This window comes from Stenella coeruleoalba (genome assembly GCF_951394435.1).
Source record: "Stenella coeruleoalba genome assembly, chromosome: 18".
Taxonomy (NCBI): domain Eukaryota; kingdom Metazoa; phylum Chordata; class Mammalia; order Artiodactyla; family Delphinidae; genus Stenella; species Stenella coeruleoalba.
The window spans coordinates 21,101,374-21,173,462 of NC_137164.1; the positions used below are offsets into that span (position 1 = coordinate 21,101,374).

General features: G+C 44.6%; 1 protein-coding gene and 1 pseudogene across 4 annotated transcripts; one reads left to right on the forward strand and one right to left on the reverse strand.

Annotated features, from left to right (window-relative positions):
• Window positions 1-629: 629 nt before the first annotated feature.
• On the reverse strand, window positions 630-28,382 carry SLC25A30 (solute carrier family 25 member 30). 3 transcript variants are annotated; one of them, XM_079902890.1, is made up of 10 exons: window positions 28,217-28,301; window positions 16,075-16,196; window positions 14,404-14,551; window positions 10,447-10,541; window positions 9,441-9,526; window positions 7,561-7,656; window positions 6,746-6,870; window positions 5,305-5,443; window positions 3,867-3,947; window positions 630-2,931 (listed from the first exon to the last, which is right to left on the reverse strand). In XM_079902890.1, exons 2-10 carry the CDS (start codon window positions 16,136-16,138, stop codon window positions 2,890-2,892), a joined length of 876 nt encoding a protein of 291 aa, XP_079759016.1. In that variant the 5' UTR covers window positions 16,139-16,196; window positions 28,217-28,301; the 3' UTR covers window positions 630-2,889. The 3 variants fall into 3 exon arrangements, with proteins under 3 accessions (XP_079759016.1, XP_079759018.1, XP_079759017.1); XM_079902892.1 differs by lacking the exon at window positions 16,075-16,196 and having other exon boundaries at window positions 28,217-28,382; XM_079902891.1 differs by lacking the exon at window positions 3,867-3,947 and having other exon boundaries at window positions 630-2,910.
• A 6,432-nt stretch (window positions 28,383-34,814) lies between these two features.
• LOC307176640 (eukaryotic translation initiation factor 4E-like) lies at window positions 34,815-35,574 on the forward strand (annotated as a pseudogene). Its single transcript has one exon. The product of its transcript is annotated as a eukaryotic translation initiation factor 4E-like (transcript).
• Window positions 35,575-72,089: the final 36,515 nt, after the last annotated feature.

Below are 72,089 nucleotides of genomic sequence, written 5' to 3' on the forward strand. Positions count from 1 at the left end.
ATTCATCTGAAATAACCACGGAGCATTTTTTACTATTATATATCACTCCAGTTTATTAAATACTGAAACCAGTTTATGCCACATATTCCAACAATGTTTATATAAAGAGCTCAAAATATAAAGGCTTATGAAAACTTTTATAGCCTTTATATAATATACACTATTTCTAGTACATGAATAAATACGGAGAAAAGAAGCCATTTTTTATATAACAATCCGCCAACACTTAGCATCAATGATTACACAAACCCACAAGCAAACAAAAAAATCCACTTTCGTCATTTTGGTTTTCAAAGCTAAAAATCCCTTTGCCACATGTAGCGATACCCAAGGGGATGGATGACTTGTAGTCATGGCCCTGGAAACAAGGGGACCAAGTCTCCCAGTTCTTCAAGTTTCTTTCTTGGTTAGAAGCTTCAACAACTGCATTACTCTTTCAAGAAGCAGAAAAAAAATCAAAACAAGTTAAGACTCTGTTCTATAAGGTATTTAATAAACCTGCACTGAAGAAATACTATATTTTCGTCTTAAATACATGCTTACTAGGCTTCCCTGGTGGTGCAGTGGTTAAGAATGCACTACTGAGCCCGCGTGCCACAACTATTGAAGCCCGCGCACCTAGAGCCCGTGCTCCACAACAAGAGAAGCTGCCGCAATGAAAAGCCTGAGCACCACAATGAACAGTAGGCCCCGCTCACCACAACTAGAGAAAGCCCGCGCGCAGCAACGAAGACTCAACACAGCCAAAACTAAATAAATAAAATTAATAAATTTATAAAAAAACAAACAAACACACACTTACCTTTTACAGTGAGGTTTGGCTTTCCTTTCATCCTGGTATGAACATGTACATTTTTGAATAAAGTGATATAATCAATATTGCATGACATTCAATCTTTACATTGCCTTCAAAATGAACTTGCTTCTACTGTTTTAGGAATTATATGTACACTTAACATGTTTTCTACGTTAAAAAAAAAAAAGAGTGGCTCATAAAAAGTCATCCTTTAAACTCAAGGAATTCAAAAGTGAAAAAGGCTTTCTATAGAAAGCCCTTACCATATCAATGGAATGTTTTAGTAAGAAGAAGAATAATCTGCTCTCTGAAGATATGGTTCAGTACGAGGGGCGAGGCCTGAACGGGCTCAGCTCTCCAGAGTCATGTCCAGAACTGGTCAGGGAGAACTGGGCTTCCATCTGAGCCTTGAAGCAATCAACACCTACCTGCCCTTCTGACCTCCTCCTTTCTTGACTTAGCTCTTACTTTTGGAACTAAAATTCTGCTTCACAAAATCTTTTTCAAAGAAGGCAAGGTCAAGGTGACTGGGAGCAAAACTGCCCAATCCCCAAGAAAAACATGCGTGCCTTCCATCCTGCTTCAAGGGAGGAAGCAGCCCAGGGGCTGGACCCACTGGGAACCTGCATATACTGCAGAGGTGTCTGTCCTGGAGGCCACAGGGAGTATGTATTTAATGTTACTCTCAAAGGGTGGAACCGAAGGTACCCAAGTAAATATTCAATATCGTCCCTTTCCTGGGGCTGTCTTCTAGAAGGGTAAAGATCGTGGGGCTCTGAGAATCACTTTTTATTTTGAAAAGAATAAGATGAAGATGAAAAAGAAGAATGATATCCTGTCTTTAGAAGAAGGAAGACATTATATACCTCTTATCAGACTCCAGATAAACAGGCACACACACAAAAAAACACCTTTCGAATTTCAAGCAAGTATTTTCATTCCAAACTGATTAGGAAGTCCAAGACAGGAAGTATTTTGACAAATGTGACCAGAACTAAAGTAAAACCCGGGAAATCTGGGGAAAAAAATCAACTCTTTGATTCACTTGCAACATTTTGCTACAGAAAATGTAATAAAACCTTAACCTCTTTCTTGCACAAGGCTTTTAACAAACGATCTCACTCAGGAGAAGCCCATGATAAAATGACTCTCTTCCATACACACGGACCATTTATTCTGGGATGATGGCTGTATGACAGCATGATGTAAACACACTAATCCTACAAGTCAAGTAGTAGCAGCTACTATCTTCTTCACCTGACCCTCAATATCAATAGATGTTATTATCCCCATTTTACAGATTGGGAAATAGAAACTTTGCTAAAATCACAGAGCAAATTACAAACATGACTTAAGACAGAACCCAAGTAGATTAATAACACCTCCCACCAGCACAGACTTTGCCACCTTCCAAGCCAACCTATCACACCATCATGAGTTTAGATATTAATGCTTTGTAACAATTCCTCACAAAGGTCAAGTGGTCAAAGGCTTAAAAATCACTTATTATAAGTGAAAGGTCCTGCCAAAATTGGAAATTAGAAAGCAGTGCAATATTCCAGGGATCTATATCCTGCACTGTTTATACCTGGGGTATACCAGGCCTCCATGTGTGAATTTCTTCAGCAGACACGAAGCCAAAGCCCCCCCAGAAGTTCAGGAACAATAACACCCTCTTGGAGGCTCTATTCATTCCATGGTTCCGAAGAGCTTCTTTCGAACAGTCTGGGAGTCTCAGCTATGAGCTGAGATGCATCAGGAGTTATTCTCCCCTGAGGGAATCAGTCCACAGTTCCTGATCTTCATGCAAGTTTTCTTTAGCAAGAAACATGCATTTCATGTTATCTTTGATGTCGAAGGGCACTTGAATGGTAAGGACTAGTGTCTGGATGTTACAGTCTATGCCATTAAACATCTGGTGCAGAGCGTCCAATGCCAGGACACAGCAATCCGAGCTAACCCAGTCTTCACCTGTTGCTCACACCTCAGAATCTGTGGCGGGCCAAGCAGTGAGAAGCAGTGGGAAAGACAGGAAGCTTCGCTATTTCAGACGTGAGCATTTTCAGCGGGATGTCTCATGCAGTCTTGACTTGTCACAAATCCAATTTCTTCAACTGCTCGTATGTCACAAAGAACTGCAGGTATTAGTTAAGGCTGACATTTTATGCCATCTTAACCCTAACGCATCAAAACAGACCCACGAATAGCACACCTCCTAACAAATATTTCTGGGCAGACCACATGCCATGGACATGATTAAACACGAGGGGCTCCACCCTCAACCACCCCAAGAGATCTCCCCATTAACCTTCCCAAGATCAGCTTGGAAGAGACAGACCACAACGGAGACACATAAATCCCCTGCATCAGCTCCAAAAGCTTCTAAGATTACATCCACACTGCTAGCTTTTCTGACTTTTAGGAAGACTTCACAGAACAGTAAATTCTGTGAGAAAGAGAAAGAGCAACCTCGGGGAGTTCTCCTCTAGGGCTGCCGGTAGGCAAGCTTGCCTGGGAGGGAGGCGCAGATAAACAAGGATGGTGCAAACTGACATCCCCTGCTTTATAATTCTGTCCTTTCATTTCTAATGAACTGTCTCTTCCTTCCTGCCTCCCACTTTGGCATAGAGGGAAAAGTGCTAGTCAGCCAAGTAATTCTGGGGCTGATTCCTGTCTATCCTTAGGCGCTCTCTGAAATAAGCATTCTAGAACACGGCTGCCAAGCCACATCCTTCCCAAGGGTGGCTAGGGACTGAAAAAATAAACAAGTAAATAAATCCTTGTCTCTCCTCTCTCGGAAATCATAAACACTCTCAGCTCCTAGAGCAGAGTCTAAAGAAAAGTTTTTATTGCTACCATTGCCTTTCAATATCACCACCATTAAGCCACGTTTCACAGTGCCTAGCAGAGACTTTATACCTCCTGAAAAAGAAACTGAATAGTTATTTCTTGAATCAGAGGAACAGAATAAGAACCTACTTCTAAATTCTAATTAATAACATGACAGTTTATATAAACAACATTCTTCAGCTGTATCTTTTTTCAGATCTACTCCAACAGAAAAGGATACAATAATATTCCAAGGACCAAGTCTCAACCAATTTGGCCAAAACCCTTTATATAGAGCAAAAAACCCTTCATTCTTCCATGTCTGTTATAAGGGAGGGGGTAAAAAAGTTAACGTCCAACTTTCCAATTATGTCAAATATGCATTAATAATTAGTAGCCAGACTGAACTGATACATTTTTCTTAAAAACAAAATTCTATTTGGAAGGACTATCTAAGAAATCATTGCCCACTGCCTCTCTTCTTTCTTTAAAGGTTTCTGCATAGGTGAAGACAAAGGCTCTGTACCAAACTATCCCACACCCAAAGCAAACAGCAGTTGGATAAGAAATGAGATTTAATTCCAACTAGAGTCTATTGCCTCCTTGCCATGTGGGCTTACAGCAGGTCAGAGATAAAAAAAGGAGGCAATGGCAGTAAAGACGTAATTCAGAGTACCACTATTTCATGTTGTTGGATAGATAACATTAAGTGTCTTTGCTTCATTAAAGCAATATTTGAAGTCTAGGGATGCGCCAGCATCACGCCGGTAAACAGCAACCACAAACGTGGTCCCTCATCTTTGGCTGCCGGCAACCCAGCAGGGGAGACAGTCACAAACTTTCATCTACGCAGGAACAGTAGGCCCAATTATTTAAACTGAGAATTAAGGTTAAGATTCATGTGTTCCTTTGAGAGATGTCTGAATGAAGGATGTTCATTCCAGTTTGACTCAACAGGAAGGTGATACATTCTGGAAGGAGACACAGTTCTACTACAATCACAGGAAATATGACTATTTTCTCACGCTTCACAGCAGAGCAGAGATATAAGAAAAATGAACTTTCATTTCTAAATATTCATTTAGATTTTGTATTTAAAACATTAGCCCCTGTGTGGCAAAAACTCTGTACCATCTCAAGACTTTAGAGCATCACTCGTCTTAGTTATTTTAGCCCTCAAAATTCAGATACTCCGTTGGTTAAATAAATATAAATACAAATATATATTTGGGGGCCTGTTTCACGGATTGAAGCAATCCACTAGAATGTTGAAGACTAACTTAAATAAATGTGCTTACTTCACCAGTGTCCCTTATTATTATACTAACAAGGTTTTATTATTATGTCTATACTTATTATTATAAATGTATATGATGTTTCTACCTAACATTACTCCAGGCACTGTGCTATTTTGTAGGTATGATCTCAATGATTCTTATAATAATCCTGTGATGTAGGTGCTATTATTTATTGCCCCATTTCACTTGTGAGGAAACCGAGGTGTAGAGTCTGTACCTTGACCAAAGTCACACGATTACAAATGACAGAATCACAGGTTCGTCAGGCTCTAAACCCTTGTGTTTTTAAATCCTGAAAAGAAACTCTTCAGAAGGCAACGTGGAAGCCAATGAGCCACGAAAGGCATTCACAACAGCGTACAGATGGACATCCCCGCTCACCTGTAACAAGCAATCCAGGGAACCTGTGTAGCCAGGGCATCTGCCATCTCGAAGGACTCTCTGATTCATCATACGTGTTCTCACCACATCAACAGGGTTTGAGGCCAGGGCCCCCGCCAGCCCACAGGTAAAGCTTGAGCTATAAAGAAGAGACCGTTTGAAAAATAAGAAGTTTAATACCCCTGAGCTGCAGCCCCTACTATCAAGGGCAGGAAACAGCCTCCTCCCAAACTAGGTTAAAGTAACAGGTAACAAGATGGAATATATGAGAATGAGGCCCTTATCTAAAGAGCTGCACAGACTTCTTAAACACCAGCATTGTTTATACTGGCTTATAAATTCCAGCCTCGGCTAAGAATACTTTTGAGGTTCTGGAATGTCAACGAATCATAGAAACAGGAAGGAATGTCCTCCAAGGACGATCTATTGCATCTATCTATTCACCTACAAATAGGCATCAGAGTAATTTTAGCCATCTCATAACTACATTGCTCTTAGAGATCAGAGAAAAAATTTCCTCACTGTAATGTGATGCCCACCAGGGCCCTGGGTTCTACTAAACTTTCAGTCACAAGACTACCATAGACCAGCCCTGGTAACAACTAACACAGAGTAGGGTTTCACAACTTCAGCACTACTAACATTTTGGAACAGAGAACTCTTTGTTGTGGATGTCTGTCCTGTGCACTGTAAGATGTTTAGCAGCTCGCTGGCCTCCACCCAGCAGATGTCATTAGCACATAGGAATCAGAACAGTCTCCGAAACGGCCAAATGTCATAGAAACAGAGAGTCAAAAAGTGGCTACCAGAGCTTGGGGTTGGGAAGAAGTTGGTAAAAGCGTACAAAAATGTCAGTTATGAGATGAATAAGGTCTGAGGATCTAATGTATAACACGGTGATTATGGTTGACAACACAGTATTATATATAATTTAATTTTGCTACGAGAGTAGAATTTAAATGTTTTCACACAGACATAAAATGATGGATGTGTTAATTAACTCGATGAGGGTAATCATTTCATAATGCATACGTGTATCTAACCATATTGTGCACTTTAAGTATCTTACAATTCTACTTGCCAATTATACCTCAATAAAGCAGAAAAATAAAAAAATATAAAAATAAAAAGCAAGCAAGAGAATGCCAAGCATGATCATAGCTGTATAATAAAGCACATGTAATATACTTTTGCAGACATATTTGCATATGCATAGAAAACACCTAAAGGTACATAATCAAACAGTTAACAATGGCTACCTACGTAAAGGGGTAAGGACATACTTTTTCCTGGTTTACTTCCGTATTATAATTTTTCAAATATGAGAATATAATACTTTTATAATAAACTTTCTTTAAAATGTCTATAAATTTGCAGCAAAGTTCTACCCTAAGCTCATGCATACCTAAAATATTAATTTTTTTAAAATCCATAAACATACAGGAAATGGGTATACACAGTGTCTCCCATCAAGCCCGAGAGAATAAGATGCTTCTTGGTGAGGTCGTAGACCGGCAGCTCCACACCAACAACAATAGCGGCCCTCTGAGCAGTAAGGGACACGCCCTGGGTAAAAATATCAATAATAACAAGTCAGATATGTCTCCCCTACAAACTATGGCCAATTTTTACATTTTCCTGCTGGTAGGTAGAAATGTAGAGTGAAAGAGTAGAAAAATGCAGACGGTAAGAAGTCAGAAGCCCCAAAGTCTAATTCTGATTCTGGCACTAACTGTACGACCTTGACCAGGACGAGTCACCTCTCAGAGCTTCCGGTTTCCTTGTATGTATGGAGAGGATCGGACTGGATGACCTTTAGGGTCTAATCTATGAGATGACAGTCCCTAGAATACTAGGAAATAGCATTCCATACCAGTGCTTGCCTAACAGTCTTCACTTAAGAGCCATGAAACCATACAGATCAAAAAATCCAATGTAACTATAACCTCTTCTCCATAAGAACTTAGGGGGGGAAAAAGCAAACAAATCAAGTATTCAACCCTCACAGAATTTCTTATATATGAATTTTTCGAAAGGTACTTTAAAATCACGACATCCTCCTTATGTAAAATCATGACATTTTCACTTTTACAGATTAAGAAAATTAAGGAAGAAGATCTCTGCAAGGGCAGATGTCATTCTTCTTCCTTTACTCCATTATACCATTTGGATTAAATAAAATAATAAAAATAGGAAAAATAACTTTTTTTAAAAATGGGAAGAACTAAGTCAGTTGGGTCTGTTTTTGAAGCTTACCTTCCAAAGTCCTCTTGTTCCCTCTTGCTGGTAAATGTGAATGAAGTTGCCTATCATTCCTCCTTGAAGGGAGCTATTTTGTGCTTGCATCCGAATCTAGAAATTAAAGACTAACGTGAGAAAGAAACTAGCATGTTTCTCCACAAATGCAGACTTAAAAAAAAAAAAAAATTCAATTTGTTGTTTAGTGATCATTAAAAGAAAAAAAACTGTCATATAACTATTACTACAATGCTAGTTTAAATTTATCAGGATTGGTTCTTAGGCACTTTAGAATCAACAAAAAGCATCTAGTAGAGTCCAGTCTTGCATGCAGTAGCTCGTTAAGTGTCAAAAAGAAATTTTTTTTAAATAGTCTTTTAAAAAGGAAAGAAAATGGCATATCTCCCTCTAGGTTACTAAGTAGGAAAGAGAGAATATCATGGTTAATTCTAAAGATTTAACATAATTTATGAGTATCCAGTGTACCTGGCAGCACTAAGCATTGGTAAGCACATTTCTTAAATTAGTTACTCCAAGCCCTATTATTTCCAACCAGCCAAACCCTAAGGTACACAGACGTGCTGGCCAAAGGATGGCTGTGTGATGTCCCTCACACTCTGTTACACGGGAACTTACAAGTGAACTTCACAACCGCCATGGAACTCACATGACCAATATTCCAACATAAAAATAATGTTTGATGTAGCTCTGCATTTTTAAGAATAAAAAGGGACTTCTCACTAAAAAACTGGTACCTTATTTTGGTTTAGGGAGCACATGCATTACCCTCTAATTCTACAGAGAACTGTTACTGCCAGGCTAACGTGAGAAAACAAAATGCAGGAACCGCCTTTCCACAGCCCTGATACAGCTTTAAGAGGTTAACAGGAGTGCGGATATTCTTCTCTAGCAATTCTACCCCAGCACAGGGTAAACTCAGGGCAAAAGGGCCTGGTCCTTCTATTCACACCGCGTGTAACTGTAGTGCACCCAACACCCTGCTGCATGCAATGTTGATGTTGTCAGAATCTCCTGTTAGACTGAAAGCTGAAGGCGGGGTCCTTGCCTGACTCACTTTTGGATTCTAAGCATATAGCACACCAACTGGTGCAAGGCAGAAGCACAGTGAATGCTGCTTAAATAATGGGGGAAAGAAAAAGAATGAGGGAAGGAAAGGAATATCTTCAGAGGGTGTGACCAATAACTCACACCTGATTTTGATTTTCTTTAATTAGTTAGTCCCTTGCCTTATTACAAAAAGGATTTAAGGAGGCTGTATCCCTGGTATTGTTGATAAGGTCATCTAATGCGTTATGTCTAATTGTAGTTATGTAAATATTTTCATTACTATTTCCTGAAATCAAATTAGTGGAAAACGTAACGCCTTCAGAAACGGTCACCAACAAGCTGCCTAGACTGCTGTAAAGCTTGCAGTCCATCTATTTTATTTTAGTTTTCATTTTTTGGCTGCGTCGTGTGGCTTTCGAGATCTTAGTTCCCGGACCAGGGACTGAACCCGCACCCTCAGCAGTGAAAGTGCCAAGTCCTAACCACTGGACCAACGGGAAATTCCCAACAGCCCATCTATTTTAATGAACCAATAAAAACAAGGGAGATTTTCAATGAAAAATGAAATTCAAATGCATCTAAGCCTAATTTTCTTTTTTCTGGTTAATCACCAAAACCTCCAAAGTCTCCAAAAATGGGTCCTACTTGTGAGCTTATCTGTATCACTGGGAAATCCACCTAGTGCATGTTTCTGAGTCTTCACGGCACTAAAACTGTAAAGATTCACACATACACAGTATATGTTACATTCACAGATTTTCATTATCTGTACGTTGATTACAATAAGAAAATGCGGCGTGTGCCTGTAAGACCTAGATAGCACTGCTTACTTTCAAAACATCAGTTGGATTAGCAATGGTTGAGGATATGACTCCAGAGAGAATTCCACAGACCACATTTATCAGCAGGGTTTCATCTGCAAACAAAGACATATTATTTGATTCTTCGTATGTACAGGACTCTTCATATGAGTAACTCATGTATAGGTGTAATTCACTTACACATCACTTGTTCATTTAAGAGACGAAAGAAATACATGCTTAATGAATCAAGTAATTTTCAAAGGATTAGGGATTTTGCTGGCTGAAGGGATTTTGCTCAGCAAAATTTCTTGACACCTAAAAAGGAATGTGAACTATCACGCAAGAGTAACCATGGGAATCATCATGGAAGTGAACCATAATTCACATTTGTGTGTAAGTACAGACCACTGTAATTAAGACGAGGTCGTACACCAACTGGTAGGAGAATAAAAGATACCCTCCTATGAGATAAGGTGGAGATAAAATTTTAAAGCACATCACACATATTTAATTTGAAATGTACTGAAGCACTTTTCAAACATCTTTGCTCCTGGCTCACTGCGCTCATAGAACAGTGACTAGTGCTTATCTCTTTGTAAAAAAGACAGAAACTTGTAGGGATTAAAGCAAAGTCGAATAATCAACCAGCAAGAGAACATCAGAACTCAGAGCTCTTAATACTAAGAAAATGTAGTCACTGCTTTCCTGAAAAATAGGTGATAATTCCTATGATTGTAGAGAATTTTAAGTGGGCTACAACTACAACAACATACCCTCTAGTCTGGACATTGTGGAAACAAGGACAACTCATTAAGACGTTTGTAAGATAGCTCTGTTGCCCCCCTAAATTCAGCTGATATCCAACTTGCTTATTTATATAAGCAAGTATAATTCATTTAGATTTTACACCCAACCCAAAGTTCTCCTCCACAGTAGTAAAGACACAAATAAGAAAATCGATCCCAAACCACTTGAACAAAAAGACAAACAACCCACCTCCTGTCCGTAAGTGGAAAGAGAATTCCCCACTCACCTTCCGGGCGCTCGACAAATAACCGCTTCAAGCTCTGGTAGGCGCCTATCTTGATGGTGCCATAGGAAGCCTGGCGCAACATCGCAGGAGCAATCCTGCCAAACCAATGGGCAAAGGGACAAAAAAATCTAAAAAACCACTTAAAATCCTCTAGAAGACACACACAGGAGACGTAATCACGTATCTGCCTTCCACAATCAAACTACACTAAGACAGATTTCTTAAGAGTTTAAAATCCAGCAAAAATATAGGTGGAGGACTCCCCTGGTGGTCCAGCGGTAAAGAATCCGCCTTACAATGCAGGGGACGTGGGTTCGATCCCTGGTCAGGGAACTAAGATCCCACAGGCTGTGGGGCAACTAAGCTCACGCACCTCAACTAGAGCACTAGGGCCACAACTACTGAGCTCTCGCACCTCAACTAGAGCCCGTGTGCTGCAAACTACAGAGCTCACGTGCCCTGGAGCCTGCACGCTGCAACTAGAGAGAAGCCCGTGCGCCACAACGAAAGATCCAGCGTGCCTCAACAAAGATCCTGCATGCTGCAACTAAGACCCAACGCAGCCAAAAATAAACAAACTAAATAATAAATAGGGACTTCCCTGGTGGCACAGTGGTTGAGAGTCCGCCTGCCGATGCAGGGGACGCGGGTTCGTGCCCCGGTCCGGGAAGATCCCACATGCCGCAGAGCGGCTGGGCCCGTGAGCCGTGACCGCTAAGCCTACGCGTCCGGAGCCTGGAGAGGCCACAACAGTGAGACGCCTGCGTACCGCAAAAAAAAAAAAAAGAAGCCACCGCGATGAGAAGTCCACGCACTGCAATGAAGAGTAGCCCCAGCTTGCTGCAACTAGAGAAACCCCGCGCACAGCAACAAAGACCCAACACAGCCAAAAATAAATAAAAATTAAATTAAAAAAAATAAGTAATTAATTTAAAAATATTTTAAGAAAAAAGTTAAAAAAAATTTTTTTATAAAGGTGGGTTCTGGGACTTCCCTGGTGGCGCAGTGGATGGGAGTCGGCCTGCCAATGCAGGTGACACGGGTTCGATTCCTGGTCCGGGAGGATCCCACGTGCCACGGAGCGGCTCGGCCCGTGAGCCACGACTGCTGAGCTTGCGCTCTGGAGCCCGCGGGCTGCAGCTGCTGAGCCTGTGTGCCACGGCTGCTGAGGCCCGCGCACCTGGAGCCCATGCTCCGCGGCAGGAGAGGCCACCGCAATGAGAGGCCCACGCACCGCAATGAAGAGTAGCCCCGGCTCGCCACAACTAGAGAAAGCCCACACACAACCAAAAATAAATAAATAAAAATTTTTTTAAAAAAAAAAAAAGGTGGGTTCTTGGGAGTTCCCTGGCAGTCCAGTGGTTAGGACTAGGCACTCTTTCAATGCCAAGGGCCCAGGTTCAATCCCTGGTCGGGGAACTAAGCTCCCACAAGCCACACAGTGGAACAAAAAATAAAATATATGTATATGTGTGTGTGTGTGGTGTGTGTATATGGGTTCAGTTAAATGTGTGCAAGTTATTAGTTACCTAAGTGATAGCTCAGCCCCTCATGTTTATCCTCAATGAAAACACACGGCGTTCTATTTGCCCATTCACATTATAATGGGAGGGCTTTCCTTTCTCAGGACAAAGCACCTGGTGAAATGTGGCCTCTGTAAGCATCCTCCAGGGTTGCTGGAGATCATCTCCCACCTCCCTGGGGGCCCTGTTCCACTTATTCCCTCTCCCTCCTCCAGGACCCTCCCCACCCCAAAACCACCCTGTGGCATTCATACTCGCAGGCTCTCCTGCCACACTTCCCACCTCCTTCTCAGATTGCAATGCGGCTTCCTTCCACCCTCTTCATCAATACCCCTCACCAAAAGGGGCCCAAGGGACATCTCTGTAGCTAAATTAAATGATGCTTTTCAATCAGCATCTTATAAAGCCTCTCTGTCTTTCCAGTATTTGCTATGGTCCACTCTTTGTCCTGCTTGCAGCCGTCTCCTCCCTGAGCTGCCATAACTTCACTCTCTCCAATTCCTCTCCTTTCTCTGCACATCCTACCTCTGTCCTCTGAGGGGCCCAGGAGTTCTGTCCTTCCTCTCTTCTCTCACGGCTCCACACACTCCCCAGATGAGCTCATCTACTCGCATGGCTTCAACTGTCCAAAGAGTGATGACTCCTAAATTCATGTTTCCAACACTGATCCCAAGATGCATTTCCAGCTGCTTCCCAGATTTTTCAATTCACATGTCCTACACCTACCACCAGAGCAAGTGTCTCACCCAACTAATTATCCTCCCTCTCCAAACAATCCGCTCTCCTCTTCTGTGTCCTAGACCAAGGAATGGTACCTCCATCTGCACACTGGCCAGAACCAGAGACACTAGCCCGTCTCCTCCTTCCCCACCACCCCTCATGTATGAGGTCGTACACTATGTCGATCCTCTGCCCTAAACAGCCTGCTTTCTTTCTCTCCATCCCCAAGACAATTCCTCAGGTCAGATCCTTGTCTCTGCTTCCTATGTGCCAGCCTGCTTCCACTGTCACTGTCTCTCTTTCTCCCAATGGCAGGCGGGAATTTTTTACAACGGAAACCTGATCATGTCAGTCCCTCTACTCAAAACCCTTCAGTGGCTTCTGTCTGCCACAGGTATACTAAACTCACACATTTACAGGTACCGGGCAGATGCTATGAGCGTGTGAAGCGGGCTGAGTCTAATTGCACACCTACGCTATGTGAGTGCCAGAGATTTGGTAAACCAGAGAAAGCATCCTTAACACCAGTTACTGTTATCATAAGTGACCCAATGTGGGCCCAGATGTTAGCGTTCTTGAGAAGATCGAATGGTTTTTATGTTCAACTTCTCGCATTTAAAAGACTGGCTCGACTGAAAGACAAAAACCTTTGGGGACCCGTGGGTGGGAGGGCTGTGAGACATCAGTTTGGGATCTGGACCTGGTCCTTCAAGATCAGATCCAGGGCCTCTTAGTCTGGGATTGAGGCCCTGCCTCAACCAGAGTCTAGTACTCGGCAGACGCCACTGTAATCCCGTTTGCACACCTGCAGTCCCCACTCAACCACAGTTCCTTCAGGGCAGGGGGCTGCTGCCGATTCCCATGTGTCCACCCAGATCCAGTCTCGCCCCTCTCCGTGCTGCTCTGTGCCGAGGCTGGTGCCATGGATGACACCACCCAGCTCCCCTGCCAGCTGGTTCCAGCCAATTGAAGATGGGAGAGAGGGAGGGAGGGAGGGAGGGAGGGGGAAGAAGTGGAGGTATTTCTTCCTCTCCCTGGGCACTAACTAGCAAGGCATCTCTCAACAACTCCTGTTGGGTCCTTCAAGGCTCCAACCCTAGTAGGCTCTGCTAACATCATTCCTGTCCTTGTCTCTCTGGTCCTAGGGTTGGTAACAATTTCTCATTTTGCTAGTTTCTAGGTACCTCAAAATCCTTTATTCGTTCCCTTAACCCTTAAGTAGCCCTTTCATTAATCTCCTTCATTTAAACCACCCAAACGAATTGTTTCCTGCAGGGCCTCTGACTGACATAGGCAGGACCCCGCCTTACACACTTTCCTATCCAGTGCCTGCAGTACACTGGTCGTTAAATGTTGGATTAAAGAAAAGCTGTTCACTGCAACTCTTACCTATGGCGAATATCGTATCATTTTCATTATAGCAAAAACCTCAGTAATTCAGAATAACCCAGAGGAAGGGCTATTAAAACAAATGTAATTTTTGTATTATTATCTGTATTTGAATATAATGAAAAGTTTCACCACAACACTCGCTACATTAAAACACATATATAGAAAATAAAGTTGAAATGAAAAATGAAAAAAAAAAATCAACGATTGCTACTTGCTCTTGAATACACCCCAAACTTGTATTTTTTCTCTATGAAGTCTTAGTGTGAAGTCTGTTCATTTGAAAGTTCAACACTGAAATATAAACACACGAAGGTCTACTTACCCTGAATACAGTGCTTTTAGGCCTTCCTCTCTGCCTATCCTCACTAACGCATGCAACGTTCCTCGATACCTGATTTCTTTAAAGTTTGCATCATTCTTCTGGCCTTGAATCTGGAGCCGTGTCTTGGTTAAATCAATTGGAAAAGTACCTTAAAATTTTTAAGAAGGAAACGTTTCACTTAATAGAAAGAAATTTCACTAAACAAAGGATACACAGGGATACATTACTGAGGAAACATTCAGACTATAATGTAAACTAAGAAACAGAAATAAGAAAGGCAGATACTCTGCAATCTTCCTATTTAAAAAAAAATTAGGAACCAAAAGATTTTTTTTAATCTTTTTAAAAATGCATAACTGTGTTTTCTGTACATTTTTACTTATGTCCCATCTTATTCTACCTAGGATTTGAGGAGGCTGCACTGCTATCAAAAGTAGGTACATGGAATGATTTACACAAACAGGAAATCCACTTTCAAATATAAGTTACTGGGAACTCCCTGGCAGTCCTGTGGTTAGGACTCAGCACTTTCACTCCTGGGGCCTGGGTTCAACCCCTTGTTGGGGAACTTAGATCCCGCAGGCCGCGCAGTGCAGCCAAGAAATAATAATAATAATAATAAAATAAAAATAAAACGTAAGTTACTATTTTTCACACATGTGAAGGCTGATACGGGGTGCAACATGAACGGAGATAAATGCGTTTTCTAAAGGAATTTCTCACCTGTGTGTTACAGCCTAAAAGTGACTCTTAATGTAGGTAAAAACGTTTAATGTAGTACCTAAGAGATAGTCCATCCAAACATATAAACCCATACACAGTAACCTTGAGTCACTGTGTCGATGAATCTACACGGGGAGCCTAAGCCAGTGGTCGGTGGTTAATGTGCCTCAACCCCTCAGCCCAGGTCCCCACTGGCTCCTCAAGGGCAGCCTCTGTCCCAGGACAGCAGCGATTCAGCCCAACACCTGGCACTTGGCAGCATCTCAATCAACATGTGTTTTGTTTTGGTTTTGGCCAAGCCACACAGCTTGTGGGATCTTAGTTCCCCAACCAGGGAATGAACCTGGGCCCTGGGGCAGTGAAAGTGCAGAGTCCTAACCCCCCCACCCCCCCCACCCCCGCCGTCAATTAACATGTGCTGAATGAATGATCAGGGGAATAAACAAAGGAACTAATAGGATCTGACTGGAGCTGAGCGGATGAGGAAGTCACCAGCAGGACATGAACAACAGGCATGATTCGAACATGATGACACGATGACAGTCACTCGCCTCCGGCTCAGGAAGGCCCTGGGGCTCCCTAAACCTCTTTTAAAGCCAAACGTGTTAACAGTGATGAAGCGGGGGGGAAAAGGACAAGGAGAACAGGACAGATGGCATCCAACAATGATGCATGAAACTTCCGTTTGAGCAACAGGTCCAACTGTCTCCCCACTGAACTTTCAACCCTAAACTGCTAATAAGCAGCCCAAGTCACTATTTCGTCTTAAAAGTATCGCAAAGGAAGAAAGAAATTGTGAATCCTGAGATTCAGTGTTTCATAATCTCACATTCTGTGCCTGAACTACACTCACACCGTAAGTCTTATGACACCCAACGATCACATCCATAAGTTTCAGCCTCATCACGTACAGCAGGCAGCTGACCGGCCTCGCCCTGGGCTCCTTACCGCACTCCGCTGTGATGGAGGCCAGGCCTCCGTAAACGAAGGGCTTCCAGTTCAGGGCTGACATGCTCACCGCTGTCCCTTCTCCTTTGTTCACAGACGCATAGCCTCCAACAGGGTTTTTCCTGGACACAAAAGTAAGGTGTTTCAATGCTGTAACTTCTCACACAGGCAGTTTCTTCTTTTTTTTTTTTTTTTTTTTTTTGTGGTACGCGGGCCTCTCACTGCCGCGGCCTCTCCCGTTGCGGAGCACAGGCTCGGGACGCGCAGGCTCAGCGGCCATGGCTCACGGGCCCAGCCGCTCCGCGGCATGTGGGATCTTCCCGGACCGGGGCACGAACCCGTGTCCCCTGCATCGGCAGGCGGACTCTCAACCACTGCACCACCAGGGAAGCCCCAGGCAGTTTCTTCTTTAAGCTCGTGTTTCACTTGGAGTGAGCACTACCAGATGCTACCCCTGAACCCTGCCCTCACCCACACATGCACGGTTCCCAAGATGATCCTCACCTTATAAAGGAAAGCACCCCTATTTCCTAAACCCCAACTCACTCCATCAGTTGCCTTAATTCTAACCCAGGCCTTAAATAAGCCGATATATTGATATCTTGATATGCGTTGATTAGTGTAGTACAATGGAGGTGATTTTCTGGGTAGTCCATGTTATCTTAAATCTGTTCTTCACTTAATAAATATTTGCCATTTGCTTGCCACTGTCTTAGTGAGTCCCTCCCAGGAGGTACTGGAGTCTTTCAGATACACAGAAGCAGAAAAATGTTGCAACCCAGCGTCACAAACTAAAATGATAATTACTTAAAATGACCAAAATGAACCTGTAGTTTATAAATGTTAGCTCTCTTCTCTTACTCACGTTATGTTACTAGCTGTGAGGCGGCCCGGGATGAAGGAACGAGGCAGACTATGGAGTCAGAGCCTCATCACCCCCTTCCTAGTAAACTTCCTGTTAACCTCTAGGTTTTTAAATTCTCCCTCATCATCATCATAGTTGAAGCAGCCAATACAACCAATTAGGGGTAGAGTCCACACCTTTACTCATGCCTACTGTGGAGATTAAATACAAAAAAGACACTCACGGGAGGTGGAGTCAAGATAGTGGTGTGAGAAGACGCAGAGTTAGCGTCTCCCCACAACTAGTGCGCCTGCCTGGAGACTCTGACTCTCAAGGAGACGGGAGGGACCCCAAAGTGAACCAGTAGGATGTAGGGGGACTGAGGGGAGAGAAGGCGCGGAGGCCAGACAGGATCGGCGCCCCTGAGGCCAGATCAGGAGAGGCAGGCGGGAGGGACTCTCCTGGAGCAGCGGGAGAGGAGTGGAGGGCGATTGCCCCGCCCACTCAGGCCCCGGGAGCCTGCTGAGCTCCCAGGCCGGTACCCCACCCCCCACCCCCACCCCCCCGCCAAACCCCATCCAGGCCACGTGGGTCCTGGGGGCATAGGAGGGAGGCTGGGGAGATCAGGAGAGGCAGGCTGAAGAGGCCATGCAAGAGAAGCGAGAGGAGTGGAGGGTGCTTGCCCCGGCCACTCAGGCCTGGGGAGCCTGCGGGGCTCCCAGGTGAGGTCCCCTGCCCTCTGAGACCAGGGCTGGGGGGCACGCATAGGCCCCTTCTGTTCCCCACAGCCCCCCTTTTCCAGCCCTCTGCGTCCTGAGCATTGGCCCCGCCGAAACCTCGCCCTTGCTTAGGCCCCGCCTCCACAGCCAAGGACTTCCCCCACACTTGGTTTTTTTCTTTTCCCTCCTCCTCTTTATTTATTATTATGATAAAGATGCACCTTCCGGTTGTTGATTCATCTATATTTTTATTTTTATATTCTTCCTAACATGTCTGTTAGTTTCCTAGTCAAATTTTATTTTTTACTTTGGTTTTTTTTTTTTTTGCCACCCCAGGCGGCTTGCGGGACCCTGGTTCACGAGCCCAGAGTTGGGTTGAAGCTCCTGCGGTGGGAGGTCCAAGTCTGAACCACTGGACTAACAGAGAACCTCATACCCCAGGGAATAGTCATCAGAGTGAGGTCTCAAGGAGCTCCTCATCTCAGCACCAAGACCCAGCTCTACCCAACAGCCTACAAACCCTAGTGTTGGAAGCCTCAGGCCAAACAACCACTAAGACAGGAACACAATCCCACTCATAAAAAATAAAAAAATAAAAAAAAAAGAGACAGCAAAAAAATATATCACAGATGAAGGAGCAAGGTAAAAACCTACAAGACCAAATAAATGAAGAGGAAATAGGCAAACTACCTGAAAAAGAATTCAGAGTAATGAGAGTAAAGATGATCCAGAATCTCAGAAATAGAATGGAGGCACGGATGAGAAAATACAAGAAAGTTTAACAAAGACCTAGAAGAACTAAAGAACAAACAAACAGAGATGAACAACACAATAACTGAAGTGAAAAATACACTAGAAGGAACCAATAACAGAATAACTGAGGCAGAACGAGTAAGTGAGCTGGAAGACAAAATGGTGGAAATAACTGCCAAGGAGCAGAATAAAGAAAATAGGATGAAAAGAACGGAAGACAGTCTCAGAGACCTCTGGGACAACACTAAACGCACCAACGTTGGAATATAGGGGTCCCAGAAGAAGAGAAAAAGAAAGGATCTGAGAAAATATTTGAAGAGATTATAGTTGAAAACTTCCCTAACATGGGAAAGGAAATAGTCACCCAAGTCCAGGAAGCACAGAGAGTCCCATATAGGATAAACCCTAGGAAAAACACACCAAGACACATATTAATCAAACTAACAAAAATTAAATTCAAAGAAAAAATATTAAAAGCAACAAGGGAAAAACAAAAAATAACATACAAAGGAATCCCCATAAGGTTATCAGCTGATTTTTCAGAGGAAACTCTGCAGGTGAGAAGGGAGTGGCAGGATATACTTAAAGCGATGAAAGAGAAAAACCTACAACCAAGATTACTCTACCCATCAAGGATCTCATTCAGATTCAATAAAGAAGTCAAAAGCTTTTCAGACAAACAAAAGTTAAGAGAATTCAGCACCACCAAACCAGCTTTACAACAAATGCTAAAGAAACTTCTCTAAGCGGGGGAAACATAAGAGAAGAAAAAGACACACAAAACCAAACCCAAAACAATTAAGAAAATGGTAATAGGAACAAACATATCGATAATAACCTTGAATGTAAATGGATTAAATGTCCCAAAAGACACAGACTGACTGCATGGATACAAAAACAAGACCCGGAAAATTTAAGAAAACTGAAATTGTATCAAGCATCTTTTCTGACCACAATGCTATGAGACTGGAAATCAATTACAGGAAAAAAAACTGTAAAAACCACAAATACATGGAGGCTAAACAGTGTGCTACTAAATAATCGAGAGATCAGTGAAGAAATCAAGGAAATAAAAAAATACATAGAAACAAATGACAACGAAAACATGACAACCCAAAACCTATGGGACACAGCAAAAGCAGTTCTAAGAGGGAAGTTTATAGCAATTCAATCTCACCTCAAGAAACAAGAAAAATCTCAAATAAACAATCTAACCCTACACTTGAAACAACTAGAGAAAGAAGAACAAAGAAAACCCAAAGTCAGCAGAAGGAAAGAAATCATAAAGGTCAGAGCAGAAATAAATGAAACAGAAACAAAGAAAAAAGAGAAGATCAATAAAACTAAAAGCTGGTTCTTTGAGAAGATAAACAAAATTGATAAACCCTTAGCCAGACTCATCAAGAAAAAAAGGGAGAGGACACAAATCAATAAAAGTAGAAATGAGAAAGGAGAAATCACAACTGACACTGCAGAAATACAAAGGATTATAAGAGACTACTACAAACAACTATATGCCAATAAAATGGACAACCACGAAGAAATGGACAAATTCTTGGAAAGGTACAATTTTCCAGGACTGAACCAGGAAGAATTAGAAAATATAAACAGACCTATCACAAGTAATGAAATTGAAACCATAATTAAAAATCTTCCAACAAACAAAAGTCCAGGACCAGATGGCTTCACAGGCGAATTCTATCAAACATTTAGAGAAGAGCTAACACTGATCCTTCTCAAAGTCCTCCAAAAATTGCAGAGGGAGAAACACTCCCAAATTCATTCTACGAAGCCACCATCACCCTGATACCAAAACCAGAAAAAGATATCACAAAAAAAGAAAATTACAGACCAATATCACTGATGAACATAGATGCAAAAATCCTCAACAAAATACTAGCAAACAGATTCCAACAGCACATTAAAAGGATCATACACCATGATCAAGTGGGATTTATCCCAGGGATGCAAGGATTCTTCAAAATACACACATCAATGTGATACACTACATTAACAAATTAAGGAATAAGAACATATGCTTTCAATAGATGCAGAAAAAGCTTTTGACAAAATTCAACACACATTTATGATAAAAACTCTCAAGAAAATGGGCACAGAGAGAAACTACCTCAACATAATAAAGGCCATATATGACACATCCACAGCAAGCATCATACTCAATGGTGAAAAACTGAAAGCATTTCCACTAAGATGAGGAACAAGACAAGGATGTCCACTCTCACCACTATTATTCAACATAGTTTTGGAAGTCCTAGCCACGGCAATCAGAGAAGAAAAAGAAATAAAAGGAATACAAATTGGAAAGGACGAAGTAAAACTGTCACTGCTTGCTGATGACATGATACTATACATAGAAAATCCTAAAGGTGCTACCAGAAAACTACTAGAACTAATCAATGGATTTGGTAAGGTTGCAGGAAACAAAATTAACGCACAGAAATCTCTGGCATTCCCATACACCAACAGCAAAAAATCAGGAAGAGAAATTAAGGAAACACTCACATTTACCACTGAAACAAAAAGAATAAAATACCTAGGAATAAACCTGCCTAAGGAGGCAAAAGAGTTGTACTCAGAAAACTATAAAACACTGATGAAAGAAATCAAAGATGACATAAACAGATGGAGAAATATACCATGTCCTTGGATTGGAAGAATCAATATTATGAAAATGACTACACTACCCAAAGCAATCTACAGATTCATTGCAATCCCTATCAAACTACCAATGGCATTTTTCACAGAATTAGAACAAAAAATTTTACAATTCATATGGAAACACAAAAGACCCCGAATAGACAAAGCAATCTTGAGAAAGAAAAATGGAGTTGGAGGTATCAGTCTCCCCAACTTCAAACTATACCACAAAGCTACAGTAATCAAGACAGTATGGTACTGGCACAAAAACAGAAATATAGATCAATGGTACAAGATAGAATCCCCACAAACCCACGCACATAGGGGAACCTAATTTACAACAAAGGAGGCAAGAACATACAATGGAGAAAAGACAGACTCTTCAATAAATGGTGCTGGGAAAACTGGACAGCTACATGTAAAAGAATGATATTAGAACACTACTTAACACCATACACAAAAATAAACTCCAAATGGATTAAAGACTTAAATTAAGACCAGACACTATAAAACTCTTAAGAGTAAAACATAGGAAAAACACTCTTTGACATAAGCCACAGCAAGATTTTTTTTTGACCCACCTCCTAGAGTAATGGAAATAAAAACAAAAATAAACAAAAGGGACTTAATTAAACTTAAAAGCTTTTGCACAGCAAAGGAAACCATAAATAAGACAAAAAGACAACCCTCAAAATGGGAGAAAGTATTTGCAAATGAAACAACAAAGGATTAATCTACAAAATATACAAACAGCTCATAGAGCTCAATATCAAAAAAACAATCAAGTTAAAAAATGGGCGGAAGACCTAAATAGACATTTCACCAAGGAAGGCATACAGATGGCCAAGAGGCACATGAAAAGATGCTCAACATCACTAATTATTAAAGAAGTGCAAGTCAGGGCTTCCCTGGTGGCGCAGTGGTTGAGAGTCTGCCTGCCAATGCAGGGGACACGGGTTCGAGCCCTGGTCTGGGAAGGTCCCACATGCCGCGGAGCGACTAGGCCCGTGAGCCGCAACTACTGAGCCTGCGCGTCTGGAGCTTGTGCTCCGCAACAAGAGAGGCCGTGACAGTCAGAGGCCCGTGCACCGCGATGAAGAGTGGCCCCTGCTCGCCGCAACTAGAGAAAGCCCACGCACAGAAAAGACCCAGCACAGCCAAAAATAAATAAATAAATGAAATTTAAAAAAAAAAAAAAAAAAAAAAAAAAAGAAGTGCAAGTCAAAACTACAATTAGTTATCACCTCACACCAGTCGGAATAGCCATTATCAAAAAATCTAGAAACAATAAATGCTGGAAAGGGTGTGGTGAAAAGGGAACCCTCCTGCACTGTTGGTGGGAATGTAAATTGATACAACCACTATGGAAAACAGTGCGGAGGTTCCTTAAAAAACTAAAAATAGAATTACCATATGACACAGCAATCCCACCACCAGCCATATACCCTGAGAAAATCGTAATTCAAAAGGAGTCATGTACCACAATGTTCATTGCAGCACTATTTACAACAGGCAGGACATGGAACAAACCTAAATGTCCATCGACAGATGAATGGATAAAGAAGATGTGGCACATATATACAATGGAGTGTTACTCGGCCATAAAAAGAAACAAAACTGAGTTGTTTGTAGTGAGGTGGATGGACCTAGAGTCTGTCATACAGAGTGAAGTAAGTCAGAAAGAGAAAAACAAATACCATATGCTGACATATAATATGGAATCTAAAAAAAAAAAAAAAATGGTACTGATGACCTAGTTGCAGGGCAGGAATAAAGAGGTAGACATAGAGAATGGACTTGAGGACACGGGGTGGGAGGGCGAAGCTGGGGCGAAGTGAGAGTAGCATCGACATATATACACTACGGAATGTAAAATAGTTGGCTGGTGGGAAGTAGCAGCACAGCACAGGGAGATCGGCTCAGTGCTTTGCGAGGACCTGGAGGGGTGGGATAGAGAGGGTGGGAGGGAGGCTCAAGAGGGAGGGGATATGGGGACATGTGTATGCATATGGCCGAAGGGCTTTGTTGTCCAACAGAAACTAACACAATATTGTGAAGCAATTATACTCCAATAAAGATCTATTAAAAAAAAAAGACACAAATGTTCCTTCCATCCTCCTTTCCTTGTATAGGTCCTCACTCACTGTGACATATATGCACGCACCTGCCACAGCCAGGCCCCCCACATTCATTCCGTGTTCTGCAGTTTTATGCGATTTCCGTCGGCAAATCTGGCCTTGCGCCAATTAACAGGAGACACATGGAAATTAGCACGCTTCTCTGTATATACTATCAACTCTAATTCTTGTCAGTTTAAAATAAAATCCTAATTTACTATAGTCATTGGCAAGCAATATGCCCAATGTTTTTACTTCGCACGTTTGGGAGTGTTCCCAAGTCTGTATTTCCCAGGAGACCTACCACAAGTCACCACTGCCAAGAACGTCACTTCACAAGATGGCCAAGGGGCTTCCTTACACCAACAGAAAACAAAGGAACTCAAAAAGGACCCTAACAGACATACAGATACCTGTTCCTCATCTACAGACATTAACCAAATTCAGAGTGGTTACACATGACTAAGGTAGAAGGCTCCCTGAGCATGGAACTTAAAAAATCATCATGTTTTATGTATTTCAGTACCAAAGAACAAGTCCTGCTCCCCAAAACTCATCTCACTATTAGCCTTGAAAAAGTTTAATATCTGTGCTTAATTCTCAGCCTTACTAAATTCATAACTAAGGGAACGATTAACACTATAAGTTACAGACTATAAAACACATTAATAATAAATCCAGTAATTCATTACTGTCCTCAACCCATTCTTGGGTTTTGCCGAGTCCAAGTTAAAAAGCAAAACAGGGCTTCCCTGGTGGCGCAGTGGTTGAGAGTCCGCCTGCCGATGCAGGGGACACGGGTTCGTGCCCCGGTCCGGGAAGATCCCACATGCCGCGGAGTGGCTAGGCCCGTGAGCCATGGCCGCTGAGCCTGCGCGTCCGGAGCCTGTGCTCCGCAATGGGAGAGGCCACAACAGTGAGAGGCCCACGTACCGCAAAAAAAAAAAAAAAAAGCAAAATAACTACATAACGTTAGCGTCTGGAAGCACTGTAACTTGCCGTTACAAAAGTGTTCAACATAAATGATTTCAGTGGATCCCCCCTCAAGTTTGGGATAGGACAGAAAAAGAGACAAGGAAACCCAGTTTCAGGAAGGCAACTTGTCCAAGGCCACATGGCTGACGGGGCAGAAGTGGACCTCCAACACCCAAATGCTTTGATCCCAAGTTTAGTGTTCTTTCTGCTACCACCTGAGGCTGTACATGATCAAAAAGGAGTGATGGCATTTTAATTAAGGAGAAAATATTACCAAGCACCTTGGAAAAGGTACTACTGATAAGATGTACCTTAGAAACAATGAAAATGTGCTTTAAGAGAAAAGTCTTAAGAGAAAAATATAGTCAGAAGGTAGTCAATCTAAACAGTTATAATTAATTTTTCCAATACACAGTATACAAAGATAGTATTCGTACTTTTTCCCAAAGTTTTTTTACTGAGGTGAAATTCACGTACTGCAAAATAAACCAGGGAAGTCCCTGGCGGTCCAGTGGTTAGGACTGGGCACTTTCACTCACCGGGCCAGGGTTCAATCCCTGGTCCGCTGGTCGAGGAACTAAGATCCCACAAGCCGCACGGTACAGGCAAAAACAAACAAACAAAAATAAAATAAACCATTTTAGCAAATAATTCAGTGGCACTTAGTACATTCTAATTTTGTACAACCGCCATCTCTAGCTAGCCCCAAAATACTCCAGCACCCCAAAAGGAAACCATTAAGCAGTTCCTCTCCATTCCCCCTCCCCCTAGCCTCTATGATTCTTATTTTCTTGGCTGTGATACTATACATGCGTCAAGCATCTCTGTGGAACACTAGACTCCTTATTAGTAGTTCCTAACCTGGCTGATGAGCTTCTTAAAAGTAGACACACAGGGCCCCGGCCACTGAATGAGGGAAATCCCAAGCATCAATGAGTCAAATAAATGATGGTCTTGGAATATGTATCACTTAAAATTAGGTAGTTGATTAGGTAGTGTTGACATTATAGCCGGTTCTTCTTGGCATTCATCTTATTTAGTAGAGATTTTTTTTCCTACAGTGTATACATAAATGTATATGTACAAAATAGGCACACACACACACAAGATATCCTCTAAAATGTCAGCAAAAACGTTATTCGGAATGGGATTACAACTTCTGATCTCTAATTAGAAACAAAACATTTTTTAGAAACTATGTCGTCGGGGGGCTTCCCTGGTGGGGCAGTGGTTAAGAATCCGCCTGCCAGTGCAGGGGACACAGGTTCGAGCCCTGGTCCGGGAAGATCCCACATGCCGCGGAGCGACTAAGCCCATACACCACAACTACTGAGCCTGCGCTCTAGAGCCCGCAAGCCACAACTACTGAGCCTGTGAGCCTAGAGCCTGCGCTCCGCAACAAGACAAGCCACCGCAATGAGAAGCCCACGTACCGCAACGAAGACCCAACGCAGCGAAAAATAAATTTATTTTAAAAAACAACAAACGATACTGTCATGTGACTTCATGTCATCTCATCCATTAACTTTCTGATTTCCTGCCAATACTTTTGCCAGTTTAAGTTTAATGAGATCTGGCTATTTTTTCTTCTGTTGGTTTTGATATTAAATTTTTAGTTAGTTATAATATTAAAACCCAGAGGTTCTGGGTTATACTCATATGCAACTACTCAAGTAGAGCTCGACCTTGTGGTGGAATTGCCTCCCAGGGTTTTGAATCACATGGGATGAAGCACACACCCATTAGTTCCTATTCAGATATTACCCCACAATAACTTATCTTCCACAAACAAGGGTCCCCCCTCCAGTATCCCTGGTTAAACTGTAAGAAAGTACAGTCTATTCACTACAATGTTTAAAAGTTAACTAAGACGAGGATAAATTAACTTTGGGGCTCTTCTCTTTTCCTTTCCCAAAGCTAGGACTAGCTTCCTGAGCAGTTAAGACTACCGTGCCTTCCCAGGTTACTGTTTGCAGAGTCAAATAAGAATAAGTAAGCTGTACTGGCCAGGGCAAGCGGTGAAGGGCTTCAGTTATCTTGGGCTGAATTCTCTGTTCAGTAAACTAAACCACTTCTTTGTTTTTGAGCTCTTTGAGGGGTTCTCCTCACACACATTCCTTAACTTGCTAGCTCAATTTTTGGGAAAAATCCCAACGCTACTCAAGTGTCAAGACTAACAGGCCAACACAGTCAGGGAGATTGTTGTGTCCCTTAGCGATCACTAGTGTCTGAGCAGCAGCTCAGCCTGAGACTCAGGGAAGGAAGGGCTTACAACCTGCAAAAGTTCCAGCTTCCGGCACGGAAGTGGCTATTGATCGCTTGCTACTTTGTTCTCCTCTTGGGGCCCTACCTTCTAGCCAAACTAAGACCCAGAGACCACTTCTCTGTGCTGCACTATGAACACAATACTGTCATTATTAATACCTGACATGTCACGCACTGCTATATGTCTTCCACATGAAGGATTTTATTTAACCTTCACAAGCCTATGAAATAGGTATCATTATCTCATTTCACAATTGAGGAAAGACAGCCTGAGAGAGGGAAAGTGACTGTGCCTAGTCACACAGCTAGGAAGTACTCAAACTGAGCTCTCCCTGAGGCAAAGCTGATCCTTCCTCTATGTACTACAAAGCCAAACGCTATTTACCAAAGGCTGTTAAAAATACTGGCGCAAATAATAAGAATACAATAAAAAGCGGTGGGTGGGAGGGTAGTTAATCGACATATTCAAAATACAGGTAGGGTTTTCCCGAGCGGGATGTACAAAAATTTTTATCTATTTAACAACCAAAAAAAGTGTTTTCTGAGCAGAAGTGTCTATACAAATTAAGAACTACAAAGGATTCTCCCTACACCTAAGATATATGCTAAAGTTACATTCCTCTCTACTACATTTTCTATAACAGCATTTATTTTCTCCTTACCTCATCTATACAGCTACAAAGAGAGGGAATTAAAAACAGTAATTGCTGCTGGAACTTCCGAAAGCTTTCCAAGTTTCTCTTATATAATCAATTCTGGCTAAGTTCTTTCACTTTTACTGTGCTCCCTTTTCAGTCCCCAATCTTAAACCCCAATCCAGTCTCTAAACTTCTGCGCGCTCATAAATCTTTGTTCCTCGCAGGGCTGCCTTTCATGGCTTTTTCCTATTTCTCATTCTTTTTAAAGGTACGGGGCGAAAAATAAGCTCATCAGACTAATAACACGTGGGATTTGAAGGGAATCTTAGAAATTTATCTTATTTCACGTGAATTAACTAAGTCCATGGTCACAGAGCTTGGCAGCAGCAAAGTCAAGAACAGAATTCATGCCTTTCAACTTTCCTCGCCAGAGGAGGAGGCCGAATCTCGACTCTTGCAGGGCAGTTCGACACGTTTTGCTACTCCTGCGCAGGAACAATGCCATTTCAACTGTTTTACACGAAATTACTCACACCTAGAATTACGCTAAAATCCAGAGCTGCATTAACTTTCCGAGCAAATGAATTCAACCGGTCCTTGCTAACGTGAGCCAGCCTGGTGTGTTCCAGGAACAATTCAAAGTACAGAAAGCCTTTTCCCATAGTAGGCAGCTCACGGATGCCCGGGCTGCACGCTCTTGAATGAACCGCAGGTGTGAGGGATGCAGAGGCAGGAGAAACGCACCTCGGCGGCAAGGGCACACACGCCGAGATGCCAGACGGGCCTCACGCCTGATCTCGGTGACGCTGGAAGAGAAATCACCCCCTACGCCACCGAGTGATGAGGGCCGGGAGCCGGCTCTCCTGCAGAACCGGCCCGGCCGCAGGCAGCTGCAGCCCGAGGAGCAGGGCCCACGCCGGAACCTCGCGCCCCACCGAGCCAGGCCCCGCAAACGAACCGGAGAGCAGAGGTGGCCCCTGGGTAGGGCCACCGGCGCCGGGGCTCTCCGGGACCGCGGCCGACCAGGGGGGCAGCGCCGCCGCGTTGGGGCCGGGAGTTCCGCGCCAGTGGTTCTGGACACCGGGGGGCAATGGAGGGCGGGCCGGAGCAGGGGCGACCCGGAGCAGGCGCGGAGCGGCCAGCGCGGCCCCAGCCGGGAAGTCAGACACTTACCGGGTGGCGGCTGCCCTGCACCGCCTACTCCCCAGGCGCAGCAGCAGCCGTTTCCAGCAGCCGCACGGGAACTGGAGGAAAGGTTGGGGAGCGGCGGGGGCGGCCCAAGAGCCCGCGCGCAGCCCCGCCCCGCCCTGCGCGGCCCCGCCCGCAGCCTTGGCTCCCATTGGCCGCTCCCGGCACAGGCCACGCCCAGGTCGCGCGCCCGGCAGCCGGCGGAGAGGGGCCGCAGAGGGAGTGGGCTGCGGGACTCCGGCTCGCCGCTGGCGGGGGTAGGAGCTGTCCGGACTCGGTGACGCCTCCGACGGCCTCGAGGTCAACTCTGCGGTGAAAGAGAAACTTAAGAGGCACGGAAGAGCCTTCTCAGGGTGCTGATTCTTTTTGCTCACGTGAACCTCTGCAGTCAGAAGGAAGTAAACTTGCACTCCTTTTTTTAAAAAGTCAGCTTTTTAGTGTGAAAATTTATAAACCGACTGAAGACTTAAACAGTATACTCTGCACTAAATTAAATGCTAACATTTCACAGTATTTGCGCTCTCTCTCACTGTATAGTTTTTTTATTACCCCGAACCATTGGAAAGTTGCAAACAACACTGCTTCACCCCCAAAATACCTCGGCATTAGAACATGCAAGAAATTAAATACCATTTCAGTCAAATCCAATATACTGTCCATATTTAAATTTCCTTTGTTGTCCCTAAAGGTCTCACACACACACATTTTTTTTTCCAGTTCGAGATCTACCCAGGATTCGTTGCATTTGATTTCATGCCTCTCTGTACAAACTCCTTTAGTCTACTACCCTAGTACTAGTACTCTCACTTTAAAAAGAATCGTTTGTTAACGCAAGTTCGTGGGCGGAGGCACAGCGAGGCCAAACAAACTGAAACATCAGAGTTTGGAGCAGAGAAAAGCTTATTGCAAGGAGACAGGCAGCTCACGCCCTAAAAGCAACGAACTCCCCAAAAGGGTTTCAGCAAAGCACTTTTAAAAGCCAGGTGAGGGAGGGGGCGTCGCTGGGAACGTAATTAGTTTGTGCACAGCTCTCTGACTGGCTGACGGTGAGGTAGCAGGGTGGTGTCACAGGGGTCAACAGTATCTGTCCTCAGGCTCCAGGAGGACTGGGGCTAGTTGCTCACAGGGGTTGTCAAGTAATTAACATCTTCCATTTGTTGGAGGGGGGGCGGGAGGGGGTGTTCACTTCTGCAAACAACTCAGGAAGTGTGCATCAAATACTATTATCTAGGTTCTTCAAAGAGGAGCCAGCACAGAGGAGATGGGGGAAGGCCTGTCCCTGGAAGGCCCCCATGGGGTCCTGCTCCGTTACACTTTCATTACTTTGACATATTTGAAAAGTCCAGGCCAATTGTAGACTATATCAGTATGGGTTTATTGAACTGTTTCTTCATGGTTAGATTCAAGTCAAACTTTTTAGTAAGAAAAGTCGGAGGTGATGCTATATACTTCCATCAGCAGGCACAGTATCCTTTTGGCCTATTATCCGTGATGTCAAGCTTGATCACTTGATCAAGGGTGGTCTGGTAGTTCTCTCCACAAAGATCGTCTCTACCTCTGCAACAGATATCTGCAATGCTAGGCTGAAACCAGATGAGTATTTTCACCCAATAGGGGTAGCAAACACATAGCGCAAACGTTATAAAATGGAGATTTTCTAATGCTATCATTCCTTCTCCGTTTATTAGCTGGCATTCCTTTCTAAAGAAGAGGACTCCCGCCCCCCACTTTCTCCTTTTCTTTTTTGTTTCTCCTCCCCTTCACAATTCCCCTCCCCCACCTTCTTCTGAATAACAGTGTGAACTCTGGCATTCTTTTAAAATTCAATTTAATTAAATTACTGTAATCAAATACCATTATTATTTGTTGTGCTCAAATTGCCCTTTTGTGAGCCGTGGAAGCCCCCTACCCGGCTCCTTTTTCCTTACATATATCCTATCAGTTTTTGAACATTACCTTGCTTTCTGACCCAGGACCTCCCAAGCTCTCCTTGCATTTTCTCTGCCTTATGCAGAGAAACCTTAGTTCCTTTTAGTAGGAAATGGTACTTGGAAAACTAAATCTGAGTGTTTGCTACTGGGATGTCATTTCTTCTAGGCCCTTTCAGTGGACCAAGTGTATATGTATTCATATAGATATAAAACAGTAAACAGGGCTTCCCTGGTGGCGCAGTGGTTGAGAGTCCGCCCGCCAATGCAGGGGATGTGGGTTCGTGCCCCGGTCCGGGAAGATCCCACATGCCGCGGAGCGGCTGGGCCCGTGAGCCATGGCCGCTGAGCCTGCGCGTCCGGAGCCTGTGCTCCACAACGGGAGAGGCCACAACAGTGAGAGGCCCGCGTACTGCAAAAAAAAAAAAAAAGAAAAAAGAAAACAGTAAACAGTATAGTCTTTACCCAAATATATTTTAAAATCATGAGTTCATACTGATAACCCCAATTAAAAATTCAACACCGCGAGGTTCATTCTAGTCTTCCTCTTTCCATATTTATATCTTTTTTCTACCACAAAGTAACCCTGGTTACTAACAAAAAGATATGAAATATGATGTCAAAAACAGTAAACATGGCAGGGGTAAAAATGCAGGAAAATGCTGGTTCCCATCAGCATCAATAAATTTACTCATTTATTCTATCCTACAATATACACAAAAGAGCTGAGACTTCAGTACTAATACCAGCAGCAAAACTTCTAAGTTCAGGATTTCTTTGCAGTTCTCTTTATCTTTATTAATACGGCCCTTCTCAACGATGTGCAATATATGTGATATATTGTTAGGTTTGTTATTTTTATTTGCATAATTTTAGTTTGCTTTTTTCATCTTTCTTATCTAGTTTGTTTTTGTTTTTGTTTTTGTTTGTGGTACGCGGGCCTCTCACTCTTGTGGCCTCTCCCGTTGTGGAGCACAGGCTCCGGACACGCAGGCTCAGCGGCCATGGCTCACGGGCCCAGCCGCTCCGCGGCATGTGGGATCTTCCCAGACCGGGGCACGAACCCGTGTCCCCTGCATCGGCAGGTGGACTCAACCACTGCCCCACCAGGGAAGCCCCTAGTTTTATTTTTTGAATGTATAAAGCATTCACCTAGTTCAAAATCAAATCTTACAAATGTTTTATTCAGAGGAAGCTCTCCCTTCCTGTTTCCTGCACTCTGTTCCCACTCACTTCCTATCACTAACCATTGTCATTAGTTTCTAGTTTATTCCCCCCCAAAATTAAGAATATTTATTTATTTGTTTGGTATCTATTGCTGTATAATTATGCTTTGCAGCTTAAAACAACAAACATTTATTACCTCACAGTTTCTGTGCATCAGAAATCCAAGAAGAGACTTCCTTGGTGGCACAGTGGTTAAGAATCTGCCTGCCAGTGCAGGGGACACGGGTTTGAGCCCTGGTCTGGGAAGATCCCACATGCCGCGGAGCAACTAAGCCCGTGCGCCACAACTACTGAGCCTGCGCTCTAGAGCCTGTGCTCCGCAACAAGAGAAGCCACCAGAATGAGAAGCCCGTGCACCACGAAGGCTTCGAAGAGTAGCCCCCGCTCTCCACAATTAGAGAAAGCCTGCGCACAGCAACGAAGACCCAATGCAGCCAAAAATAAATAAAATAAATAAGTTAAAAAAAAAAAAAGAATTGTGCACGAACTGATCACACACCCTGTGACACCACCCCCGCCCACCTTGCCTTTAAAAATGCTTTCCCGGGAATTCCCTGGCAGTCCAGCGGTTAGGACTCCGTGCTCTCACTGCCCAGGGCCCAGGTTCAGTCCCTGGTTGGGGAACTAAGATCTCACAAGCAGTGTGGTTTGGCCAATAAATAAATAAATAAACAAAAATGTTTTCCTGAAACCCACTGGGGTGCTCGGGTGTTTTGAGCACTAGCTGCCCTGGACTCCTTGCTTGGCACCTGCAATAAATGTTGCAATTTCCTTCACCACAACCCTGTGTCAGTAGATTGGCTTTACTGCAAGCAGGTGACCCAAGTTTGACTCGGAAACAAAATCAGTGCCCAGTACTACATTCATTATTTTGTAATAACCTATAAGGGAAAAGAACCTGAAAAAGTATGTATATGTATAACTGAATCACTGTGCTGTACACCTGAAACTAACATGACGTTGTAAATAAACTGTGCTCCAATTAAAAAAAAAAAAAAAAAAAGACAGTTCCCAGAGGCCTTTCTCATCCTTCATTACTACAGCATAGTTCTCCCTCATGTGGATAGACCCAGGTTATTTAACAGTTAGCTTCTTGTAGTGTGATAGGCAGAATTCTAAGATGGCCCCTAAGATTCTTGGCCCCTGATGTGCACATACCTTCTCCTAGTTATTCAATCAAACACTAATCTAGGTAAGTCTGTGAAAGGATTTTGCATGTATATTAAAGTCCCAGCAACTTCCCCGGCGGCACAGTGGTTAAGACTCCATGCTCCCAATGCAAGGGACCCGGGTTCGATCCCTACTCAGGGAACTAGATCCCGCATGCATGCCACAACTAAGGAGCCTGCCTGCCACAACTAAGACCCAGTGCAACCAAATAAATAAATTTTAAAAAATAAAAATAAAGTCCCAAGTCAGTTGCCCCTATGGTAGGGAGATTATTTAGTGGGCCTGACCTAGTCATACGAGCCCTTTAAAAGTAGAGAATTTTCTCTAGCTGGTCACAGAAGGAAAGTCAGAGCTTCAAATCACAAGAAGGATTTGACACACCGGCTTGACAATGAGGCTTCACACGGCAAGGAATGAGGGTGCCTCTAGGAGCTGAGAGCGTCCCGAGCTGACACCCCACGAGCATCCTCAGTCCTGCCACCACGAGAAACTGCCTTCTACCAGCAATAAGGATGACTCGGAAGCAGGTTCATCCTGCTGAGTTCTCTAGATGAGAACTAAACCAAGCCGGCACCTTGATTTCAGCCTCGTGATACCCTGAGTGGAGAGCCCAGCCACACCATGCCACACTTCTGATCGACTACTAAATGGGTGTCACTTGAAGCTAAACTTGTGGTTTTATATTATGCAGCAATAGAAAACGAATAAATGTGGCATATAGTTGGTTTGCAATCTTTTGCTATGACAAATAGTGAGATAATGAAGAAACTTTTGCATATATTGTGTTCATTGGAGGAGGTATAGCTTCAGGATAAATTCCCAGAAGTGGGATTGTTGGGTCAAAAAGCAAATGCGGGCTTCCCTGGGGGCGCAGTGGTTGAGAGTCCGCCTGCCGATGCAGGGGACACGGGTTCGTGCCCCGATCCGGGAAGATCCCACATGCCGCGTTGCGGCTGGGCCCGTGAGCCATGGCTGCTGAGCCTGTGCTCTGCAACGGGCGAGGCCACAACAGTGAGAGGCCCGCGTACCGCAAAAAAAAAAAAAAAAAAAAAAGCAAATGCATGTATACAAAACCTGCATTTATTGATGCAAAGCGCTCCTCCAGGAATCTTTATATTCAATGGTTCATTCAAGCCAAAAAATGTGTTATTTCCATTTTATAAATGAGGAAATTGAGGTTTCAGGAGGTAACTGGTCTATGCTAGAGCCAGAGACCAAAGCCCCCTCTCTCTCATTCCCTTTTCCAGTTTCTGTAGCTCAGGCTCCAGGCTGGGCTTAAACAACCCCAATTTCCACTCTCCAACTTGAGCTCTAAGTGAGACCCTGGAGTTTCGTCAACTCACTGTTTTGATGTCAGTACAGTTTAGACCTGTTTGAGGTTTCACATGAATCCTGCCATAAAAACAAACGTACGTGTGCATTGAGATTGCAATGTGCACACTGTTTTTTGTAGTTGTGGCATCTTGTTGACATCGAATATGACTTTGATAATAAATACCAGTTCCTGAAAAAAACAAAACGAACTAACAAACAAAAAACCAAATGTAATCCCCAGGCTGTGGAGAAAGTCATTGGAATGCTTTCCTTTCTAGGGCAGGGAAATAAGAACATGACTTTTTCTACCCCAGCTCTCACCTCACCAAGTCCTTTCCAGACTCATGACTGTGTGACACACCCTTTCCTATAGATTCTTCAGACACCCAAACTCCACTATTTCCCCGTGCCCCACCAGCCTCTGCTAGTAGGCGTATCATCCTTAGTAATACACAGATAATATCCAGTAATTTATATTTAGTATGAAGATCGCTTTCAAGAATAAAGATCCGTCTGTAATACAAACTAAATTTTTAAAAATCTTGGAGTCCCCGGATTGTGCGATCAGATCGATCTAAGATGGCGACTGTGGAACCGGAAACCACCCCTACTCCTAATCCCCCACCTACTGAAGAAGAGAAAACAGAATCTAACCAGGAGGTTGCTAACACAGAACACTATATTAAACATTCTTTACAGAACAGATGGGTACTCTGGTTTTTTTTAAAATGATAAAAGCAGGGCTTCCCTGGTGGCGCAGTGGTTGAGAGTCCGCCTGCCAATGCAGGGGACACGGGTTCGTGCCCCGGTCCGGGAAGATCCCACATGCCGCGGAGCAGCTGGGCCCGTGAGCCGTGGTCGCTGAGTCTGCGCGTCCAGAGCCTGTGCTCCGCAGCGGGAGGGGCCGCGGCGGTGAGACGCCCGTGTACCACAAAAGAAAAAAAAAAAAAAAAAAGAAAAGATAAAAGCAAAACTTGGCAAGCAAACCTTCGGCTGATCTCTAAGTTTGATAACTGTTGAAGGCTTTTGGGCTCTGTACAACCATATCCAGTTGTCTAGTAATTTAATGCCTGGCTGTGACTACTCACTTTTTAAGAATGGTATTGAGCCTATGTGGGAAGATGAGAAAAACAAACGAGGAGGACGATGGCTAATTACATTGAACAAACAGCAGAGACAAGTGACCTCCATCGCTTTTGGCTAGAGACACTACTGTGCCTTATTGGAGAGTCTTTTGATGACTACAGTGATGACGTATGTGGAGCTGTGGTTAATGTTAGAGCTAAAGGTGATAAAATAGCAATATGGACTACTGAATGTGAAAACAGAGAAGCAGTTACACATATAGGGAGGGTATACAAGGAAAGGTTAGGACTTCCTCCAAAGATAGTGATTGTTTACCAGTCCCACGCAGACACAGCTACTAAGAGCGGCTCCACCACTAAAAATAGGTTTGTTGTTTAAGAAGACACCTCCTGAGTATTCTCATAGGAGACTGCGTCAAGCAATCGAGATTTGGGAGCTGAACCAAAGCCTCTTCAAAAGCAGAGTGGACTGCATTTAAATTTGATTTCCATCTAAATGTTGCTAAGATATAAGAGACGTCTCATTCGCCTTTGTCTTGTACTTCTGTGTTCATTTTTTTTTTTTTTTAATTTTGGCTGAGTGTCCGCTATCCCAATCAAAGAATTACAGTACACATCGTCCCCAGAATCCATAAATGTGTTCCTGGCCCACTCTGTAATAGCTTAAAAGAATTAACGATTTACAAACACATTTGACCCATCTACAATATTAAAGAATTTGCATTTCTACACCTTACAAGAGAACGATTCTGTTTATGTTCCATTGTATGCAGAAGCATATTTTGCTGGTTTGAAAGAGTATGATGCATACAGTTTTCTAACAATTTTCTTTGTTTCTTTTTACAGCATTGTCTGTGCTGTACTCTTGCTGATGGCTGCTAGATTTTAATTTATTTGTTTCCCTACTTGATAACATTAGTGATTCTGATTTCAGTTTTTCATTTGTTTTGCTTTTTTTTCCTCATGTAACATTGGTGAAGGATCCAGGAATACGACACAAAGGTGGAATAAACATTAATTTTGTGCATTCTTTGGTAATTTTTTTTTTGTAACTACAAAGCTTTGCTACAAATTTATGCATTTCATTCAAATCAGTGATCTATGTTTGTGTGATTTCCTAAACATAATTGTGGATTATAAAAAATGTAACATCATAATTACATTCCTAATTAGAATTAGTATGTCTGTTTTTGTATCTTTATGCTGTATTTTAACACTTTATTATACTTAGGTTATTTTGCTTTGGTTAAAAAATGGCTCAAGGGCTTCCCTGGTTGCGCGGTGGTTGGGAGTCCACCTGCAGATGCAGGGGATGTGGGTTCGTGCCCCGGTCCGGGAAGATCCCACATGCCGCGGAGCGGCTGGGCCCGTGAGCCATGGCCGCTGAGCCTGCGTGTCCGGAGCCTGTGCTCCGCAACGGGAGAGGCCACAACAGTGAGAGGCCCGTGTACCGCAAACAAAAAAAACAAAACAAAAAAATGGCTCAAGTAGAAAAGCGGTCCCATTCATATTAAGACAGTGTACAAAACTATAAATAAAATGTGTACAGTGAATTGTCTTTTAGACAAAAAAAAAAAATCTTGGAGTCCCTATAAGATGGATGGTGGTACTTTCAGCATCTATCAAGAAAATTCACACCGAACTTGAGGACCCTCTGAATAACCTTGGGTTCCCACAAGGGTCCTGATCCACGGGTTGGAAATCACTGCTCTAGGGAATAGTAACATGGTTACATCATTAACCAGTTTTGAAACAACAAGAATAACAAAAAAGAAATGTAAGTCAAGAAACAAATCTACTAACTACTCAGTGCCAGTCCCTGCTAAACACAGCTAATTTCTCACCTGTTCTTTGCTCTCACCTTTGCACTGTAACAGCCCTTCATATGTGCGTTTTATCTGACTACAGTCAAGACACCCAGATGGCAATATGGAAATGAAGACCTGAATTCTACTCAATCTTGGCCAAACTGTATTAGCTCTCCGACCTTGATTAATTAATTTCTCTAAGTCCTCAGTTGCAAAATGCAAACAATACCTCCCTTACAGAATGTTAAATGAGGTGATGTGTGCAAAAACACACTCTGTAAAATGTAGGTGCCGTGGAAATATCTTCTAAATTCATCTGGCTATGTCACTCATGAGCTTAAAATTCTTCCTTGTCTTCCCAGTGTCTTCAGAATCAAGGATAAGCCCTTAGCCTGGCAGAGAAGCCCCTCCCTGTGTGGTTTTTAGAGCTTCCAGTCACAGGAATCAGTTCCCCATCCTCCCCTGTTCATCTGCCTCTCAACCCTGCGTTCTAAAGTCTGGCCATCTCAAGGAGCTGGACTCTTCACCGTATTTCCATTTCGGCCCTTTATTAGCGCACTGTGTATGCTACTGTTTAGAACAGTAAGGTCCTCAAACAAGCCACAGTCTATAAGTTGGGCTATGCCAGGCCTCATGAGGAGGCAGCAAGAACCATTCCTCACCCACATCTTGGTTTTCATCATCTTGGTAGTTACATTTGTACTGTGATGAAGAACAAATGATTTGGAATCAGCTAGAATTCAATAAGTGTGTATGCAACTAACTTAAACTACAGGAATGATATTGATAGATTGTAATATGGCCCTACATTTGTCAGGAAGGAGTCTCTTGAGTTTTTCTGGATGCTTGATGCCATGCAGAATGAAAGGCCTGAATCAGACCCCTTTTAGGGTAGCCTTCAGTGATCGGTGGGGGGGAGAACATTGTATCTGAGACATCTGGTCACCTTCCCCTGCTCTTGGCAAAGTGGAGTGGTAATGAGCGATAGCTACTCCTAACAAGAACAGCTGGATAGGCGGTGTTCCCAGCTGGTATGCTCGGGGAATGAGCCAGTGAAATTCTTTATCCTCACCTCTTACAGCAGTGGATACCAACCAGGAGATTTGCCCCCCAGAGGACATTTGGCAATGTCTGGAGACATTTTTTTTTTGGTTGCGTTGGGTCTTCATTGCTGCCCACGGGCTTTCTTTAGTTGTGGCGAGAGGGCTTCCCACTGTGGTGGCTTCTCTTGTTGCGGAGCACAGGCTCTAGGGCATGTGGGTTTCAGTAGTTGTGGCTTGCAGGCTCTAGAGCGCAGGCTCAGTAGTTGTGGTGCACAGGTTTCAGTAGTTGTGACTCGCAAGGTGTGGAGCACAGGCTCAGTAGTGTGGCGCACGGGCTTAGTTGCTCCGTGGCACGTGGGATCTTCCCGGACCAGGGATTGAACCCGTGTCCCCTGCATTGGCAGGCAGATTCTTAACCACTCCGCCACCAGGGAAGTCCCTGGAGACATTTTTGGTTGTCACAACTGACTGATAGCTACTAGCATCTTTTGAGTAGGGACCAGACCTGCTGCTAAACATCCTACGATGCCCAGGAAAGGCCTCCACAACAAAGAACTATCAAAACAGCAATAGGGCTGTGGTTTGAAAAATCCTGTTTTGTAGGAATGTTGCTTTTGGTATATGTTTTTCTTGGTTACAGGTGCTCTTTTGAGAGCACATCTTTTGCATAGGTCTGTGAGTGTTCATTTGTATAAAATAGTTGCAGCTCCCTGAACATGCCATTGCTCCCTTTCACCTCTGGAACCTTGCACACGCTAAGGTGCACCTGCTAAGTTCTTTCTCTTGCTAATTTCTTCTCATCCTTCAGGCTTCAGTTTGGACATCATCTCCTCCAGGAAGTCTCTCCTGATTCCTAAAATCTAGGCACAGTAGGTGCCCCCATGCACACCCATCCTGCGATCAGAACAGTTACGGCACTGCAGTAGAATTAACGTTTTCTTTGTCAGTCTCCCCGCCAGACAGTAAGCTCCTCGGGGTAGGGACGCAGTCTCGCTCGCTACTGTATTCCTAGTACCCAGTACCGCACCTGATGTGGTAGGCAGTCAATTAATATACACACATTTGAAGAGTCTACATAATCTGGGATCTGGCAGAGAGATGAAAGGCTTTTCAAAATGGTCCACCCCGTCTTCCTCTCATTGCTATCAGTTGTGTGTTTTGTTTGATCAAAGCTTCCCTAGTTGTGCTTCAGTAGAGAAAATGGAAGAATAGTGCAGAGAATCTCACGTGAATTCTGGTGAGCTGTACTTGGAGATCTCATTTATCTACCTTTACGCTACTCTCTGCATTGTTTTCCTTTTTAGTAGCCTTTTAGTAGCCTTTTAATTTGTATGCCCAGGAGCTGGCAAACTATGGTCTATGGGCCAAATATGGACAGTTGCCTGTTTTTGTATAGCCATAGAAATGGTTGTTACATTTTTTTAATGGTTACTTTTTTTTTTTTTTTTGCCAGACCGCACATGGCACGTGGGATCTCAGTTCCCGGAACAGGGATCGAACCCGTGACCCCAGCCATGGAAGCACAGAGTCCTAACCACTGGACCGCCAGGGAATTCCCAATAGTTACATTCTGAATGGCTATGTAAGTACCTACAGAATAGCCTCAATTTTGCCTCCTGGACTAAAGAGCAAAATATTTACAATCTGGTCCTCTACAGAAGAAGCTTGCTGACCACTGCTGTATCCTTTAGCGTATTTGCATTTAAATATTCCATTCTGGTCTCAGCTGTGCTTTGGCTATTGTGTTATCAGCCTGTTGGGGCTCATTTGGTAAAGGGGGAAGAGCACAGCCTTGTGACAGCTGATGGTAGCAGAACCGACTATCATGAGACCCTCACAAAGACCCCTGGCACCTGACAGGACAGATTTGTACCATGATTCTCTTAATACAATCAATGCAGTTTACACACTTAACCAAATTCTCTTGCACCTTCACTTTAAAATCATAAATATAAAATCAATTACACACTTCAAATTGAAATCACAAGGTATTCTGTCAGATTCTCTAGAGTATAGTTTCTATTTTTATTACAGACACTGCACATAAATAACAGACACGTAAGGGTTGTGTTACACTTCCAAGGTTAGTACTAAAAATATTAGTACTATGGGCTTGATTTAGCTCACCATTGCTATATTTAATTCTAAACCTTCTCGGGGTTATATAATCATATAATAATGTACCCAACTAACAGCAGATTTACTAGCTCAGGTCAGCTGAGTAACTAGATAATGAAAAAAATCAGGACATCAATAAGATTATCTTGAAGTGTTGTGAGACACACTCCAGTTATGTGTTCCCTTTTTACAGAGGAGCTGTGTCTGATACGTAGCAGGGACCTCAAGTCTAAGCCTTTCACTTGGAATTTCGTTTCTCTATCTTCATCCCTGGTCATTTTCCCTCAGCAAACCCAATTTGTTTGTTTTAGAGCCTGATTTAGGTGGAGAGAGAGAGAGAAGCAAGTCACATTTAAAGGATTGAGAATACTAACAATTTCAAACTTCTCAACAGCAATACTAGAAGCTAGAAAACAACGGAGCAACGCCTTAAATGTGAGGGAAAATTATTGCCAAACTGTAACGCCATATCTAACCCAAAAAATTTAAAAGCTACAGACGTGCAAGGTCTCAAAGAATTAGCCTCTCCTGTATGTGTCCTCAGAAAAGCTAATAAAGGATATATTTCCTCAAAACTAAGGAATAAACTTTTTTTAAAGGTTTACATGGGAAATAGGAGCTCCAACACAGGAGGGTGGGGAAAGGACTTCCTAAGATGACAGTGAAAATCAATCTCAGGACAACAGCAACCAGCCTAGATCAGAGCAAGGATACAAAGAGATCCTGGAAATATATTGCAGAGAAAAACTGAGACTGAAAAATCACCTGATGTTTGTGAAAGTAGTGATGGGGGCTTTAACTACAAAGAGAGAGTTTGCGGATGAATTTGAAATAGGCACCCAGAAAAGTAAGCCCAATTATTATTATTTTTTGCTGTGCTCGGCCTTTCTCTAGTTGCGGCGAGTGGGAGCTACTCTTCATTGTGGTGCGTGGGCTTCTCATTGTGGTGGCTTCTCTTGTTGTGGAGCGCAGGCTCTAAGCACGGAGGCTTCAGTAGTTGTGGCACTCAGGCTTAGTTGCTCCGTAGCATGTGGGATCTTCCCGGACCAGGGCTTGAACCCGTGTCCCCTGAATTGGCAGGCAGATTCTTAACCACTGTGCCACCAGGGAAGTCCCCAAAAACCTTTTAAATGATGACAATTTTTAATTCCAGGGAAAACCAGAGGTCATAAAAAGAAGAAACATAATCATGGTATACTACATGGCTCAGCTATGAATAACATTTACAAAGTCAGAGTAATTAAAACACTACATATTGGGAATTCCCTGGTGGCCCAGTGGCTAGGACTCCATGCTTCCACTGCAGGGGCCAGGGGTTCGATCCCTAGTCTGGGAACTAAGATTCTGCAAGCCGTGAGGCACTGCTAAAGAAAAATGTTCATTAAAAAAAAACCCTATATATTGGTTTAACCAAAACTGGTGATGAAATTGTAATTAGAGGATAGTGAAGAGCTCTGTGTGTCTGTGTGGGTAGGTGTGAGAGTGAGTGTGGATGGGCATAAATCTTTGTCTTCAGAAGAAGGAAGTCTATAGATATCAAAGGAGAAAAATCAGGAAATGGCAGAGAAATCAGCTTATTACAAATCAAGGAGGTAAATGCCAGAAGAAACAGCTGAGGACTTCCCTGGTGGCACAGTGGTTAAGAATCCGCCTGCCAATACAGGGGACACAGGTTCGAGCCCTGGTCCGGGAAGATCCCACATGCCGCAGAGCAATTAAGCCCGTGTGCCACAACTAGTGAGCCTGCGCTCTAGCCCGCGAGCCACAACTACTGAGCCCACGTGCCACAACTACTGAAGCTCACATGCCTAGAGCCCATGCTCTGCAACAAGAGAAGCCACCGCCATGAGAAGCCCCCGCTCAACGCAACCAGAGAAAGCCCACGCACAGCAACGAAGACCCAATGCAGCCAAAAATTAATTAATTTTTTAAAGAAAGAAAGAAAAGAGCAAGGGGAAGGCCCACCTGCTCTTTACTGTCTCTGGTCACAATCCATGTGCAAGAATTAGTCCCAAAGCCCCACTAAGATACCAAGATGCTGGGAAGTGTGCTTTAATTGTATATCTAGGGGAAAAAAATGGATTTTGGTGAATATCTGGTGAATCTCTTCCCACTTTGGCGGAATGTACTTGCAGGAGGAAAGGTATATGATAATAGCTAGCCTCTCATGTCCACTCTTGCCTCCCTCATCCATCTCCACAGAGCACAGTGACCTGGATGAAGTCTTCCTGCTGCCTAAAAGCTTTCCACTGTACTTAGCATTAGCCTCCAAATCCTTATGCCAGCCTTGGAGGCCAGCATGACATGGGTTCTTCCACTGTGCCAAGCTCTTCTTCATCTGCACAGGTTGTCACCTCTGCTCGGAATACTACCGTCCTGCTCCCTCTTTTCACAACCTGACATTTACCCATGTTTTTAGTCTCAGGCCAAATGTTGCTTCATCCAAGAGGCCACTGTGATAGTCACAGTAACAGCCCCAAAGAACTCTATGTCCTAATCCCTGGAATCTGTGACTATGTTAGGCCACGGGTTCGTGGCCTGGTCCGGGAAGATCCCACATGCCTCGGAGCAGCTGGGCCCGTAAGCCATGGCCGCTGAGCCTGCGCGTCCAGAGCCTGTGCTCCGCAACGGAAGAGGCCACAACAGTGAGAGGCCCGCGTACCGCAAAAAAAAAAAAAAAAAAAAAAAAAAAAAGATTACAGATAGAATTAAGGTGGCTAATCAGCTGGCCTTCAAGTAGGGAGGTTATTTGGGATTATCCAAGACAATGAGATAGTGAGTGGGTCCGATGTAATCACACGGGTCCTTATAAGTGAAAGAGGGAGGTGGAAAGGTCAGAGATACAATATGACTGTGGAAGTAGGTTGGAGTGATTTGATGTGAGAAGAACTCTACCTGCCATTGTCGGCTTTGAAGATGGAAAAGAGTCATAAACCAAGGAATGTGGGCAGCACCAAAAGCTGCCCAATCAGTCAAGGAAACTGATTCTCCCCTGGAGCCACCAGAAGGAATACAGCCCTGAAACGCCCTTGAGTTTTGTCTAATGAGTTCCAGTCCAGACTCTGACCTCTAGAACAAAAGATAATAAATGTTTATTGTTTTATAGCATCAAGTTTGTGGTAATTTGTCACAGCAGCTATAGGACACTAACCCATGCTCGCTAACTCTTCCCTGACCACCCTCACCTCCCTGCCACGTCAGCTGGGCCTGCAACTAATCTCTCTCCCCAACAAGACCTCTGTTCTTCCCTTGCACATCTGGATCTCTGGCGGGTCCATGCCTGGGTCTTCTGGGACCTCTCCTGGGAACTGACCTTCACTTCTCCCGGTCTCTCCATAAACACTCAGGAATGTGTTGAAGTTTTTCCCCTCCAATTTTTTTTCTTTTTTCTCTCTCCCCCACCCCCAGCCCCCCACTGCCTGGATCTTAGGTCCACGACCAGGGAGCGCTGAGTCCCAACCACTGGACCGCCAGGGAATTCCCTCCCCTCCGGTTTTGCACCTGGTGAGTTGACAGGCAGAACAGTCAGGTAGGAGGAGGAACAAAAAAGTGTAAACACCTCCATGAAAATGGCTCAAAGGGTCCACATGCCTGGCGAATTTCTCTGCCTCCACAAAGGAGGGGATTTGGCATCCAACTCAGGAGAACTTTAAAAGTTATTTATCTTCTTTATAATTCTCAGTTCTCTTCAAAGTAAAATCATAAACATACTTTCTTCAGAGGGTTTTTGTAAGAATTAAAGGAAATAAATGAAATCGTGACCACGGTGCCTTGCATATAATCAACATCACTATTGCCATCGTTAGTATTACGTCATCATGATTGTCATTATTCCAAATGACTCTTTCGTGTTATATACAAAAGGCCCACTCCATTGGGAATTCCCTGGAGGTCCAGTGCTTAGGACTCTGCGCTCTCACTGCCGAGGGCCTGGCTTCAATCCCTGTTTGGCCAAAAAAAAAAAAAAGGCCCACTCCATTTAAGTAAAACCAGTATTGCTAACAGGGTAAGAGTCTAAAATTAAAGCCTTTCACGTTTCTTAGTGGTTTTGTCCTGAGATTTACACTCAGCACTTCCAATTAATTTTTATTGAGTGATACAGCTTCAAAAATGTAATAGGAACAGAAACCAAAATGGCTACTTACTTGCTCTTACGGCAAGTCATATCTTTGAAATACTATGAAAATTAGCCAATTCAACGTGCCCCCCCCAAAAAAAAAATCATTCTGGGCTTTAATTAGAATTGTCTGCATTTTTTTTTTTTTTTTTTTTTTGGCGGTGCCCAGTGGCATGTGGGATCTTAGTTCTCACTACCGGGACCAGGGATGGAGCCCGTGCACCCTGCAGTGGAAGCGCGAAGTCTTAACCACTGCACTGTCAGGGAAGTCCCTGTCTGCATTTCTCTTTTATTTTATTTTATTTTTATTTACATTGGGTCTTCGTTGCTGCGCACGGGCTTCCTCTAGTTGCAGGGAGCGGGGGCTACTCTTCGTTGCAATGGGCGGGCTTCTCACTGCAGTGGCTTCTCTTGTTGCGGAGCACGGGCTCTAGGCATGTGGGCTTCAGTAGTTGTGGCTCACGGGCTCTAGAGTGCAGGCTCAGTAGTTGTGGTGCACAGACTTAGTTGCTCCGCGGCATGTGGGATCTTCCTGGACCAGGGCTCGAACCTGTGTTCCCTGCATTGGCAGGCGGATTCTTAACCACTGCGCCACCAGGGAAGTCCTGCATTTCTTTAAGTCAATCATTTGGTTAAATATTTTACTCCCTTTCTGGGTGCCCTCACGTAGACACTGCCTAAGAAACTATCAGACTTCAGTTTATCAGAAGCAAAATAAAGGGGCCAACTGAAATCTCCAGTAGATAGAATAAATGGCTTTTTCCACAAAAAAGGATTTGGGCAAGTGTAAGTGATCCGGGCCACCTGATGCTGAGAGGCACAGGATAAAAGGAGGTTAACAGGTAGCCTCTGCAGGGTAATTTTAGCCAGAGCTCCCTGCAGCGTGCTTCTTGGGGCCGGGAAGGAGGTCTGTGTGCTCGCCAGCGTCTATAGAGATGCCCTAGAGGGCTTCCCTGGTGGCGCAGTGGTTAAGGATCTACCTGCCAATGCAGGGGACACTGGTTCGAGCCCTGGTCCGGGAAGATCCCACATGCCACAGAGCAACTAAGTTTGTGCACCACCACTACTGAGCCTGCGATCTAGGGCCCGCGAGCCACAACTACTGAGCCTGCGCTCTAGAACCTGCAAGCCACAACTACTAAAGCCCATGCGCTTAGAGCCCGTGCTCTGCAACAAGAGAAGCCACCGCAATGAGAAGCCCGTGCACCGCAACGAAGAGTAGTCCCCGCTAGCCACAGCTAGAGAAAAGCCCGCATGCAGCAACAAAGACCCAACGCAGCCAAAAATAAATAAAATAAAATAAAATAAATAAATAAAATGTAAATTAAAAAAAAAAAGGAAGAAATGCCCTAGAATGTTCGAGGACATTCACAAAATAACTGGGGACAGCAAAGCCAGGACTGACACTGTTTTTACCACTGGAAAGTCAAAAAGTTGTATAACCAGTGACAGTCATGCTCTTGGTTCTTGGAACTTGCCTTTGGGGCAGATGGTCACACTAAATTTTTGCCCCTGATAAAGAGCACAGTACTCTGAACACACACATGACATTTCCATCCTGGTAATATTTGGAGGGTCTGGGCAGCAGGCGAGGCCTGAGGCTGGCAGTGCTCAGATCTGAACAGTGCTGAAGGGACTGCAGCCATTTCTGTCCACGGCTTTCAAATCTGAATTTGTTAAACTGTAACCCACATTAGGAAACACATTGTACATCATGACCCAGTACACATACACACACACACACACACACACAGACACACACATATGACTGAGGCAAACATTTCAGGAAAGAATACTTACTATGACTACAATGCACTCTGATATTTATTATTCTATTTTCTTTCATTTTGTTCATACTATTCATAACCCACTAAATGGAAAACCCACAGTTTGAAAAATACCGGTTATAAAAGTCAAATCAAATCATACTCTCTCCGAGTTATTCTGTAATTAGAGGGGCCTCTGCAGCCCTCCTTTCCTATCTCTACAGTTAGAGGAGGTGAGTGCCTAGAAGAGAGGCAGCCACCGTCTGATTGCGGGCAATGCTCTCAGAGCACAGGGTCATCTTCTCGCGAGATGGCAACACCTGCCCTGCCTCCTTCATTGGACTGCCGTGAGGATCCCATGAGCTGACTCTGCGAGTATGCCAAAGAAGGGGAAAGGGCTCTGCGACAAATGCTGTTAAGGTTGAATAGTGACTTGGCCATCCGATAACTCATCTTAAGGACTTAACCTGGAAAACTCCTCTCCCAGTGGGTGAATTAAAGGAGAGATTCTATTTTCATGTCACACCAAGTCCACCCATGGCCTTGAACCTGACTCAGTTTGGTCATCATTTGCTGGTTTTGCTGTGAATTAACTGCTATCTAAGCCACCATAAAGTGGTTAAACAACAAATCCTCAGCAAACAAACAGCTTCTCACTGCAACTTTTGCAGCTGAGGGATGTTTGAAAGGGGGAGAGTGAGAGGTTTCTGAGAATTGGGACGGATGTCTGGTAACAGTCAGAAAGATAGCTTTTTCTTCATTAAAGTCTATACCAAATCCATAAGCGCATGGCTCCTGGGGTGAGTCTGCGGGCAGTGCCAACAGTCTTTTCAACACAGAGGACCAGATCATCCTCAGCATTCGTGATCACTTGTTCAAAAACGTATCTTTGATGCAGACGTAGAGAATGGACTTGAGGCCATGGGGAGGGGGAAGGGTAAGCTGGGGCGAAGTGAGAGAGTGGCATGGACGTATATACACTACCAAACGTAAAATAGGTAGCTAGTGGGAAGCAGCTGCATAGCACAAGGAGATCAGCTCGGTGCTTTGTGACCACCTAGAGGGGTGGGATAGGGAGGGTAGGAGGGAGACGCAAGAGGGAGGGGATATGGGGATATATGTATACATATAGCTGATTCACTTTGTTATAAAGCAGAAACTAACACAACATTGTAAAGCAATTATACGCCAATAAATATGTTAAAAAACAAACAAACAAAAAAACATATCTTTGGGTCTGGATAGAGGGATGGTTGCACAACATTGTAAATACACTAAATGCCACTAAATACACTTTTTAAATGGTTAGGTCTATCTTATGTGAATTTCACCTCAATTTAATTATTTTATTTATTTATTTTTTTGCCACAACGCACGTCATGCAGGACCTTAGTTCCCCAACCAGGGATCGAACCAGCGCCCCCTGCAGTGGAAGTGCGGGGTCCTAACCACCGGACCGCCAGGGAAGTCCCTCACCTCAATTTTTTTTAATGGAAAAAAAACGGAGGAATACATACCACCAGAGCAATGTAGGGGTTTTTTGTGGTTGTTGCTGTTTTATTTATTTATTCTAGATTTCTGATACTCTGGGTAGTCAATGCAGAAAACTTTTAGGGCTTTAACTTTGAGCAAATGAAGCTAGAAAGGCAGATAACTCTTTGCAAATAGTAAAACAGCCCCAATCCCCACCTCCACCCCCTAAAAAAGGCCAGTCTGACACAGCTTAGCAAATAGCCTAGAACTAGGAATCCAGGACCAGCCACAGTTTCATTACCTCCTCTGGAAAGTCTCAGGGAGCCTCCCTCCCCCACGGTCCCCTTGGTCACCCCTGAGATGACCGAGACTGGTAGGTGGAAAGCGATCCTTCAGCCCGGTCACACTACTAGACCAAGGGAGCCAAGCCAGCCAGAGGCCTGAGGTGGCCTTGAACGAGCACCCGCCCCATAGGGGTGCCTCCCGTGGACAGTGAGTGCTGTCCAGCTGATTCCCTCTTGGGACTTCGATAGAAGACACAGGAAAAGCCCTGGAAAAGGCAGAAGGAGCAGGTTCAGAGGCAAAATATCTGAGTCGCCATCATGGCAGAGCCCAAAGCATGGATCCACAGCGCCCCATTCTGAAGTCGCCTACCAGGCATTGTTGTGACAGTGTCTCCAGAGCTGCTATCGGAGGAATGGAGCAAAGACTACACGTGGGACCGTCTTACCCTGCCTGACGGTGTAGCCTGAGACAACTTCCAGTGTCTTCCCGTTTCCTTTACCTCCCTGTGGAGCCTGTAAGTGGAAGTCACCTAAGGAGGTGTCTTGACTTGAAACTGGGTAGAATCTGATTTAAGTGCCACAAAAGGAAGCAACCCAAAGGATTCTGGCCACTCGCCGCTTCCCTGATGGGCTGCTCTCTGATGTTATTGGTAGGACAGCTTCTCCCTAACCCTCCTCTGCTTTGTCAGCCTCCAGTACAGAAGCTGGGAAACGTAATACTTCCTTTCCCAGTCCTTCTGCAGCTAAGCATGGCCAAGTGACAAGTTCCGGCCAAAGAGACAAAGGTGTCGCTCCTGTGGGGAAGGGAGAGTGTCTGAGGAAGCTTTTACTTTTTAATAAAAGGGCCAGGCCCAGGAGCAGCGGCCACAGGCACTGCCCTTCCCCATCCTCCCACCTGTAATACAGACATGGTACCCGGAGCTGTGGCAGCCGATCACAAAATGACAAGCATGCTAACAAAAGACCACGTGCTAAGAGGGGCAGGACCGGAAGACAGTCAGGGTCCTTACTGGCATTGTTGGGAAGCTACGCCAATGCCTGTAGCTTCCGACCTCCAGACTTCTGGTTCTATGAGAAAAGTATCGTTTTAAGCAGGCATTATTACTTGCAGATTTCCTATGTGATAACACGTATACTAGTGTATACATAAAACTAATAACAAAATATGTCTTATAGATTTATAATTTCCTTAAGTACACTTCTAAAAATTGCACATTATTCATTCCACAGAGGCATCCAATTGTTCCAACAACTCCTTATACAATCTCCAGTTTTAAACATCACGTTGGGTTTTGCTAAGGAGATGCACGAAGGGGACCCAGCCTCTGCACAGGTCAGTGCCTAGGCTCTGCGGAGGCATCTGAAAGGGAATAATTTATGTCTGAATGTGCCTCTTACACAGACACTGCTCACGTTGGCTACTGGACGTGGTTTCATGCAGTAAGAACGCGAAGAACCGAATTATTGACGCAGTTAAGCATATCTGATCACTGCTTATGTTAAAGACAACTATCACAGAATCGATGCAACCCTACATAAAACAATTAGCGGATGGTTCCTAGAGAGATACAAGCCACACGCATATGGTCTATTCAAAATGCTCACTGTATTTATGAGTTGAAGAGCACATCCTTTCAGCAGCCCACATAACAGGAACTCTAAATCGAGCAGACACTCAACCAGGGCTGGTTAACTAACAAAGTCCTCTGCAGAACAAGCAGCAGCCACGTCTCCACCCCACGCTTATGTTGAAACTGATGTCAGGTCGGGTTTCTCTCATCATCACCGTCTGTCCCCACAGGTCAAGGCCGGTTCTCACTTGACGGGCTGAGTCACATGAACATGCCTTCCTCTCAGAGTGGACAAATGCCAGACTTGTTCCACTAACATCACACAGGGGCTCTGAACTGATAGCAGTCCCTAAATATACGACCAGGAGCCCCTGTCCTTAATTTAGATTTTCCAGCAGCCTGGAGAAAATTCTACAGCCAGAGCGACAAGGACACACATTACCACTGTTCCCCTTTCACCTACTTACCTTAGGTGAGGCCTATCGATCAGTTCAAGAGAATGCCCTCCACACTCTGACTCAACCGTCTCTTTCCCAAATTAAAAGAAGTCCTATATAAACAAACAGGATGACCCTTTCCCCAGATATGTTTCCTTTCATCAGAATTCATGGAAAAATAAAAACTAAGGATGGTTTCTGTGTGATGTTCACTGTTCGCTTTCCATTTATGCTGTAAAGAAAAAATGCTGGTGGGATGGCCAGGTGGCTTTCGCAGTTGTGACTATGTGATACACAGCAAGATGTGACTAATGAATAAGTGTTAATAGGTAAACTATAATCAGTGGCGCCCATCTGGAGATTCTCAAGAGCAGGCTGACAGTTGTTTTCTGACCTCCGTTTTCTGTGAGAATATCACAAGAATACCGTCAGGGCTTATCCATAATGAAGGTCTCCAAGTTCACATTTTATTATCTGCACTCACTCCCTAACAACACTTTACCTTAAAATGAACCATGACAGCCAACTATCCCAGGAGAAGAGGAGGGAGGTACATTGTCTAACAGTGATGCTTCCACAGCCAGCCCTGGGAGAGATGTAAAAAGATTCTCCTGTGTAGAACAGTGGGGCTTCTGATTGCTAATTTGGTCTAACTGTGGTTTGCAAATTTAACTTCCTTTGAAGATTTATATTCACTTAATTCTCTGGTCCAGGAAAGCAGAATTGAATTTCCAGCCACTAGTGTGTATCCTGAGTCTTGAGTCTTATTTCCCTTTGTATTTAGTAAAAAGCAGAGAATGAAATAGAACAAGAGAAAACATGCCTAGGAAAAAAACTGATAAAACCTGTGGAGAGTGGTAGGTTAAAAATGGAAACATTCGACCATGAATCTTACGTGCAGCTATGGAAAATAAGAATTATTTCCTCACCTTGGTCATTTATATACTCATGCATTCATGGACTGAACCATCACTGATTAAGTACCACGTTGTGTACAAGGGGAAAGAAGACTTTAAAGACTTTGCCTTTAGAGATTTATGGTCTAATGAAAAAGAAAAAAAAAAGAACCTAACAATTATTTAATGGTCTGAACAGGCTTTTGGAAAGCTTCCTGGGGGAGATGACACTTGAGATGCCCAAGTCTTGAAGAATCAATGTAGGTTTCCCAGTTGAAGAGCTACATAAGACAGTGATAGTGGGAACTGGGGAGGTGAGCAAGGCAGAATGCACAGAGCCTGACTGGTCACCCTGGAGGTGGAGGAGAAGTAGTTGAGGCAGATGCCTGGGCTCCTGACTTGTGTCCAAAGGTGTCTGGTGGTGCCACTCAGAGCAGAGACTGCGGGGAAGAGGGCAGCTTAGAGATAAAGGAGATGCTTCTGTTTGAGGTATGCTGGTGTAAGGTGTCTGAGAGACTTTACATGGAAGTGTCTAAGTCAATTTGTTACACGGCTCTAGAGCTCAGGAAATAAGTAGGAGCTAGAAATGAATGTAGACTAACTGAAGTTATACAAGCAGCAGGGGAGTCCACAGCTCTGGCTGTGGGCTCCCAGGGACAGTGAGATGAGAAGCCACCTCCGAAGAGGCCAACGCGGAGCCATGGGCCAGAGAGCCAGCGAGGGGGCAGCGCCCCTGGGAAGGAATGGCCGACCCATCACTTACCAAAGGACAAATGAGATAAACTCTGGGGGGGAGGATACTACCTTTTCTTCTGAGAAAGAAGTGAAGAACCAAGGGAGGATAAAAAGAGGACTCAGAGACGAAGAAAAAGGCAAATAAGAGTGTCAGAGACACATGGGAGTTGACATTACCTACAACAGCTGGTGGCACACACTAGCCCAGGCGTTGAATGACATCACGCTTCCCACAAAAGACGGGAAGCGTGGTGGAGCTCTGGGTCGGCTCCGTCACTAACAAGCTGCGTCTGACCATCTCTCAGCAAAGATGTGAACCTGGGCGACCTCAAAGTTTCCTTACTCCTTTAAGACGGACTCTGTTAATGCAAATGGCGTCCTAGCCTTTCTCCAATTCCTCCTCAAAGGGTCCCACTGAGTCCCAGGGAATGGAATCAGACCAGGTGCTGTGGTAGGTGAGACAGGTCTACTCACAGGGGTCTCCCACCCTAGAGAACCCTGGAGTCCCTGCTTCCCTGGTTAGAACAGGAAGAGTTGCCCCAGCTCAGCAGGGCCACTGATGCCCGGAGTTAGAACACAGGGAGTTTGGGAGTGCAACAGGGCGCTGGCGCAGGTCCCAGGCCTTTTGGGTTCAAGCACAGGTGTGTCAGCTCCCACTCTCCTCCCATCTTCCAGAACTGTGCCCCAAGCTTGTCCTAGACCTTTATCCCGCATGTCATGCCAGGTTCCAGCACAACAGGGTCCCTTCTGACCAGAAAGTGAAAGTGACTGACCTAATTTGTGGAGAGCTCAGAGCTGCTCTATCAAAAATTAAGCCTCGGGACTTCCCTGGTGGTGCAGAGGTTAAGAATCCACCTGCCAATGCAGGGAACACGGGTTCCAGCCCTGGTCCAGGAAGATCCCACACGCCACGGAGCAACTAAGCCCGTGCGCCACAACTACTGAGCCTGCACTCTAGAGCCCACGAGCTACAACTACTGAGCATGCGCGGCTCTAGAGCCCACGAGCTACAACTACTGAGCCTGTGTGCCACAACTACTGAAGCCCGCGTGCCTAGAGCCCGTGCTCTGCAACAAGAGAAGCCACTGCAATGAGAAGCCCGCGCACTGCAACGAAGAGCAGCCCCCGCTCGCTGCAACCAGAGAAAGCCCGCGCACAGCAACGAAGACTCAACATAGCCAAAAATAAAATAAATAAATGAATTTTAAAAAATTCTCTTAAAAAAAAAATTAAGCCTCCTAACAAGTTTCTCTCATGTCAGCTATTGTGCTTTAGAAGAAATAATTCAAATGATTTACTCCTGGTCCCATAAATCCATCCCAGATTTTAGTGCCTCTGTTCACACTGTCGTTTCCCTCTCTCCTCACTTGAGTTGGAATGGATGGCCAGTCCTCCAGGATGCCTCACCATGTGGCTTGTTCACTATTACATCCCAGTGGCTGGGACCAAGTACGTTGTGAAAGAATGACTCTGCTGATGTTATTACTGCACTAATTAATAGCATCGACCATCAGCCTAGCTTGGTATTTCTCTTGTATTGTTATTATTATCTTTCTTTTTGGCCGCCCTGCGTGGCATGTGGGATCTTAGTTCCCCGACCAGGGATCCAACCAGTGCCCCCTGCAGTGGAAGCGTGGAGTCTTAACCACTGGACCACCAGGGAAGTCCCTCTCTTATATTATTTAACTTTTCATAAGTTGAAATCTTATCTCTCAAATCTAGTGTTGATATCACGTCTTTATGCTTCTCTTTACCGTCAATGAGCACAGTGTTTTGTACATAATAGCTGCTCCATGACACTTGTTGTCTGACAGAGAATCTAGAATTTTACCAAAGGACTTCCTCTCCCTCATCTCCTTTTGGACTCATCCTTAACTCTGCACCTGTTTGTCCTCTGACTTTAAACACTTTCCTCTAGTAGAATTTCTCATCTCCAGAAAAACTCAGAACACTCAAGAGAAAACAGCAAGATTCAGAGAGGGCAATTAAGTGGAATTAAGATTCCCTGGGCTAACATTCCGGGTGACTGAGGAAAATCCGCTGAGTATAATTCTTCCAAACTGAAAAAGTCCTGAGGCCAAATAACTACTTTGGGCTGTAAACAGGATCATGAGACACTATTCATTGGGCGGTGACCTTGATAAAGGACATAGTTAGAACGGACAAAGGCAGTAAAGTGCAAAAGCTACAGTGAAACTCATCTACGGAGGCTACACTTTCAAAGGTTTCCAGGGAATTACCAGAAAGCAAAGCGAAAGCATACAGTCTTAAAGGCTTGATACCAGGAATACGAACATAACACCAAGCAAAATGTTGCCTTGAGGGGGATTTTATAGGACAGCTTTGTGCAACACAGCACTTACCACCCTGCATCTTAAGTGTGGCCTTTGTTAGATAATTCAGAATTAACCTTAGTAACCGTCTTAGTCAGTTTGGGCTGCGCTAACAGAATACCACGGACTGGCTGGCTTATGAACAAGAAACATTTCTTTCTTTCAGTTCTGGAGGCTGGAACTCTGAGATGAGGGTGCCGGTGAAGCCAGCTTCTGGGTTACAGACTGCCGTCTTCTCGCTGTGTCCCCACATGGCAGAAAGAGGGCAAGACAGCTCTGTAGGGTCCCTTTTATAGGGGCGCTCATCCCATTCATGAGGGATCCACCCTCATGACCTGATCACTTCCCGAAGGCGACACCTCCTAACACCATTACACTGAGGTTAGGATTTCAACATATGAATTTTGAGGGGACACAGACTTGGGGTCTGTTGTAGTAAGGGTCCAATCTTTCTAACTTCTGAACCAAACAGGTCTGATTGCCAAGAATTCACTTAACTAATAGGATATGGTTATTCACGTTGTCATTAGTTATAAAATTATATATAGTCAGTTTTTAAATTTATTTCAGCAATTGACTTTTGGGTTCAAGGTTTATAAAATCATGTTTATGTGCTGTGTGTGACACACATTATTTTGTTTAATCCTTGTAACAACCCATGGGAGGTAGGAATTATTACCCCCATTTTCTAGACAGAGAAATCGAGGCTCAGGAGATGGACTTACCAAGCACCCTGACGATCACTTAACTTCCTGTATAGCTTTGCTTTGGGGGAAAATGTTCTGGGCAGTGACTACAAGTTTCACATCTACTCTGTAGTTTTCACTTAACATACAGGAAGCGACATTCTGAGTTTTCTATATCAGACTCCTGTGAGTTTGTTTGCAAACCTTACAAAGCAGGAAGTGGCGGCCACGGCAAAGGCCCCTGCTCCAACCCCACCCCACCTTTTCTTCAAAGGCCTGTTAGAACCACACAAATACACTTGGAAATGGACTGTGCTCAAGAGCATCAAGAACATAAAAAAGTGGTTTCTGAGGGCTGGTGGGTGGCAATAACCACTCCCATTCCCCTTCTGGGATGATACAGGATAATGAAATTCTGACGCTCAGCCTGGTATCCAGCTGAACAGGAAGGGTATCTTTCAGTCGCTCCGGACCAGTGTAGGGCTCTTTCCCTTGTCTGAATACCCTACTCTTTACCTCCTTTCCTTAACTATTGACCATGGTACCCATTTCTCGGTCCAGCATCTTGCCTTCATTCCTGTTCCTTTACGTTGACCAGACCTCCATCGCCTCCGTCACGTCCCGGTGCATCTCCTTCCTCCAAATGCCCCCCCACACATCCACTGTGTCCCCCTCCACACATCCCTCCATCAGGCCACCGCCATCTCCTTCCCGTGCTGCCGCCCCCGGCCCCTAGGCCTGCCTGGATGACCTACTTTATGCGTCCCAGTCAGAAGAGCTTTCAGAATGGAAAGCCTGCGGGTCTCCCTCTCCTTCATGCTTCCTTGCCGCCTTCCGAACAAAATCTGAACGCCCGGGCTCGGCACCCGGGGCCCTTCGTGATGCGGCTCTCGGCTTCCACCCATCTTCCTCCGCGCCACGGCCGCTAAGCTGGTCTCAGCTCTGGTCACACCCGCGGTACGTCTGCCTCCCAGTGTCCAAGCTCCGTGCTCTTCCCGCCCGGCCCCCTCCACTCCTTTCCTCTGCTAACTGCCTCTGGTAAGTTATTTGCAAAAAACTCCCCATCCTTCCTTCTCCTCTTGCCAGCCAGGTCCTCCACAGCTTCTCCCGTCAAGAGATGGAATCAATTTCCACACCCGCTGAGTCTGGACTGGCCTGTGGCCGCTTGGACCGTTAGAATGTGCTGGAAAGGCGCTGTGTGGGTTCCGAGGCTGGGCCTCAAGAAGCTTCCAGCTTTTATTCAGTCTCTTGGATCCTTACCCAACCACAGTGTGAACTTGAACTTCAGTTTCAGATGTAAAAGAAGCAACAGAGTCTGAGGCTTAGGATAGGATTTCCTACGCAGCCTCTGAGGGCTGGATGGAATCAACTCCAAGTTCCAGGGCATTAACGCCACCCTCCACCCCGACATGGATGAACCTTGACCAACTGGGAATGAGAAACCTGAGCAAGACAGTCAGACATTTTCTCTCCTTCCTCTCTCTGTGGACTACTCCGAGGAATAGCTCCTCTTTGCAACCCTGATGTGCTATTGAACAACCCGCTGTGTCTCTTCACAGCTCACTGTAGAGCAGAGGCCAGGCGGTAACATATCTCAGAGCGAGTCTATGCCTCCTTCCTTGCTTTACTTCCCTCACTGCCTGGGGCTTGCACACCTAAAAGCCTCAGGTTCTGCTTGTTGCTAACGTAGCGGCCAATGTGCACATGTCACATCTAGGAAGCTCCTTTCTGATTCAGATGCTCCGGTTCCCACTCCTCCGAAGCCAAGAATTCCCAGAATGCACTTGTGTAAATTTCCTATTGCCGCCGTAACAAGTGGTCTTAAACTTTGTGGCTTAAAACAACACAAATTTATTCTGACAGCTCTGGAGGTCAGAAGTCTGCAATCAGTTCCAGCCAGCTGAAATCAAGGTGTTAGCAGGGCTGGTTCCTTCTGGGGGCTCTCAGAGGAGAATCTGTTTCATTGCTTTCTTCAGCTTCTAGGGATGGCCTCTGTTTCTTGGCTTGTGGCCTCTTCCTCCATGTTCAAAGCACATCATTCCAAGCTTTGCTTCCACCGTCACATCGCCGCCTTCTCCTCTGTGGTCTAATCTCCCTCTGCCTCCCTCTTACAAGGATCCTTGTAATTTACATTTAGGGTCCATCCTGATAATCCAGGGTAGCTTGCCCATCTCAAGATGCTTAACTGAATCCCATCTACAAAGTCTCTTTTGCCATATAAGTTGACAGCACAAGTTCTGGGAATTAGGACCTGGGTATCTGTGGGTCCATTATTCAGCTGACCACAGCACATACAGTCCTTTTGCGCCCATACGTATATTCACCCCCAACTGTGACAAACCAGTCACCTCTCAAAGAGTTCTCAGCAGTCAGTTTCCACCACAGTGTCAGGCCCTTGTTTCCTTTTTAAATAAAAGACCAAGTTTACAATTCATCACTATTTTGTACAGATATTCTATCCCATCCCCTCACTGTTTAAATAAATGAGCCTTTGCGAGCTCAGCTGGTTGTCGCAACATGAAACAGACATTGGCAAGTACCTAAATAATGTGACCCATTTGGATGTCCGATGCCCTGATTTTATCTAGACAGGATGTTTATTTTACCCAATCTCTACTTCCTTTTGTGCTGGCTGGGCCCACCTGGTTGTGAAGCAATAACTTTCTGTGGTTTCTTTCTTTCTTTTTTTTTTTTTTTTGCTGTACGTGGGCCTCTCACTGTTGTGGCCTCTCCCGTTGCGGAGCACAGGCTCCGGACGCGCAGGCTCAGCGGCCATGGCTCACGGGCCCAGCCGCTCCGCGGCATGTGGGATCTTCCCGGACCGGGGCACGAACCCGCGTCCCCTGCATCGGCAGGCGGACTCTCAACCACTGCGCCACCAGGGAAGCCCCTGTGGTTTCTAATTAGAAACCAGAGCTTAATGCACACAGCAATATTAATCTCCTTTATGACCTGTTTTTATGACTTACAGGAAATTCACTAGGCACCAGGGAAAGGAATTCAATGGCAGGTGAGCACATTACCCAGTTGTCTACCTCTCATTTCCTTAATACTTCGTTTCCATAAAATCTTATTCTTGATTTAAACCAATTTAAATATGTAGAATGGAAAAAAAAAAAACAACAACCCTGTGATGACAGCCTGGTTTTAAGGCATCCATTTGGTTGTATTTTCAAAAAATACATTCTTTCAGACAGATGATGTGTGAGTTCTTCCATTCTGTTGACCCATATTAATTTTATTGATACGCCAGGTACTATACTAGGCACAGTGCGTGGAGCAGTGAGCAACATCAAAATCCTTACCCTCTCAGACTTTAACTATGCTTAGGAGGAGACAGATAATAAACGCACACACAAGGAAATAATGTCGGGTGAGCCACGTCACAAAGAAAAGGAAAGCGGGGTGGAGAGAGAGAGAATGATGGTGGGGGTGTGCTGGGGTGCCACGTGAGATGGAATGGCCAGGCAAAGGCACATCTGAGAGGAGACTGAATGAGATGAAAGCACAGGCTGCACACATCTGGGATAAGGGCAAAGGGAAGAAGGCACCTAAGGATTTGAGACACCGGCAACAGGAAGTGCAAAGGTCCTGAGGCAAGTGTGCTGCGGTTGTTTGAGGAACAGCGATGGGGCCAGTGTGGCTAGAAATGGAGTGATGGGAGATGGTGGTGTAGACGGAACGCTCATCTCCCCCAAATTCATATGTTGAAACCTAACCCCCAATGTCCTGAATTCACCCATTCTAAAGTCGAAAGGATTAAGATTCCAGGGGAATAAAAACAGAGTTGAGAGGCCTGGGTTAGGCCCAGTTCTTGCAGGAACCTGCTGTGACCCTGGACAACACGCAGAAGGAGACCACCATACCCACAGCCACCCCACCTGCCAAGGGTGATTATGACCATCAAATGAGGGAACACAGGGGAACATTATTATAGACTGTGCCTGACATTATTATTCTGCTGTGACTCCGTGAAGTTCAAAGACTGAATTCTAGTCCTCGGGCTTGGCATGTAGTAGGGCTTGTGTAAATGTATGACTGGATGAGGGAATTCTTCTCCCAGGCTGAGAATAGGAAGCTATGTGTGGGACATGACCATCAACCAAGCCCCAGAGGGAAGTGTCTTGCGTTTCTTTCCTTTAGAAACCAAAGCTGACGTCATTTACTTGTAAAATCCGGAGTGAAATACATTCCTAATTGGCTATTGTCACTATATAGGCTGCTGGGAAGGTGAGGAGGCCCTTCCCTCATCCCCAGCAGCCCCTCGGGAAGCCTTCAAGGGGGTAGCATGAGCCCAGAGACAACCTGGAAGACAGATGGTGTCACTTAATAAACAGAGAAGAGAAAGGGCCTTGGCATAGAGTAGCGATAGACATGTACACAAAAGGAAGTGGGTTTTAATTCCAATAGGAACAGGGACCTGAGAACAAGGCCAACTACCAGAGTCCCTTTGAGAGCTCAGCTCTGAGCTCCGAGAGGCTCAAAGAGGAGGGGGGGCCCTGCGACAGCTGGGGAGGGGCAGGATTGGGCTGAGAGGAGGGTAAGCCTCTCATATACTGAAAGGCATGGATGAGAGAAAATGAGAGGCACGGTTTGGAAGGAAACAGAAGCCGTCATTCAACCTGCCCTGGCTCAGGGCCTCCTGTGTGAAACAAGTTAAATAATACCTCTTAAAGTTATGCAACTATTTTCCAAAAGCCTCCCATTACCCCTCCCCCAAAGTCCTCCCTGCACTATTTTTCCTAAGGGAAGGGAAGTAACTACCTGCTTAAGGGTATGTCCTGGGGCAGGGGCTGGACAGGCAGGCTGGACCATCACAGAGCTGCCCTCCCCGCCTTCTCCAGATGTGTCTCCCCTCCAGCTGTTGTTGGCTTCTGTTACTGCTCACCGGCCTCCTTCCAGGTCAATGAACACACCAAGCCACTTCTGATGACTTGCCTTGTTCACTGCCCGGCAAGCTCTCCTCCCAGACCTTAGCGTGGCAGGCTCTTTCTCATTGTCCAGGGCTCTGCTCAGATGTCACCTCCTTGGAGAGGCTTTTCTGGACCCACAAGCCTTTGGTTCTGTTGTTGAACCCAACTCCATGTGCCTGACACACAGTGAGGCCAAATAAACCAAGATGTTGGAATTTGGAGCAGAGAAAGGTTTATTGCAGGGCCAAGCAAGGAGAACAGGTGGCTTGGCTTAAAAGACCTGCACTCCTCAATGGCTTCAAGGAAGACTTTTTAAAGGCAAAATTTGGGGTGAGGGCTGGAGGGTGCATGACTTTCTTCGGGTTGGTGGTGAGGTGACCAGGAATCTCAACTGGAACCTACTGGTTCTGACCAGTCTAGGGTCTCAGCAGGTAGTTACCATCCTCCCCCTGGATGGGGGCCTTAGGCCCTGAAAAACAACTCAAAGATTTGTATCAGATTGTTATGCATACCCTTTGAGGAGTAACTAGGACTTGGTTTCATCCCTGAGCTATCATTTCTTGACCGCTTTCCCTCTGTTTCTGCATTCACTCTAATAAGTAACTGCTTGAGTGTGCTCTTTGGAACTCCCAGAAGGCCTAGGAGACTTAAACCTTTTTCTACAAACAAGCAGGGGGGTGAGGGACACAGGGACTTTTGTATGGGGGAGGGCCCCGCAGGGTCCTGCTCAGTTTCAGTTCCCTGGTTCCCAGGCACTTTCCATCACACCACGTGTTCTGTTTTCTCAAAGCTCTCAACACTCTGAAATCATCTTAGATGTGTGATTGTCTTTGTCAGTCTCTCTCAATTCTCAGCAGAATGCAGGCTGCACGAGAGCAGGGAGCTTGTTTGCTCATTGTGGTACCCCTAGTGCCTGAAACACTTTGAAGTCTTAATCAGTCGTTGATGAATGCATGAATAGGATAAGATGAGCATTACATGAGATGATGTGCCTAAGCTTTTGGAGGGTGTCAGGCAACTTAACAATGGCATTTGTTATTATCACTATTACTATCATTCCTCTTTTGTTCCAAATCTGATCTGTTGGATAAGTCAGTAATAAGGACCTTACGTTATTATCCCTGAAATAGAAATGTAAGAAGCACTGATTTCTCTTCTCTGGAGGACAAGGGCAAGACCCAAAAAGATTCACCAGAAACCTTCCAGAGGCAGCACTGAATGCTGGCGAGAGCACTCAGTGCTGCCTGGCTTTGTGCTCACCAGCTGTGTGACCTTGGGTTAAGTCTCTCAACCTCTCTGAACCTGTTTCCCCATCTGAGAAATATAGGGGTTCACTAAATGCTGCATAAGATCCCTTCTAACTTCTAGAAACAGTGTCCTTTATCTCCTCATAGGTTGTTCTTGCCTGCTTTCTGGAGGAAAAGTGAATGAACTAAAGACAGGCAGAGACAGAGGTGGCCTGGAGGTTCTAGAGCCAAACATTATAGTCAGTTCCCAAATGATTAAATTGCTCGGTCTCCTCCTTCCTGCCGATGGAAAGACCCAGGAGAGGTACCAGAATGCCTCTTCTGCCTTTTCCTCAGAGCAGAGACTACCTTACTTTGAACACTTATTATTAGCATTCTTTACACCCGGATATCCTTTTGTCCTTAAAATAACCTTACAAAGTATGCATTATTACTCCATCTTTATTAACTCCAGTTTACAAGGGGGGTGGAGTACTCTGAAAGGTCACAGCTAAAAAGCAACAGGGCTGGGCGTGGAAACCGGCTTTGTCTCCTCCTTACCCCTTCGGCTCCCCGAGTTGGCCCAGGGAATGCCCACCAATGGGTCCCAAATCTCTTGATCATCAAAATCAGCGGGAACATCTTCAAGACGGTCCTGAGTCCGCCCAGGTCGTGCTGAACCAGAAACTTTTGGGAGGGCCATACAGAAATCAGATATTTTTCAAAGTCTCTCCGGATACCAGTGATACTCTGCCGGACTCGGAAACCACTGCATGATACTGGCCGCCCAGCTGTTCAGAAAGCCTCCGGAGACCTTGCTAACGCTTCTCACTGTCGTCATTTAGAACGTCATTCTACTCTCGCCCCGCCCCTCCCTCGGGGCTGCGCCTGCGCCCGCGGCAGCTGTGTCTCCGCAGCGCCTTCTGCTGGACACGCGGTAAAAATCTAAAGTGCAACCAACTCCCCTAGGGGTATGTATACAGGGGCTCCAGGTGCGCTCACCAGTCCCTTTGTAATATCACAAAATGTAATGCAGTTCCCCACCGTCATGTGGACGTGAGTACCACTAATACCAGCTGACCGAGAAAATGCATAACGATCATATTCTATTCATGAATGAACAAATGAATTAAGAATTTGCTTTCAGTTAGAACAGTACTAACCACATGCTCTGGTGGAGGGGGGGCGGACAGGGGAGGCGGGTACATACATGGTTTATTCAGTAGTTTTGGGCACCACTGGTAAAGAGTTGCTTCCCTGGTAGTTGCCCAAACTTGATTCATTTACTCATTAATCTTTCCCAATAAGTATTAAATGCCTAGTAAATACCAAGCACTTTTCTAGCACAAAACAAGACATAAATAAATAAACAACAACTCTCTGCTTGTGGAGTTTATAGTCTCGTGATGGAGACAGGTATTAAGCAAATAAACAAACATAAATACCTACTTACAAATGGTGTGGATGTTCTGAAGGAAAGAACTAGGTTTTGAGAGCCTTATTCTAGGAAGGATGGTCAAGGAAGTTCTCTCTGGAGCTCACTTGAAGCTAAGATCTGAAATTTGAGAAGGAATGAGCCACACAAAGCAGGGAGGGGATTCCAGGTGGCTTAAGGAGCTCCCATTTGAGGCAAAGGAAGCCAGGAGCATCCTGAGTAAGGGCGTGGTGTGAGGGTGTGAGTTGATATGAGGTATCTATTTCTGTAGATAGTAGGCGGCAAACCTGGGATTTAAACCACAGCGGTACAGCTTCACCCAGCCTCAATATTCTACTGCCTCTGTGCATTGATAAGGAGCTTGAGTTTTATTATTCTAAGTATAACGAGACATCTTTGTAAGCTTTTTTTTGGCTGTGTTGGGTCTTCGTTGCTGTGCGCAGGCTTTCTCTAGTTGCGTTGAGCGGGGGCTACCCTTCGTAGTGGTGCGCGGGCTTCTCACTGCGGTGGCTACTCTTGTTGCGGAGCACGGGCTCTAGGGCGCACGGGCTCAGTAGTTGTGGCTCGCCGGCTCTAGAGCGCAGGCGCAGTAGTTGTGGCGCACGGGCTTAGTTGCTCCGCGGCATGTGGGGTCTTCCCGGACCAGGGCTCGAACTCGCATCCCCTGCATTGGCAGGCGGATTCTTAACCATTGCGCCACCAGCGAAGCCCTCCGTGTAAGCTTTTAAACAGGGGTTCTGAGCGATCTCTTTTGTTTTAACAAGATTGTGCTAAGTGGATAATGGATGATCGGGAGGCAAGAGTAGAAGGAGGACAAGATGGAAGACACAGGTTCAGTCTTTCAGTCATCCCCCTTCAGGGACGAAGGTGGCTCAGACAAGGTGGGCAGCAGTGGAGATCGGGGAGAGGACTTACTATGGAAGTGGCAGGACTGGGGACAGACTAGGTGTGGGCCGTGGGACAGGAAGCGGTGAAAGACTGTGCCCAAGCTCAGTAAACTGGAATATGGGCCACTAACTGACACGGAAGGGGGAGCACGTGTAGGACAGTGAGGAGGGTTCAGTTTTGCACACATTACGTTTGAGATGGCGGTGACGCATCTAAGTGAACAGTCAAGTAGGAAAAATCACAGGCCTCTCAAACTTAATGTGTGTAAAAGGGAACTCTTCATGTACCTCATTCTGAAATTCAGAGGAGACATCTAGGCTAGAAATGGAAATGTGTTGTTTTTAGCCTAATAGGTGCTATTTAGAAATGGATGCTGTTCCCCTGGGAGAGAAGAGTTCCAAGGACCAGACTTTCAGAAACTCCAACGTTTGGAGGTTGGATCTGAGAAAAGAAGGGGGTGAGAGAGACAGAGACAGGGAAAGAGAGCCAATTGGAAGGATGAAATTACAAAACAAAAGCAGCCTAGGACTCACAGCCTAGGTCCTTTGAAAAAGGAAGACACCTCCTTGCTGTTTCCTTACACAAGGGGAGGAATTGGCCCAGACTCAGAGCGGTCAGTGCCAAGTCTAGGCTAGCTCGTAGGGCGCCATAGGCTTGTCTAAGCCCATCCATCACTCTATACTAGGAAGTAGTAAGTACACCGGGAAATAGAAAGATGTCTCAACACTTTCCTGTAACCCCTCAGTCTCCTGTTGGGCTCACAGGGATACACGGAGGAGTGGACAGGGTGCCAGCTCAGGTGCAGGTGCCCACAAACCTTTGGGAGAAGCATTCAGGATGGGTGGGACTAAGGTATTATGAGTCATAGTCTTGTCATTTCCTGCGGTGGTTTTCCTTTTTTTATCTTTCCCTGCCACTGACCCTAATTTCACCCACTTCTCTTTCTGCTTTTTTATATCCCCCCCAGAAGCCATTATGATTTTAGCAATCATTTCATCCCCATAATCCCATGGTAATAATAATCTCATTCATCAATATGCTGATTAAATTTTTCTCTTTCACATCCCTTTTGGGTGCTTGAGAATCGCTGCTCTAAATGTTTAAGAGGTTTTTGTCCCCATAGTAGGGAGAAAGATAACTCTTCACTCTAAGGCCCAACAATCGCACAGGGAGGTGCAATTCTATGCAGAGAAGTCTCCAGCTTCTAGCCTGACAGCCCAGAAACAGGGTAAATAAGTCATTGGGGAAGTCTGCCATTTAAAAAAAATCTATCATTTTCTCAATTATAAATGTATATTTATTGTAGAATTGGTTTCTCACGCTTTAATGAGCATATGAATCACCTGGGGATTTTGTTAAAACGCAGCTTCTGATTTGGGAGGTCTGCGGTGGCCACAGAGATGCTACATTTCTCACAAGCTCCCAGGTGATGCTGACATGGCTGGCAAACAAGCCACCTTTTGAATATCATGGATACAGCAAAGAAACAAAAAATAACTAGGATAATACACATCAACTGTGAATTTGTCTTCTCAAATGGGACATTCTGCTTTCCCTTCGTAGCTCCATGCAGAAGTAGCTCAGGACTCCTGGCTTCCTCCTCAATGCCACCCAGAGAGCCAGAGAGGTAACAGATCACAACAGGCAGCAAGGAGCCCCTGGGAGGCAGGAAGTGGTTTGGAACTGTGAGTACAGGTGGGAGAGGGTGGCGGGGGAAGGAGTCTTGTCCTGCTTGAGACAATTGATACTTTGCCTCCTCATCAGGTGAGTTAGACACAGGGATCCTCAGGCTCAAGAGGAAAATCCATGCAGGGCAAGAGGCAGGTGTGGGTGAAACGCTGTGTCAACAGGTGGGACTGATCAGACCTAGGGATTCACTTCTCCACCCTCCCGTCCAGGGACAGGATGGGGGATTATAGTCTAAGGGAAGCCTCTTCCTAAAACTCTCAGTAGAGACTTGCTTGGTGGTCCAGTGGTTGAGAATCCATCTTGTAATGCAGGGGACACTGGCTCGATCCCTGGTTGGGGAACTAAGAGTCCACGTGCTGCGGGGCAATTAAGTCCACGCACCGCAACTACTGAGCCCAGGCGCTCTGGAACCCGTGTGCCACAACTAGAGAGAAGCTTGCGAACTGCAATGAAAAACCTGCACACTCCCACGTGCTGCAACTAAGACCCGATGCAGCGAATCAATCAATCAATAAATAAAGCTTTAAAAGAAAAAAAAAAAAACCCTCAGTACTCTACCTGGGAGGATTAAGGGAAAGCCCTGATCTTGATTCAGGAGTGAGACTGTAGTCCTCTGTGCCTGGAACTTTCCACCCTAGGGGTATCTGCCCTCATTTATCTCACTACCCCTCCTTCCAACCCCCAACAAAAGCCAGAAACCATATACTTCAAGTGAAAAAATCAGAATGAAAAGCATAATATTGAAATAAACAACAGAATTAATGGGATAAATGATAAAATTGATGCAGCCAAGAACAGAATTCGTGAAAATGAAAGATCAACTTGAGAAATTATTATAGAAGGCAAAAGGTCGAACGATCTGAATTTGCCAACAGATGAGTTAGACAAAAAGAAAGGAACAGGGCTTTCCTGGTGGCGCAGTGGTTGAGAGTCCGCCTGCTGATGCAGGGGACACAGGTTCGTGCCCCGGTCCGGGAAGATCCCACATGTCACGGAGAGGCTGGGCCCGTGAGCCATGGCCGCTGAGCCTGTGCGTCCGGAGCCTGTGCTCCACAACAGGAGAGGCCACAACAGTGAGAGGCCCGCGTACCGCAAAAAAAAAAAAAAAAAAAAGAAAGGAACAGAGGAGAACTTATAGGTTAAAAAAAATTTTAGAAGACCCATCAAATCTTTTTAAAATGCAAGACTATGTGTAAGCATGCCATTGGCTGATAAAACTATAAAAAACTATAAGGAAGTGATCACTACAAAATCAGGAGAGTGGTTACTTTGCAGAAAAGGCAGGGGTGAGGTGGGATAGGATTAATTTGAGGGCTGCAAAATGGTGATTTCTATCCTACCATTTCTTTTTTTATGTTGGTAAAAATAGTCATAGATAAAATTCACCATTTTAACCATTTTTAAGTGTACAATTTAGCGGCATTAACCACACTGACAATGCTGTACAACCATCATCACTATCTATTTCTGAATTTTTGTATTATCCCAAACAGAAACTCTACCATTTCTTATTTAAAATGTATTTACTGGGCTTCCCTGGTGGCGCAGTGGTTAAGAATCCGCCTGCCAATGCAGGGGACACAGGTTCGAGCCCTGGTCCAGGAAGATCCTACATACCACGGAGCAACTAAGCCCGTGCACCACAACTACTGAGCCTGTGCTCTAGAGCCCACTAGCCACAACTACTGAACCCGTGCGCCACAACTACTGAAGCCCACGCGCCTAGAGCCCGTGCTCCACAACAAGAGAAGCCACAATGAGAAGCCCGCGCACCGCAACGAAGAGTAGCCCCCGCTTGCCACAACTAGAGAAAGCCCGCGCGCAGCACCAAAGACCCAATGCAGCCAAAAATAAATTTATTTAAAAAAAATGTATTTACTGGAACCCTTTCATAAAAAGACACTTTCCCGCATCTATTATGTGGTTAGCCAGGGTAGGATTCCTATAGAAAGGCAGGATAAATGATGGGAATGGGGCACAAGGGGTAACTTGTGGGGTGGCTCAAAACTCTTCTAGTTCCTGTGATTAGGAGGGTGTTTGCAGAGCAGCGTGCTGAGATTACCATAGCACAGGGAGGAGGAGGGGGGAGGGGAGAACCAAGAAAAAGAAGAAAACCATTCTGCTAACACAAAAAGCACATATGATACAGCAACATTTATGCGTTTCCTAAAATGAATTAGATGTAGTTTTATACATAGAAATAAATAAAATAAAAAGGTAGAGTGTTTGCTCATCTGTGTAGGTGGATTTAGGCGTGGGCCTACTTAAAGACAGGTGAATGTATAAAATAACTTCTCATAGGCCCTTCTGGGAACACAAAGGGGGCTTTTCAGGGCTGGTAACAATCTCTTTATAGATCTGGGTGCTCCATTTCTGAAAAATTATTGGGTTGTACACTTATAAAATGTGCACGTTTCTGCATGTATATTATATGTTAACAAAAACATTTCTAAAAAATTAAAAGTCGCTTCTGGGACTTCTCTGGTGGCACAGTGGTTAAAGAATCTGCCTGCCAATGCAGAGGACACGGGTTCGAGCCCTGGTCTGGGAAGATCCCACATGCCCTGGAGCAACTAAGCCCGCGAGCCATAACAACTGAGCCCGCAGGCCACAACTACTGAGGCCCTCGCGCTTACAGCCCATGCCCAGCAACAAGAGAAGCCACCGCAATGAGAAGCCCGCACCCCGCAGCGAAGAGTAGCCCACGCTCGCAGCAACTAGAGAAAGCCTGCGTGCAGAAGGGAAGACCCAGCGCAGCCAAAAATAAAAATAAATAAATTTATTTTTTAAAAAAAGTTGCTTCTGCTCTTAAGAGTCTACATTAGGTAATTCCCCAATCCTTATTTAGGTTGTTAAAATTAAAAGAATGAAGACCGACATGTAGAACTGGAATCGCAGTCCTTTCCACTCGTTAATTATCCATGAAAGGAAATTAGACCTGACTCATCAGCTCGCCTGTTCCTGACTGGTGAGGGAGACCGTGGTGACTACACCTCTGACGTGTTGGGCCTGGGAGCACCCACATCCTGGCCCACGGCCTGGGATCCAAGAATAGCCATGGCTGCTGACTGCTGAGTCGGATTCCAATGAATGGATCCAAGACGGGAGTTGAAGGAAATCTCACCCATAGCACACTATGAGAAGAAATGGAGGGCTTCCCTAGTGGTGCAGTGGTTAAGGATCTGCCTGTCAATGCAGGGGACACGGGTTCAAGCCCTGGTCCGGGAAGATCCCACATGCTGTGGAGCAAATAAGCCCGTGCACCACAACTACTGAGCCTGCGCTCTAGAGCCCGCAAGCCACAACTACTGAGCCCGTGCGCCACAACTACTGAGCCTGAGCTCTAGAGCCCACGAGCCATAACTACTGAAGCCCGTGCGCCTAGAGCCCGTGCTCCACAACAAGAGAAGCCACCACAATGAGAAGCCCACGCACCACGACGAAGAGTAAACCCCGCTCGCCGCAACTAGAGAAAGCCTGCACTCAGCAACAAAGATCCAACGTAGCCAAAATTAAATAAAAATAAATAAATTTATTTAAAAAAAAGAAATGGAGGGAGGAGGAAGAGGGGAGATTGAAGAGAATGTAAATGAAAGGGTATCTACCTCATGCTTGTTGTAATAATGATCTTTGAGCTATAGGCTCCAGTATTCCCACAAAGCATACATCACCCTATATTTTATTGACCTAATGGAAAGGAAAACTAGCACTTAAATGGAATTTCCCCTTAAACGTTCTGATCTTATTAACTCTGAGATTACAGCTGCTCTGGAAGAAGTATTTCCCTAATGGGATTTACTGTAACTACCATCCTTGATTCCTAAGGCCTAAGCAGGCTGCTTGGAAAGGAAGGGGTGATTCTTGTTCCCTGGGAATATTGGTTCAGTTGCTCCAGTTCCCTGGCCAGAAAGTACTTGGGAAATACCAAGTCTCCCGAAGTTTGTCTCTCAGTCAAACAAGTAACCTGTAAGAAGATGATGTCCCTTCCCTGTGAAAAATTGCCTCTCTGTAATTATGAAGCATTATTCCACCATAGATATGATGTTCTGGAAAACGGTTCTACTGAAGGAGAGGACAGAATTAGCAACTTAAAGGGAGAAAGACATGAAAGTGTACAAGACTCAAGGCACCTCAGTGTTTGTAACTTTACAAATGAGCTTTACCAAAGCACCTTTTGGATGATGTGCGCTGTTCCTTTGTATGCTAGTCAATAAAATGAAACAGTGGATGATCCAAAGATGCAAATTCACTCACTGTGTAGCTGTGTGTGTGTGTGTGTGTGTGTGTGTGTGTGTGTGAAAATATACATAACATAAAATTTACCATTGTAGCCATCTTTAAGTGTACAGTACAGTGGCATTAAGGACATTCACATTGCTGTGTGACCATCAACCCCATCTATCTTTAGAATTCTTTCATCATCCCAAATTAAAACTCCATACCCATTAAATAATAGCTACTCATTCCCTCCTACCCCCAGCACCTGGTGACCTCTATTCTACTTCCTGTCTCTATGAATTTGCTAGGTTCCTAAAAAAAAGTGGAATCATGTAGAGTTTATCCTTTGGAACTGGTTTATTTTACTTAGCATAATGGTTTCAAACTTTATCCATGTTGTATCTATCCTGTGTCAGAATGTCCTTCCTTCTTAAAGCTAAATAATATTCCATTAACTGTCTGTATCACATTTTGTTTGTCCATTCATCTGTCAATGGGCACTTGGGTTGTTTCCACTTTTTGGCTACGATGAATAATGCTGCAATGAACATTGATGTACAAATATCTGTTCAGGCCCCTGCTTTCAGTTCCTTTGGATATATATCCAGAAATGGAATTGCTGAATTATATGGTAATTCCATGCTTCATTTTTTGAGGAACTACCACGCTGATTTCTACAGAGGCTGCAGCATCTTACATTCTCACCAGCAATGCACAAGAGTTTTTCTCCACGTCTTCACCAACATATTTTCAGTTTTTTTTTATTATAGCAGAGCCATCCAGTTGGGTGTGAGGTAGATGCTTCCACCTGCTTTGACGGCACTCATTCCTTACAATCACCCAGAAAGTCACACCTCATTTTACTGGCGAGGAAACTAAAGTTCAGACAGGCTTCATGGGTCACGTGACCGGTAAGTGGCTGAGCCGGGATCTGAAAACACACCTGGCTGGTTCCAAAACCCATTTTCTTTCCATTAGACCGCACTGCCTGCCCCAGGAGGTACGTGCTAACCCCGGCCAGAGCTGACCTTGCCTGGAGATGTTCCAGGAGACGGAGCAGCCGCCACAGGCCACGTGACTACTAGTAAGGTTATCCCCGATTCTAGTTGACAAGAGCCGGTGAGGAAACTAAGCCACGCCTACAGGGAGAAACCACGACCCGCACATTTGTTTTGTTCAGGCAAGTGAGCGAAGCACAGGAAAAGAGGCAATGGGTGAAAACCGGCCTTTCAGCAGTTACAGGCGGATCCTGCGGGGAGGATGGCGATCAGAGCTGGGAGCCGGGGAGGAATCTGAGGGACCAGCCGGGGAGCTGGCTCCCCTTCCAGGGCCTCAGGAACAAGGCGGCTGGAGACAGTTTGACCCAGGTAGCAAAGTGCCGGTCGGGGACCTCACGTGGTTTGGGCAGGACCCAGAATTCCAGCACGTCTGTCCGAGTGCCATCCCAAATCCACCTTAGCCAACAGCCCGCTCTGCACCCTCACTTCCCTGACAGGTGCAAGGGGAAGGGACAGGTGCCAGGAATCTCTATTAGCTGTACCAAATCTGTGTCTCTACCTTACGTCCCTGAGGGTAAGAAAGTTAAGTCTGCTTGGAAAGTCATGCTCCCACGCTGCTGTGTTTTCTTTGTATTTGTTTTTCCTTTGTTTTCTGGTTAAGTTACTTTTGAAAAATGTCAATCTTTGCCTTGCACAGGACAGGGGAAGAGATTTCTTCAGCCCTAAGCCAAAGTAGCCTGGGAGGTGAGAATATTTCTAGAGTCAGATAAAGCGTTAGCAGGGCTGCCCCAGGTCCTGAGCCGGGCACAGTCTTTGAGGTGGAGGCAGCTGGAGGTTGCAACCCAGAAGTGGAAGCTGAAGGGATTCATCTCCTCCGTAAGTCTGGCCCTCGCTGCTCTCCATTCAACGGGTGATGGTCTCCCTTCAGCCTGCCTGCCACACGTAATTTATCGACAGTATATCCTTTTTTACTTTGGATTAATACTGGCTTTCATCATCAATCATAAGAAGCATCATTATTTTACATATCACTTAGAAAGAAAAAAATGCTGCCATGTACCATGACATACCATAAGATGCATTCAATATCAGACATGTTAAAAAAAAGATGCACCCAAAAAAGATAAAACAAAAAATAAAGTAAAAAAAAAAAAAGAAGCACAAAAACCCCATCTCCACCTCAATACCAACCAAAGAAAAACACCACAAAGAATAAAGATAAAAAATAGAAAAAACACAAACAAATATAATCACCTTAGTATTGATAATATGCAGTTTTTAATTTCTCTTCAGGCCATTTTCCAATTACAGTGTTTTCTACTCAAGTTTGCCATAAAATTAGAATTAGAAACACTTTTTCCTCTGAGACAAAGTTAAAATTCATTGAGGTACTCATTTAAAATTTCTACTGTTTACTGGATAACCAGGGGTAAATCTGGAATAGTCTACAAAGGGAGATAAAAGTCCAGAAATAGCAGTGGCCCAAAGAACAAAGTGAGATAGTGAAAGCTCAACTCATTTTCGTTTTAAAGTAATCAAAAATGCCAAAAAGGCTAGTAAACTATGTTCCAACTGTGGCTTTTCTTCCACCATATATGTGTATATGTTTGAGTATTCAAATTTCATATATGTATAGACACTGCACATATATATCTGTTCTACGCAGGCCCACCATTCCTACCTTTTCAAAGCCTACCCATACCTCAAGGACTAGTGGGACTGCAACTTTCCCATAAAGACAGGAATGGGCCTCTCTTCTCCTGAATTCCTATTTTGCTTGTACTACCTTTGTAACCTATCAAATTCTATTGTTTCTAGTAGTAGCTGTTTGCATATGTGGCAATAGCTTGTAATCTCATCAAAGACAGAGATGGTATCTAACACACCCTCAAGATTTTAAAATACATTTTTTAAAAGATTTAAAATGCAATGGACCCTAACCTTAAATATTTATTTTTAGTGTCCTGCCTTGTTTCAAAAGAGGCTTACAGAGGTGCATATGGTTGTACATCAACTACAATACACACAAGAAAAATCCTCAAAATACAAAGTGAGGAAATCAGGACAAAGGGAAAATGAAAGGAGGGGAATTGGGTGTAAACAGGAACTAGTTAGAACATAAAAGCATTCCCATAGATCCTATTGCTGGAAATAAGCCCAAATTTGGCTCTGAGCTTCCTAGTAGTCAAAGTGAAGAAGGAAACAGGAACAGTTGTAAGACGTTGTCCATACACAAAAGACTAGTTGCTCACAAGTCAGCTTTTATTAAACCCTACTTGTCTGCACAGCTAGTGAGTGCAAGTCAGTAACCTATTTAGTTTTATTTTTATTAAAATTTTTTTTTAATTAATTAGTTTATTCTTGGCTGTGTTGGGTCTTCGTTGCTGCACATGGGCTTTCTCTAGTTGGAGCAAGCGGGGGCTACTCTTCATTGCGGTGGCTTCTCTTGTTGCGGAACATAGGCTCTAGGTGTGCGGGCTTCAGTAGGTGTGGCACATGG

Excerpts from the sequence above, each read along its gene's own strand:
- SLC25A30 (XM_079902890.1), bottom strand. The coding sequence starts at position 16,138 with ATGTCAGCCCTGAACTGGAAGCCCTTCGTTTACGGAGGCCTGGCCTCC. Across the intron at positions 10,542-14,403 it reads CTAAAAGCACTGTATTCAGG|GATTGCTCCTGCGATGTTGC; the intron begins GTAAGTAGACCT and ends TTGGTTTGGCAG. Across the intron at positions 7,657-9,440 it reads ATCCAACTGATGTTTTGAAA|ATTCGGATGCAAGCACAAAA; the intron begins GTAAGCAGTGCT and ends TTTAATTTCTAG.